Source organism: Osmia bicornis, unplaced genomic scaffold (genome assembly GCF_907164935.1).
Source record: "Osmia bicornis bicornis unplaced genomic scaffold, iOsmBic2.1, whole genome shotgun sequence".
NCBI lineage: Eukaryota > Metazoa > Arthropoda > Insecta > Hymenoptera > Megachilidae > Osmia > Osmia bicornis.
The window spans coordinates 9,406-70,826 of NW_025791283.1; the positions used below are offsets into that span (position 1 = coordinate 9,406).

At 33.8% G+C, this 61,421-nt stretch overlaps 4 protein-coding genes across 4 annotated transcripts; all 4 read right to left on the reverse strand.

The window, feature by feature from the left end:
- Nucleotides 1-24,807: 24,807 nt before the first annotated feature.
- LOC123988926 lies at nucleotides 24,808-29,937 on the reverse strand. The gene is made up of 3 exons (XM_046289685.1): nucleotides 29,035-29,937; nucleotides 27,784-28,989; nucleotides 24,808-27,483 (listed from the first exon to the last, which is right to left on the reverse strand). Exons 1-3 carry the CDS (start codon nucleotides 29,935-29,937, stop codon nucleotides 24,808-24,810), a joined length of 4,785 nt encoding a protein of 1,594 aa, XP_046145641.1.
- A 14,718-nt stretch (nucleotides 29,938-44,655) lies between these two features.
- LOC123988927 lies at nucleotides 44,656-47,367 on the reverse strand. The gene has a single exon (XM_046289686.1). The coding sequence runs from the start codon at nucleotides 47,365-47,367 to the stop codon at nucleotides 44,656-44,658; it is 2,712 nt and encodes a 903-aa protein (XP_046145642.1).
- Nucleotides 47,368-47,434: 67 nt separating this feature from the next.
- Nucleotides 47,435-49,300, reverse strand: LOC123988928. Its single transcript, XM_046289687.1, has one exon. It carries the CDS (start codon nucleotides 49,298-49,300, stop codon nucleotides 47,435-47,437), a length of 1,866 nt encoding a protein of 621 aa, XP_046145643.1.
- A 30-nt stretch (nucleotides 49,301-49,330) lies between these two features.
- LOC123988929 lies at nucleotides 49,331-49,945 on the reverse strand. The gene has a single exon (XM_046289688.1). The coding sequence runs from the start codon at nucleotides 49,943-49,945 to the stop codon at nucleotides 49,331-49,333; it is 615 nt and encodes a 204-aa protein (XP_046145644.1).
- Between the last annotated feature and the right edge of the window lie 11,476 nt (nucleotides 49,946-61,421).

The following is a 61,421-nucleotide window of genomic DNA, read 5'->3' on the forward strand; positions in this document are numbered from 1 at the left end:
TCTACTGCAATATACTGATTCCTTCCCACAGATCAATGTACATATAATGGCAGTATCGTTATTACTATATCTACATCAGATGTAATGTAATATACTGATTTATTCCCACAGATCAATGTACATTTAATAACAATACCATTATTACTATATCTACATCAGATGTAATTTAATATACTGATTTAATCCCACAGATCAATTTACATATAATAACAGTTTCGTTATTACTATATCTACATTAGATATGTAATATACCTTTAATAACAATATCATTATTACTATATCTACATCAGATGAAATTTAATATACCGATTTAATCCCACACACAATGTACATATAATAACAGTTTCGTTATTACTATATCTACATTAGATATAATGTAATATACTGATACCTTCCCACAGATCGATGTACATATAATGGCAGTATCGTTATTACTATATCTACGTTAGATATGTAATATACATTTAATAACAATATCATTATTACTATATCTACATCAGATGTAATGTAGTATACTGATTTATTCCCACAGACCAATGTACATTTAATAACAATGTCATTATTGCTATATCTTCATTAGATATAATGTAATACACTGATCACTTCCCACAGATCAATGCACAGATTGTATCATTAGTGTCATTACTATATCTACATTAGATACGTAATAAACACTTAATAACAGTGTCGTTACTACTGTATCTACATTAGATCTACTGCAATATACTGATTCCTTCCCACAGATCAATGTACATATAATGGCAGTATCGTTATTACTATATCTACATTAGATATAATGTAATATACTGATACCTTACCACAGATCAATGTACATATAATCACAGTATCGTTATTACTACATCTACATTAGATATGTAATATACATTTAATAACAATATCATTATTACTATATCTACATCAGATGTAATGTAATATACTGATTTAATCTCACAGACCAATGTACATTTAATAACAATACCATTATTACTATATCTACATCAGATGTAATTTAATATACTGATTTAATCCCACAGACTAATGTACATTTAATAACAATATCATTATTACTATATCTACATTTGATATAATGTAATATAATGATCCCTTCCCACCGATCAATGTACATATAATGGCAGTATCGTTATTACTATATCTACATTAGATATGTAATATACATTTAATAACAATATCATTATTACTATATCTACATCAGATGTAATGTAATATACTGATTGAATCCCACAGATCAATGTACATTTAATAACAATATCATTATTACTATATCTACATTAGATATAATGTAATATAATGACCCCTTCGCACCGATCAATGTACATATAATGGCAGTATCGTTATTACTATATCTACGTTAGATATGTAATATACATTTAATAACAATATCATTATTACTATATCTACATCAGATGTAATGTAATATACTGATTTAATCTCACAGACCAATCTACATTTAATAACAATACCATTATTACTATATCTACATCAGATGTAATTTAATATACTGATTTAATCCCACAGATCAATGTACATATAATAACAGTTTCGTTATTACTGTATCTACATTAAATATAATGTAATATACTGATACCTTCCCCCAGATCAATGTAATTTTGGTAACAATATCATTATTACTATATCTACATTAGATATAATGTAATATACTGATCCCTTCCCACAGATCAATGTACATATAATAACAGTTTCGTTATTACTATATCTACAATAGATATAATGTAATATACTGATACCTTCCCACAGATCAATGTACATACAAGAACAGTACCGTTATTACTATATCTACATTAGATATGTAATATACACTTAATAACAATATCATTATTACAATATCTACATTAGATGAAATTTAATATACTGATACCTTCACACAGATCAATGTACATATGATAACAGTATCGTTATTACTATATCTACGTTAGATATGTAATATACATTTAATAACAATATCATTGTTACTATATCTACATCAGATGTAATGTAATATACTGATTTATTCCCACAGACCAATATACATGTAATAACAATTTCATTATTACTATATCTACATCAGATGTAATGTAATATACTGATTTATTCCCACAGACCAATGTACATTTAATAACAATACCATTATTACTATATCTACATCAGATGTAATGTAATATACTGATTTAATCCCACAGACCAGTGTACATTTAATAACAATATCAATATTACTATATCTTCGTAAGATATAATGTAATATACTGATCATTTCCCACAGATCAATGCACAGATTGTAACATTATCGTCATTACTATATCTACATTAGATATGTAATAAACATTTAATAACAGTATCGTTGTTACTATATCTACATTAGATCTACTGCAATATACTGATTCCTTCCCACAGATCAATGTACATTGAATACCAGTATCATTTATACTATATCTACATTGGATATAATGTAATATACTGCTCCATTCCCACAGATCAATGTACATATAATAACAGTATCGTTATTACTATATCTACATTAGATATGTAATATACATTTAACAACAATATCATTATTACTATACCTACATCAGATGAAATTTAACATACTGATTTAACCCCACAGACCAATGTACATTTAATAACAATATTATTATTACTATATCTACATCAGATGAAATTTAATATACTGATTTAATCCCACAGACCAATGTACATTGAATAACAATGTCATTATTACTATATCTACATCAGATGTAATGTAATATACTGATTTATTCCCACAGATCAATGTACATACAATAACAGTTTCGTTATTACTATATCTACATTAGATATGTAATATACATTTAATAATAATATCATTATTACTATATCTACATCAGATGTTATGTAATATACTGATTTAATCCCACAGACCAATGTACATTTAATTACAATATCATTATTACTATATCTACATTAGATATGTAATATACATTTAATAACAATATCATTATTACTATATGTACATTAGATATAATGTAATATAATGATCCCTTCCCACCGATCAATGTACATATAATGGCAGTATCGTTATTACTATATCTACGTTAGATATGTAATATACATTTAATAACAATATCATTATTACTATATCTACATCAGATGTAATGTAGTATACTGATTTATTCCCACAGACCAATTTACATTTTATAACAATGTCATTATTACTATATCTTCATTAGATATAATGTAATATACTGATCACTTCCCACAGACCAATGCACTGATTGTACCATTATCGTCATTACTATATCTACATTAGATACGTAATAAACACTTCATAACAGTGTCGTCACTACTGTATCTACATTAGATCTACTGCAATATACTGATTCCTTCCCACAGATCAGTGTACATTGAATAACAGTATCATTTATACTATATCTACATTGGATATAATGTAATATACTGCTCCCTTCCCAAAGATCAATGTAATTTTGGTAACAATATCATTATTACTATATCTACATTAGATATAATGTAATATACTGATCGCTTCCCACAGATCAATGTACATATAATATCAGTTTCGTTATACTATATCTACAATAGATATAATGTAATATACTGATCCCTTCCCACAGATCAATGTACATATAATAACAGTATCGTTATTACTATATCTACATTAGATATGTAATATACATTTAACAACAATATCATTATTACTATATCTACATCAGATGAAATTTAACATACTGATTTAATCCCACAGACCAATGTACATTTAATAACAATATCATTATTACTATATCTACCTTAGATATAATGTAATATAATTATCCCTTCCCACCGATCAATGTATATATAATGGCAGTATCGTTATTACTATATCTACATTAGATATGTAATATATATTTAATAACAATATCATTATTACTATATCTACATCAGATGAAATTTAACATACTGATTTATTTCCACAGACCAATGTACATTTAATAACAATATCATTATTACTATATCTTCATTAGATATAATGTAATATAATGATCCCTTCGCACCGATCAATGTACATATAATGGCAGTATCGTTATTACTATATCTACGTTAGATATGTAATATACATTTAATAACAATATCATTATTACTATATCTACATCAGATGTAATGTAATATACTGACTTAATCCCACAGACCAATGTACATTTAATAACAATACCATTATTACTATATCTACATCAGATGTAATGTAATATACTGATTTAATCCCACAGACCAATGTACATTTAATAACAATATCAATATTACTATATCTTCGTAAGATATAATGTAATATACTGATCATTTCCCCACAGATCAATGCACAGATTGTAACATTATCGTCATTACTATATCTACATTAGATATGTAATAAACATTTAATAACAGTATCATTATTACTATATCTACATTAGATCTACTGCAATATACTGATCCCTTCCCACAGATCAATGTACATTGAATACCAGTATCATTTATACTATATCTACATTAGATATAATGTAATATACTGATCCCTTCCCACAGATCAATGTACATATAATAACAGTTTCGTTATTACTATATCTACATTAGATATGTAATATACATTTAACAGCAATATCATTATTACTATACCTACATCAATGAAATTTAACATCCTGATTTAATCCCACAGACAATGTACATTTAATAACAATATAATTATTACTATATCTACATCAGATGAAATTTAATATACTGATTTGTCCCACAGACCAATGTACATTGAATAACAATATCATTATTACTATATCTACATCAGATGTAATGTAATATACTGATTTATTCCCACAGATCAATGTACATACAATAACAGTTTCGTTATTACTATATCTACATTCGATATGTAATATACATTTAATAATAATATCATTATTACGATATCTACATCAGATGTTATGTAATATACTGATTTAATCCCACAGACCAATGTACATTTAATTACAATATCATTATTACTATATCTACATTAGATATGTAATATACATTTAATAACAATATCATTATTACTATATCTACATTAGATATAATGTAATATAATGATCCCTTCCCACCGATCAATGTACATATAATGGCAGTATCGTTATTACTATATCTACGTTAGATATGTAATATACATTTAATAACAATATCATTATTGCTATATCTACATCAGATGTAATGTAGTATACTGATTTCTTCCCACAGACCAATATACATTTAATAACAATATCATTATTTCTATATCTACATCAGCTGTAATGTAATATACTGATCACTTCCCACAGATCAATGCACAGATCGTATCATTATTGTCATTACTATATCTACATTAGATACGTAATAAACAATTAATAACAGTGTCGTTACTACTGTATCTACATTAGATCTACTGCAATATACTGATTCCTTCCCACAGATCAATGTACATTGAATAACAGTATCATTTATACTACATCTACATTGGATATAATGTAATATACTGCTCCCTTCCCACAGATCAATGTAATTTTGGTAACAAAATCATTATTACTATATCTTCATTAGATATAATGTAATATACTGATCGCTTCCCACAGATCAATGTACATATAATATCAGTTTCGTTATTACTATATCTACAATAGATATAATGTAATATACTGATCCCTTCCCACAGATCAATGTACATATAATAACAGTATCGTTATTACTATATCTACATTAGATATAATGTAATATACAGATCCCTTCCCACAGATCAATGTACATATAATAACAGTTTCGTTATTACTATATCTACAATAGATATAATGTAATATACTGATACCTTCCCACAGATCAATGTACATAAATGGCAGTATCGTTATTACTATATCTACATTAGATATGTAATATACATTTAATAACAATATCATTATTACTATATCTACATCAGATGAAATTTAATATACTGATTTAATCCCACAGACCAATGTACATTATAACAATGTCATTATTACTATATCTTCATTAGATATAATGTAATGTACTGAGCACTGTCCTCCAAAGATCAATGCACAGAAGGTAACATTATCGGGTCATTACTGTATCTACATTAGATATGTAATAAACACTTAATAACCGTATCGTTATTACTATATCTACATTAGATCTACTGCAATATACTGATTCCTTCCCACAGATCAATGTACATTGAATAACAGTACCATTTATACTATATCTACATTGGTTATAATGAAATATACTGATTTAATCCCACAGACCAATGTACATTTAATTACAATATCATTATTACTATATCTACATTAGATATAATGTAATATACTGATCCCATCCCACAGATCAATGTACATATAATAACAGTTTCGTTATTACTATATCTACATTAGATACGTAATATACATTTAATAACAATATCGTTGTTACTATATCTACATCAGATGAAGTTTAATATACTGATTTAATCCCACAGTCCAATGTACATTTAATAACATCACCATTATTACTATATCTACATCAGATGTAATTTAAAATACTGATTTAATCCCACAGATCAATGTACATACAATAACAGTTTCGTTATTACTATATCTACATTAGATATGTAATATACATTTAATAACAATATCATTATTACTATATCTACATTAGATATAATGTAATATAATGATCCCTTCCCACCGATCAATTACATATAATGGCAGTATCGTTATTACTATATCTACATTAGATCTACTGCAATATACTGATTCCTCCCCACAGATCAATGCACGTTGAATAACAGTACCATCTATACTATATCTACATTGGTTACAATGAAATATACTGATCCCATCCCACAGATCAATGTAATTTTGGTAACAATATCATTGTTACTATATCTACATCAGATGTAATGTAATATACTGACTTATTCCCACAGACCAATGTACATTTAATAACAATATCACTATTACTATATCTTCAGTAGATATAATGTAAAATACTGATCACTTCCCACAGATCAATGCACAGATTGTAACATTATCGTCATTACTATATCTACATTGGGTATGTCATAAACACTTAATAACAGTGTCGTCACTACTGTATCTACATTAGATCTACTGCAATATACTGATTCCTTCCCACAGATCAATGTACATATAATGGCAGTATCGTTATTACTATATCTACATTAGATATGTAATATACATTTAATAACAATATCATTATTACTATATCTACATCAAATGTATTTAATATACCGATTTAATCCCACACACAATGTACATATAATAACAGTTTCGTTATTACTATATCTACATTAGATATAATGTAATATACCGATACCTTACCACAGATCAATGTACATATAATGACAGTATCGTTATTACTACATCTACATTAGATATGTAATATACATTTAATAACAATATCATTATTACTATATCTACATCAGATGTAATGTAATATACTGATTTAATCTCACAGACCAATGTACATTTAATAACAATACCATTATTACTATATCTACATCAGATGTAATGTAATATACTGATTGAATCCCACAGATCAATGTACATTTAATAACAATATCATTATTACTATATCTACATTAGATATAATGTAATATAATGATCCCTTCGCACCGATCAATGTACATATAATGGCAGTATCGTTATTACTATATCTACGTTAGATATGTAATATACATTTAATAACAATATCATTATTACTATATCTACATCAGATGTAATGTAATATACTGATTTAATCTCACAGACCAATCTACATTTAATAACAATACCATTATTACTGTATCTACATCAGATGTAATGTAATATACTGATTTAATCCCACAGATCAATGTACATATAATAACAGTTTCGTTATTACTGTATCTACATTAAATATAATGTAATATACTGATACCTTCCCAGAGATCAATGTAATTTTGGTAACAATATCATTATTACTATATCTACATTAGATATAATGTAATATACTGATCCCTTCCCACAGATCAATGTACATATAATAACAGTTTCGTTATTACTATATCTACAATAGATATAATGTAATATACTGATACCTTCCCACAGATCAATGTACATACAAGAACAGTACCGTTATTACTATATCTACATTAGATATGTAATATACATTTAATAACAATATCATTATTACTATATCTACATCAGATGTAATGTAATATACTGATTGAATCCCACAGATCAATGTACATTTAATAACAATACCATTATTACTATATCTACATCAGATGTAATGTAATATACTGATTTATTCCCACAGATCAATGTACATACAATAACAGTTTCGTTATTACTATATCTACATTAGATATGTAATATACATTTAATAATAATATCATTATTACTATATCTACATCAGATGTTATGTAATATACTGATTTAATCCCACAGACCAATGTACATTTAATAACAATATCATTATTACTATATCTACATTAGATATGTAATATACATTTAATAACAATATCATTATTACTATATGTACATTAGATATAATGTAATATAATGATCCCTTCCCACCGATCAATGTACATATAATGGCAGTATCGTTATTACTATATCTACGTTAGATATGTAATATACATTTAATAACAATATCATTATTACTATATCTACATCAGATGTAATGTAGTATACTGATTCCTTCCCACAGACCAATGTACATTTAAGAACAATGTCATTATTACTATATCTTCATTAGATATAATGTAATATACTGATCACTTCCCACAGATCAATGCACAGATCGTACCATTATTGTGATTACTATATCTACATTAAATAGGTAATAAACAATTAATAACAGTGTCGTTACTACTGTATCTACATTAGATCTACTGCAATATACTGATTCCTTCCCACAGATTAATCTACATTGAATAACAGTATCATTTATACTATATCTACATTGGATATAATGTAATATACTGATGCCTTTCGCACAGATCAATGTAATTTTGGTAACGTAATCATTATTACTATATCTACATTAGATATAATGTAATATACTTATCCCTCCCCGCAGATCAATGTACATATAATAATAGTTTCGTTATTACTATATCTACATTAGATATGTAATATGCATTTAACAACAATATCATTATTACTATATCTACATCAGATGAAATTTAACATACTGATTTAATCCCACAGACCAATGTACATTTAATAACAATATCATTATTACTATATCTACATTAGATATAATGTAATATAATTATCCCTTCCCACCGATCAATGTATATATAATGGCAGTATCGTTATTACTATATCTACATTAGATATGTAATATATATTTAATAACAATATCATTATTACTATATCTACATCAGATGAAATTTAACATACTGATTTATTTCCACAGACCAATGTACATTTAATAACAATATCATTATTACTATATCTTCATTAGATATAATGTAATATAATGATCCCTTCCCACCGATCAATGTACATATAATGGCAGTATCGTTATTACTATATCTACATTAGATATGTAATATACATTTAATAACAATATCATTATTACAATATCTACATTAGATGAAATTTAATATACAGATACCTTCGCACAGATCAATGTACATATAATAACAGTATCGTTATTACTATATCTACGTTAGATATGTAATATACATTTAATAACAATATCATTGTTACTATATCTACATCAGATGTAATGTAATATACTGATTTATTCCCACAGACCAATATACATTTAATAACAATTTCATTATTACTATATCTTCATTAGATATAATGTAATATACTGACTTAATCCCACAGACCAATGTACATTTAATAACAATACCATTATTACTATATCTACATCAGATGTAATGTAATATACTGATTTAATCCCACAGACCAATGTACATTTAATAACAATATCAATATTACTATATCTTCGTAAGATATAATGTAATATACTGATCATTTCCCACAGATCAATGCACAGATTGTAACATTATCGTCATTACTATATCTACATTAGATATGTAATAAACATTTAATAACAGTATCGTTGTTACTATATCTACATTAGATCTACTGCAATATACTGATTCCTTCCCACAGATCAATGTACATTGAATACCAGTATCATTTATACTATATCTACATTGGATATAATGTAATATACTGATCCCATCCCACAGATCAATGTACATATAATAACAGTATCGTTATTACTATATCTACATTAGATATGTAATATACATTTAACAGCAATATCATTGTTACTATACCTACATCAGATGAAATTTAACATACTGATTTAATCCCACAGACCAATGTACATTTAATAACAATATTATTATTACTATATCTACATAAGATGAAATTTAATATACTGATTTAATCCCACAGACCAATGTAGATTGAATAACAATATCATTATTACTATATCTACCTCAGATGTAATGTAATATACTGATTTATTCCCACAGATCAATGTACATACAATAACAGTTTCGTTATTACTATATCTACATTAGATATGTAATATACATTTAATTGTCATTACTATATCTACATTAGATATTATGTAAATACTGATTTAATCCCTCACCAATGTACATTTAATTACAATATCATTATTACTATATCTACATTAGATTGTAATGTTATATTACTCTATGTACATTAGATATAATGTAATATAATGATCATTTCCCTCCGATCAATGTACATATAATGGCAGTATCGTTATTACTATATCTACGTTAGATATGTAATATACATTTAATAACAATATCATTATTACTATATCTACATCAGATGGAATGTAGTATACTGATTTATCCCACAGACCAATTTGCATTTAAGAACAATGTCATTATTACTATATCTTCATTAGATATAATGTAACATACTGATCACTTCCCAGATCAATGCACAGATCGTACCATTATTGTGATTACTATCTACATTAAATAGGTAATAAACAATTAATAACAGTGTCGTTACTACTGTATCTACATTAGATCTACTGCAATATACTGATTCCTTCCCACAGATCAATGTACATTGAATAACAGTATCATTTATACTATATCTACATTGGATATAATGTAATATACTGCTCCCTTCCCACAGATCAATGTAATTTTGGTAACAAAATCATTATTACTATATCTACATTAGATATAATGTAATATACTTATCCCTTCCCACAGATCAATGTACATATAATAACAGTTTCGTTATTACTATATCCACAATAGATATAATGTAATATACTGATCGCTTCCCACAGATCAATGTACATATAATAACAGTTTCGTTATTACTATATCTACATTAGATATAATGTAATATACTGATACCTTCCCACAGATCAATGTACATATAATAACAGTTTCGTCATTACTATATCTATTCAATGTACATTGGTCTGTGGGATTAAATCAGTATATTAAATTTCATCTGATGTAGATATAGTAATAATGATATTGTTATTAAATGTATATTACATATCTAATGTAGATATAGTAATAACAATACTGTTACTATATGTACATTGATCTGTGCGAAGGTATCGGGTATATTACATTATATCTAATGTAGATATAGTAATAAAGAAACTGTTATTATATGTACATTGATCTGTGGGATTAAGTCAGTATATTAAATTGCATCTGATGTAGATATAGTAATAATGGTATTGTTATTAAATGTACATTGTTCTGTGGGATTAAATCCGTATATTAAATTTCATCTGATGTACATATAGTAATAATGATATTGTTATTAAATGTATATTACATATCTAATGTAGATATAGTAATAATGATATTGTTATTCAATGTACATTGGTCTGTGGGATTAAATCAGTATATTAAATTTCATCTGATGTAGATATAGTAATAATGATATTGTTATTAAATGTATATTACATATCTAATGTAGATATAGTAATAACGAAACTGTTATTATATGTACATTGATCTGTAGGATTAAATTAGTATATTAAATTACATCTGATGTAGATATAGTAATAATGGTATTGTTATTAAATGTACATTTGTCTGCTGGATTAAATCAGTATATTAAATTTCGTCTGATGTAGATATAGTAATCATGATATTGTTATTAAATGTATATTACATATCTAATGTAGATCTAGTAATAACGAAACTGTTATTATATGTACATTGATCTGTGGGATAAAATCACTATATTAAATTACATCTGATGTAGATATAGTAATAATGGTATTGTTATTAAATGTACATTGGCCTGTGGGAATAAATCAGTATATTAAATTTCATCTGATGTAGATATAGTAATAATGATATTGTTATTAAATATATATTACATATCTAATGTAGATATAGTAATAACAATACTGTTATTATATGTACATTGATCTGTGGGAAGGTATCAGAATATTACATTATATCTAATGTAGATATAGTAATAACGAAACTGTTATTATATGTACATTGTTCTGCGGGAAGGGATCAGTATATTACATTACAGTATTGCCTCGTAATAAGCAAGTGGTCTCGACTTCGAAATAAGCAAGTCGCTATCCCCTCTTCTTTGTTTGAAGTCGCCCGCAAAGTGAGAGGTACGAGAAATGAGTGAGAGGTCCATGAAAGCGCGAAGCCGATGTTTAGGGTAATAAATTTCACGCTCGACTGAGCAGTGACATCGGTTAGTAGAAGAAGGATGGAATATATGTATATAATGCTTTCTATCCTTGTTCAAAAAATAACATCGCTGCTCGGCCGATCACTATATGATTTGCCGCTACCTCGGATCTCTCACTCGTTTCTCGCGTTCTCTATCGTCCCGTTTCGAGAACAAAGTCAAGCCGAATAGCTACCTCCCTCGAAATAAGCAACGGTTCGGTCCCGAGCCACTTGCTTATTTCGAGGCAATACTGTATATCTAATGTAGATATAGTAATAATGATATTGGTACCAAAATTACATTGATCTGTGGGAAGGGATCAGTATATTACATTATATCCAATGTAGATATAGTATAAATGATACTGATATTCAATGTACATTGATCTGTGGGAAGGATTCAGTATATTGCAGTAGATCTAATGTAGATATAGTAATAACGAAACTGTTATTATATGTACATTGTTCTGTGGGAAGGGATCAGTATATTACATTACATCTGATGTAGATATAGTAATAATGATATTGTTATTAAATGTATATTACATATCTAATGTAGATATAGTAATAACGAAACTGTTATTATATTTACATTGATCTGTGGGATTAAATCAGTATATTAAATTACATCTGATGTAGATATAGTAATAATGATATTGTTATTAAATGTACATTGGTCTGTGGGATTAAATCAGTATATTAAATTTCATCTGATGTAGATATAGTAATAATGATATTGTTATTAAATGTATATTACATATCTAATGTAGATATAGTAATAACGATACTGTTATTATATGTACATTGATCTGTGGGAAGGGATCAGTATATTGCAGCAGATCTAATGCAGATATAGTAATAAGGATATTGCCATTATATGTACATTGATCGGTGGGAAGGGATCATTATATTATATTATATCTAATGTAGATACAGTAATAATGATATTGTTATTAAATGTACATTGGTCTGTGGGATTAAATCAGTATATTACATTACATCTGATGTAGAGATAGTAATAATGATATTGTTATTAAATGTATATTACATATCTAATGTAGATATAGTAATAACGATACTGTTATTGTATGTACATTGATCTGTGGGAAGGTATCAGAATATTACATTGTATCCCATGTAGATATAGTAATAATGATATTGTTATTGAATGTACATTGGTCTGTGGGATTAAATCAGTATATTAAATTTCATCTGATGTAGATATATTAATAATGATATTGTTATTAAATGTATATTACATATCAAATGCAGATATAGTAGTAACGATACTGTCATTATATATACATTGATCTGTGGGAAGGTATCAGTGTATTACATTATATCTATTGTAGATATAGTAATAACGAAACTGTTATTATATGTACATGGATCTGTGGGTAGGGATCAGTATATTAGATTATATCTAATGTAGATATAGTAATAATGATGTTGTTACCAAAATTACATTGATCTGTGGGAAGGCATCAGTATATTACATTATATCCAGTGTCGATATAGTATAAATGATACTGTTATTCAATGTACATTGATCTGTGGGAAGTGATCAGTATATTGCAGGAGATCTCATTCAGATATAGTAATAACGATACTGCCATTATATGTACATTCATCGGTGGGAAGGGATCATTATATTACATTATATCTAATGTAGATATAGTAATAATGATATTGTTATTAAATATATATTAAATATCTAATGTAGATATAGTAATAACGATACTGTTATTCTATGTATATTGATCTGTGGGAAGGTATCAGTATATTACATTATATCTATTGTAGATATAGTAATAACGATACTGTTATTCTATGTATATTGATCTGTGGGAAGGTATCAGTATATTACATTGTATCCAATGTAGATATAGTCATAATGATATTGTTATTAAATGTACATTGGTCTGTGGGAATAAATCAGTATATTACATTACATCTGATGTAGATATATTATTAATGATATTGTTATTAAATGTATATTACATACCAAATGGAGATATAGTAATAACGATACTGCCATTATATGTACATTGGTCGGTGGGAAGGGATCATTATATTACATTATTTCTAATGTAGATACAGTAATAATGATATTGTTATTAAATGTACATTGGTCTGTGGGATTAAATCAGTATATTACATTTCATCTGATGTAAATATAGTAATAACGATATTGTTATTAAATTTATATTACATATCTAATGTAGATATAGTAATAACGATACTGTTATTATATGTACATTGATCTGTGGGAAGGTATCAGTATATTACATTATATCTAATGTAGATATAGTAATAACGATACTGTTATTATATGTACATTGATCTGCGGGATTAAATCATTATATTAAATTACATCTGATGTAGATATAGTAATAATGGTATTGTTATTAAATGTACATTGGTCTGTGGGATTAAATCAGTATATTACAATTCATCTGATGTAGATACAGTAATAATGATATTGTTATTAAATGTATATTACATATCTAATGTAGATATGGTAATAACGATACTGTTATTATATGTACATTGATCTGTGGGATTAAATCAGTATATTAAATTACATCTGATGTAGATACAGTAATAATGGTATTGTTATTAAATGTAGATTGGTCTGTGGGATTAAATCAGTATATTAAATTTCGTCTGATGTAGATATAGTAATAATGATATTGTTATTAAATGTATATTATATATCTAATGTAGATATAGTAATAACGATACTGTTGTTATATGTACTTTGATCTGTGGGAAGGTATCAGTATATTACATTGTATGTAATGTAGATATAGTAATAACGATACTGTTATTATATGTACATTAATCTGTGGGTAGGGATCAGTATATATCATTATTTCTAATGTAGATATAGTAAAAATGATATTGTTACCAAAATTACATTGATCTGTGGGAAGGCATCAGTATATTACATTATATCCAATGTCGATATAGTATAAATGATACTGTTATTCAATGTACATTGATCTGTGGGAAGGGATCAGTATATTGCAGGAGATCTAATTCAGATATAGTAATAACGATACTGCCATTATATGTACATTCATCGGTGGGAAGGGATCATTATATTACATTATATCGAATGTAGATATAGTAATAATGATATTGTTATTAAATGTATATTACATATCTAATGTAGATATAGTAATTACGATACTGTTATTATATGTACATTGATCTGTGGGAAGGTATCAGTATATTACATTATATCTAATGTAGATATAGTAATAATGAAACTGTCATTATATGTACATTGATCTGTGGGATTAAATCAGTGTATTAAATTACATCTGATGTAGATATAGTAATAATGGTATTGTTATTAAATGTATATTACATATCTAATGTAGATATAGTAATAACGATACTGTTATTGTATGTACATTGATCTGTGGGAAGGTATCAGTATATTACATTGTATCTAATGTAGATATAGTATGATATTGTTATTAAATGTACATTTGTTTGTGGGAATAAATCAGTACATAACATTACATCTGATGTAGATATATTAATAATGATATTGTTATTAAATGTATATTACATATCATATGTAGATATAGAAATAACGATACTGCCATTATATGTACATTGATCGGTGGGATGTGATCATTATATTACATTATATCTAATGTAGATATAGTAATAATGATATTGTTATTAAATGTGCATCGGTCTGTGGGATTAAATCAGTATATTAAATTTCATCTGATGTAGATATAGTAATAATGATATTGTTATTAAATGTATATTACATATCTGATGTAGACATACAAATAACGATACTGCCATTACATGTACATTGATCGGTGGGAAGGGATCAGTATATTACATTGTATCCAATGTAGATATAGTAATGATGATATTGTTATTAAATGTGCATTGGTCTGTGGGAATAAATCAGTATATTACATTACATCTGATGTAGATATATTAATAATGATATTGTTATTAAATGTATATTACATATCAAAAGTAGATATAGTAATAACGATACTGCCATTATATGTACGTTGATCGGTGGGACGGGATCATTATATTACATTATATCTATTGTAGATATAGTAATAACGAAACTGTTATTATATGTACATTGATCTGTGGGAAGGTATCAGTAAATTACATTATATCTAATGTAGATATAGTAATAACGATATTGTTATTATATGTACATTGTTCTGTGGGATTAAATCATTATATTAAATTACATCTGATGCAGATATAGCAATAATGATATTGTTATAAAATGTATATTACATATCTAATGTAGATATAGTAATAACGAAACTGTTATTATATGTACATTGGTCTGTGGGAACAAATCAGTATATTACATTACATCTGATGTAGATATATTAATAATGATATTGTTATTAAATGTATATTACATATCAAATGTAGATATAGTAATAATGATACTGCCATTATATGTACGTTGATCGGTGGAAAGGTATCAGTATATTACATTATATCTATTGTAGATATAGTAATAACGAAACTGTTATTATATGTACATTGATCTGTGGGAAGGTATCAGAATATTACATTATATCTAATGTAGATATAGTAATAACGAAACTGTTATTATATGTACATTGTTCTGCGGGAAGGGATCAGTATATTACATTACAGTATTGCCTCGTAATAAGCAAGTGGTCTCGACTTCGAAATAAGCAAGTCGCTATCCCCTCTTCTTTGTTTGAAGTCGCCCGCAAAGTGAGAGGTACGAGAAATGAGTGAGAGGTCCATGAAAGCGCGAAGCCGATGTTTAGGGTAATAATTTCACGCTCGACTGAGCAGTGACATCGGTTAGTAGAAAAAGGATGGAATATATGTATATAATGCTTTCTATCCTTGTTCAAAAAATAACATCGCTGCTCGGCCGATCACTATATGATTTGCCGCTACCTCGGATCTCTCACTCGTTTCTCGCGTTCTCTATCGTCCCGTTTCGAGAACAAAGTCAAGCCGAATAGCTACCTCCCTCGAAATAAGCAACGGTTCGGTCCCGAGCCACTTGCTTATTTCGAGGCAATACTGTATTACATTATATCTAATGTAGATATAGTAATAATGATATTGGTACCAAAATTACATTGATCTGTGGGAAGGGATCAGTATATTACATTATATCCAATGTAGATATAGTATAAATGATACTGATATTCAATGTACATTGATCTGTGGGAAGGATTCAGTATATTGCAGTAGATCTAATGTAGATATAGTAATAACGAAACTGTTATTATATGTACATTGATCTGTGGGAAGGTATCAGTATATTACATTATATCTAATGTAGATATAGTAATAACGATATTGTTATTATATGTACATTGTTCTGTGGGATTAAATCATTATATTAAATTACATCTGATGTAGATATAGCAATAATGATATTGTTATTAAATGTATATTACATATCTAATGTAGATATAGTAATAACGAAACTGTTATTATATGTACATTGGTCTGTGGGAACAAATCAGTATGTTACATTACATCTGATGTAGATATATTAATAATGATATTGTTATTAAATGTATATTACATATCAAATGTAGATATAGTAATAATGATACTGCCATTATATGTACGTTGATCGGTGGGAAGGGATGATTATATTACATTACATCTAATTTAGATATAGTAATAATGATATTGTTATTAAATGTACATTGGTCTGTGGGATTAAATCAGTATATTACATTTCATCTGATGTAGATATAGTAATAATGATATTGTTATTAAATGTATATTACATATCTAATGTAGATATAGTAATAACGATACTGTTATTATATGTACATTGATCTGTGGGAAGGTATCAGTATATTACATTATATCTAATGTAGATATAGTAATAATGATATTGTTACCAAGAGTACATTGATCTGTGGGAAGGCATCAGTATATTACATTTTATCCAATGTCGATATAGTATAAATGATACTGTTATTCAATGTACACTGATCTGTGGGAAGGGATCAGTATATTACATTATATCTATTGTAGATATAGTAATAACAAAACTGTTATTATATGCACATTGATCTGTGGGTAGGGATCATTGTATTACATTATATCTAATGTAGATATAGTAATAATGATATTGTTATTAAATGTATATTACATATCTAATGTAGATATAGTAATAACGCTACTGTTATTGTATGTACATTGATCTGTGGGAAGGTATCAGTATATTACATTATACCTAATGTAGATATAGTAATAACGATACTGTTATTAAATGTATCTTACATACCTAATGTAGATATAGTAATAACGAAACTGTTATTATATGTACATTGATCTGTGGGAAGGTATCAATATATTACATTATATCTAATGTAGATATAGTAATAATGATATTGTTATTAAATGTATATTACATATCTAATGTAGATATAGTAATAACGCTACTGCTATTGTATGTACATTGATCTGTGGGACGGTATCAGTATATTACATTATACCTAATGTAGATATAGTAATAACGAAACTGTTATTATATGTACATTGATCTGTGGGATTAAATCAGTATATTAAATTACATCTGATGTAGATATAGCAATAATGATATTGTTATTAAATGTATACTACATATGTAATGTAGATATAGTAATAACGATACTGCCATTATATGTACATTGATCGGTGGGAAGGGATCATTATATTACATTATATCTAATGTAGATATAGTAATAATGATATTGTTATTCAATGTACATTGGTCTGTGGGATTAAATGAGTATATTAAATTTCATCTGATGTAGATGTAGTAATAATGATATTGTTATTAAATGTACATTGGTCTGTGGGATTAAATCAGTATATTAAATTACATCTGATGTAGATATAGTAATAATGGTATTGTTATTAAATGTACATTGATCTGTGGGATTAAATCAGTATATTACATTACATCTGATGTAGATATAGTAATAATGATATTGTTATTAAATGTATATTACATATCTAATGTAGATATAGTAATAACGATACTGCCATTATATGTACATTAATCTGTGGGAAGGGATCAGTATATTGCATTACATCTGATGTAGATACAGTAGTAACGACACTGTTATTAAGTGTTTATTACGTATCTAATGTAGACATAGTAATGACGATAATGTTACAATCTGTGCATTGATCTGTGGGAAGTGATCAGTATTTTACATTATATCTAATGAAGATATAGTAATAGTGATATTGTTATTAAATGTACATCGGTCTGTGGGAATAAGTCTGTATATGAAATTTCATCTGATGTAGATATAGTAATAATGATATTGTTACCAAAATTACATTGATCTGTGGGATGGGATCAGTATATTTCATTGTAACATTGTAATTTCATCTAATGTAGATATAGTATAAATGGTACTGTTATTCAACATACATTGATCTGTGGGAAGGAATCAGTATATTGCAGTAGATCTAATGCAGATATAGTAATAACGAAACTGTTATTGTATGTACATTGGTCTGTGGGATTAAATCAGTGTTTTAAATTACATCTGATGTAGATATAGTAATAATGGTATTGTTATTAAATGTACATTGGTCTGTGGGATTAAATCAGTATATTACATTACATCTCATGTACATATAGTAATAATGATATTGTTATTAAATGTATATTACATATCTAACGTAGATATAGTAATAACGAAACTGTTATCGTATGTACATTGATCTGTGGGAATAAATCAGTATATTACATTACATCTGATGTAGATATAGTAATAATGATATTGTTATTCAATGTACATTGGTCTGTGGGATTAAATCAGTATATTAAATTTCATCTGATGTAGATGTAGTAATAATGATATTGTTATTAAATGTACATTGGTCTGTGGGATTAAATCAGTATATTAAATTACATCTGATGTAGATGTAGTAATAATGGTATTGTTATTAAATGTACATTGATCTGTGGGATTAAATCAGTATATTACATTACATCTGATGTAGATATAGTAATAATGATATTGTTATTAAATGTATATTACATATCTAATGTAGATATAGTAATAACGATACTGCCATTATATGTACATTAATCTGTGGGAAGGGATCAGTATATTGCATTACATCTGATGTAGATACAGTAGTAACGACACTGTTATTAAGTGTTTATCACGTATCTAATGTAGACATAGTAATGACGATAATGTTACAATCTGTACATTGATCTGTGGGAAGTGATCAGTATTTTACATTATATCTAATGAAGATATAGTAATAGTGATATTGTTATTAAATGTACATCGGTCTGTGGGAATAAGTCTGTATATGAAATTTCATCTGATGTAGATATAGTAATAATGATATTGTTACCAAAATTACATTGATCTGTGGGATGGGATCAGTATATTTCATTGTAACATTGTAATTTCATCTAATGTAGATATAGTATAAATGGTACTGTTATTCAATGTACATTGATCTGTGGGAAGGAATCAGTATATTGCAGTAGATCTAATGTAGATATAGTAATAACGAAACTGTTATTGTATGTACATTGGTCTGTGGGATTAAATCAGTGTATTAAATTACATCTGATGTAGATATAGTAATAATGGTATTGTTATTAAATGTACATTGATCTGTGGGATTAAATCAGTATATTGCATTATATCTAATGTAGATATAGTAATAATGATATTGTTATTAAATGTATATTACATATCTAATGTAGATATAGTAATAACGATACTGCCATTATATGTAAATTGATCGGTGGGAAGGGATCATTATATTACATTATATCTAATGTAGATATAGTAATAATGATATTGTTATTAAATGTATATTACATACCTAATGTAGATATAGTAATAACGAAACTGTTATTGTATGTACATTGATCTGTGGGATTAAATCAGTATTTTAAATTACATCTGATGTAGATATAGTAATAATGGTATTGTTATTAAATGTACATTGGACTGTGGGATTAAATCAGTATATTAAACTTCATCTGATGTAGATATAGTAACAATGATATTGTTATTAAATGTATATTACGTATCTAATGTAGATATAGTAATAACGAAACTGTTATTATATGTACATTGATCTGTGGGAAGGGATCAGTATATTACATTATATCTAATGTAGATATAGTAATAATGATATTGTTATCAAAATTACATTGATCTGTGGGAAGGAATCAGTATATTGCAGTAGATCTAATGTAGATATAGTAATAACGATACTGTTATTAAGTGTTTATTACATATCTAATGTAGATATAGTAATGACGATAATGCTACAATCTGTGCATTGATCTTTGGGAAGTGATCAGTATATTACATTATATCTAATTAAGATATAGTAATAATGGTATTGTTATTAAATGTACATTGATCTGTGTGATTAAATCAGTATATTACATTACATCTGATGTAGATATAGTAATAATGATATTGTTATTAAATGTATATTACATATCTAATGTAGATATAGTAATAACGAAACTGTTATTATATGTAAATTGATCTGTGGGATTAAATCAGTGTATTAAATTACATCTGATGTAGATATAGTAATAATGGTATTGTTATTAAATGTACATTGGTCTGTGGGATTAAATCCGTATATTACATTTCATCTCATGTACATATAGTAATAATGATATTGTTATTAAATGTATATTACATATCTAACGTAGATATAGTAATAACGAAACTGTTATCGTATGTACATTGATCTGTGGGAATAAATCAGTATATTACATTACATCTGATGTAGATATAGTAATAATGATATTGTTATTCAATGTACATTGGTCTGTGGGATTAAATCAGTATATTAAATTTCATCTGATGTAGATGTAGTAATAATGATATTGTTATTAAATGTACATTGGTCTGTGGGATTAAATCAGTATATTAAATTACATCTGATGTAGATGTAGTAATAATGGTATTGTTATTAAATGTACATTGATCTGTGGGATTAAATCAGTATATTACATTACATCTGATGTAGATATAGTAATAATGATATTGTTATTAAATGTATATTACATATCTAATGTAGATATAGTAATAACGATACTGCCATTATATGTACATTAATCTGTGGGAAGGGATCAGTATATTGCATTACATCTGATGTAGATACAGTAGTAACGACACTGTTATTAAGTGTTTATTACGTATCTAATGTAGACATAGTAATGACGATAATGTTACAATCTGTACATTGATCTGTGGGAATAAATCAGTATTTTACATTATATCTAATGAAGATATAGTAATAGTGATATTGTTATTAAATGTACATCGGTCTGTGGGAATAAGTCTGTATATGAAATTTCATCTGATGTAGATATAGTAATAATGACATTGTTACCAAAATTACATTGATCTGTGGGATGGGATCAGTATATTTCATTGTAACATTGTAATTTCATCTAATGTAGATATAGTATAAATGGTACTGTTATTCAGCATACATTGATCTGTGGGAAGGAATCAGTATATTGCAGTAGATCTAATGTAGATATAGTAATAACGAAACTGTTATTGTATGTACATTGGTCTGTGGGATTAAATCAGTGTATTAAATTACATCTGATGTAGATATAGTAATAATGGTATTGTTATTAAATGTACATTGATCTGTGGGATTAAATCAGTATATTGCATTATATCTAATGTAGATATAGTAATAATGATATTGTTATTAAATGTATATTACATATCTAATGTAGATATAGTAATAACGATACTGCCATTATATGTAAATTGATCGGTGGGAAGGGATCATTATATTACATTATATCTAATGTAGATATAGTAATAATGATATTGTTATTAAATGTATATTACATACCTAATGTAGATATAGTAATAACGAAACCGTTATTGTATGTACATTGATCTGTGGGATTAAATCAGTATTTTAAATTACATCTGATGTAGATATAGTAATAATGGTATTGTTATTAAATGTACATTGGACTGTGGGATTAAATCAGTATATTAAACTTCATCTGATGTAGATATAGTAACAATGATATTGTTATTAAATGTATATTACATATCTAATGTAGATATAGTAATAACGAAACTGTTATTATATGTACATTGATCTGTGGGAAGGGATCAGTATATTACATTATATCTAATGTAGATATAGTAATAATGATATTGTTATCAAAATTACATTGATCTGTGGGAAGGAATCAGTATATTGCAGTAGATCTAATGTAGATATAGTAATAACGATACTGTTATTACGTGTTTATTACATATCTAATGTAGATATAGTAATGACGATAATGCTACAATCTGTGCATTGATCTTTGGGAAGTGATCAGTATATTACATTATATCTAATTAAGATATAGTAATAATGATATTGTTATTATATGTACATTGATCTGTGGGAAGTGATCAGTATATTACATTATATCTAAAGAAGATATGGTAATAATGATATTGTTATTAAGTGTACATTGGTCTGTGGGAATAAATCAGTATATTACATAACATCTGATGTAGATATAGTAATAATGATATTGTTATTAAATGTACATTGGTCTGTGGGATTAAATCAGGATATTAAATTTCATCTGATGTAGATATAGTAATAATGATATTGTTATTAAATGTATATTACATATCTAATGTTGGGTTGGATAGGATGGTCGGATCGCTGATGCGTCCTTATCCGAAGGACTGGATTTCGAGGCGTTGTGAAAATAACGAAATCCTTTTAATAAAGGAATGGTTTTAATAAAGTAATGATTGTAACTTTATTTGTCACAATGTGCTCCGTTCTTTGGCACGTTGTCCGAACGAAGATGTACAGAATAACTTTAATAAAATCGGTTGGAAGAATTAACTTTTACTAATTTGCTCACTGATATTCGATCGTAATCTCAATTTGGTCTAATCGTCGTTAAACGGTTGAGCGACACGCGTGTCTCCGCGAAACCACCGCATGGTGGGGGCTGCGCATAGCCCTATAATTTAATGTTTGCGCGGTGACGTCACGGCGACTCTTGCGACGCTCTCGATAAGGTGTAACCGAACACGCCGGGCCCCGTTGAATGAACTCATTCAAGAACTTTGTTGGGCGTCAGACTCGACATTAATGTCAATCGGCAAGAAACGTAATTTCGAAATGGGTCGCTTGTACGTTGAGTTCGCTGTTTTAATGGTTACGACGCGAATTATCCCGTCGGTACCGGGGTGACAATCTATTATGCGTGCTAATTCCCATTGTGCTGGTGGAGTGCATTCATTTCGCAAGAGGACAAGCTGACCGATTTTTGTGAGATTTTGCGCGACTCTCCACTTCGGACGTTGATGAAGAGTATGTAAGTATTCGGTATGCCACGCTTTCCAAAAGGTTTCCGTTATTCGCTGGATTAACTGCCAACGTGACAGTCGGTTTTCTTTTAATTGTAGTACGCTTGGTTCCGGAATTGAGGTTAAGGCCGATCCAATCAAGAAATGACCTGGTGTAAGTGCGTTATAATCATCGATGCAATCAGACATGGCGACGAGCGGACGAGAATTTAATGCGGCTTCGATACGACACAGTACTGTGGTTAATTCCTCAAAGGAGAGTGTATGAGTACCGATGGATCGGCGTAAATGGTGCTTAACACTTTTCACCGCTGCCTCCCACAACCCTCCAAAATGAGGTGCTGATGGGCGTAAAAAGTGCCAAGCGACCCCATCCACGGCGAGCTTATTATGGAGATTGGTATCTCGTAGAGATTCTCGGTGAGCTTTTCTCAGTTCCTTGTTTGCTCCTTGAAAGGTCGTTCCATTGTCTGAATACATGGATTTTGGAATTCCGCGTCGGGACACAAATCTCGTATAAGCTGCTAGGAATGCGGCTGATGTATAGTCGCTTACGAGATCTAAATAGACGGCCTTTGTTGCCATACAAACAAAAACTGCAATGTAAGCTTTGTGCGATTTGTGTCCTCGTCCCGATGTAGTACGAACGTGAATCGGGCCTGCGTAGTCGACACCTGTATTTATGAATGGTCTTTCTACCGCAGTGACTCTGGATGCCGGTAAATCTCCCATGAGCTCAGACGGAACGGATGCGCGATGACGAGCGCATGGTACGCACCTATGTAAAACGGATCGTATCGTGGTGCGTGCTCGCAAGATCCAGTACTCAGGTCGCAAACAGGCAAGAGTGAGTTGCGAACCTGCGTGCAGATGGATTACGTGCGTATGATTTATTATCAATGATAGTAGTGGATGGGAGCGTAGGATAATAGGTTTCTTTGTGTTTTCAGGAAATAGCGAGTGTGCAAGTCGCCCTTTCGCCCTAATAAGCCCGTCTTGGTCTAGGATAGGGTTAAGAGAAAGTAACTTGCTGGATTTTAGAAGAGTCTTTTTCGCAGACAGACTACTAAGCTCATCCGGAAATAGCTCGGATTGCATTCTTCTCAACCAAAGGAATTTTGCTCTCTGAATCTCGTCGGGTTGAAGAGGAGGCACTGCTATTAGTGACTTAATGGTGAGTTGTAATTTAATTTTATTCGTATGTCGGAAGCGAAGGTTAGAAGTAAAACGAAGTATGTAAGCCGTCACTCGAAGTAGTTTCGACCAGGATGAGTATCGCGTTGGTAAATCCCAGGGATCCGTAGTCGAAACTGCAGACAATAATTTTGGAATTTTCTCCTCCTCATGCGAATCGACTATTCTGATATTGGATTTTGGCCAACGTTCTTCGCCTTGTTTTAACCATGAAGGTCCTGACCACCATATGGAATGGATTTTTAATTCCGATGGCGTTAGACCGCGGGTTGCACAATCAGCAGGATTGCTATTTGTTGGAACATGATGCCACTGCGCTTTCGGTAAAAGAGACTGAATTTTCGACACTCGATTGGCGACAAAAGTCTTCCAACGAGTCGGAGGTTGGCTAAGCCAGGCGAGAGTGATGCTTGAATCAGTCCAACAGTGGACATTGTGATGGATGAGCGACAAGGAATTTTCCACAAAAACGACAAGACGTGCCAACAATGCCGCTGCACATAATTCTAATCTCGGTATGCTTAATGTTTTAACGGGAGCTACTCGTGATTTTGCAACGAGAAGCGCCACGAAGACATTGTCATCTGGGAGGACGCTTTTTATATAAACCGAAGCTGCGTAGGCTTTAGTGGATGCATCGGCGAATCCGTGGATTTCCTGATGTAGCGCGATGCCATTGGCTATTTTGCGAGGAATCGTGATCTTATTTAAATCTGGTAAATGAGTGTAGTAATCTTGCCATTCTAGGAGAACATCGTTAGGAAGAATGTCATCCCAATCATATTGGAGTGACCATAATTTTTGCATAAACACTTTCGCGGGTATAACGACTGGAGTTAACAACCCCATCGGGTCGAAAAGTTTTGCAATTTGAGAGAGAATTGTTCGTTTCGTATTGGCAAAATTCGAAGAAATGGTAACTCGAAATTGAAAGTGATCGAGCACTGGATTCCATTCTAAGCCTAAAACTGAGCAGGTCTCCTCGATCTTAAGGAGTTTATTTTTCGCAAGACCGTGATCGCGCGGATCGATATCAATTAACAGAGTTGGATCATTACTGGCCCATTTTCGTAAACGAAAGCCGCCTTTGTTTAACAGGTTTATGGTCTGGTCGCGGATTGTTCGCAAGAGATCTTTGTCGTCTGCTCCGAAGAGACAGTCGTCGACATAAGTTTGATCCTTTAATACTGGAAGAGCTAGAGGATATTGATGACCTTCGTCCACTGCCAGCTGATTTAAAACGCGAAGAGCTTGTTAAGGAGCTGATTTGGTGCCATACGTGACGGTACAGAGTTGATACTCCTCAACGGACTGTTGTGACGAGGGACGCCATAAAATGCGTTGAAAATCTGTATCTCGTGTATCAACTAAAATCTGACGGTACATTTTCTCGATGTCTGTGGTATATACAAACCGGAATCCTCTCCACCGGAGGAGGATTGCAATTAGATCGGTTTGGAGCTTGGGTCCAGTTAAAAGATGATCATTTAGAGAAGTGCCGTTTGAAGTTCGGCGGGAAGCGTTAAATACGACGCGAAGACGAGTTGTCGAACTACTTTCGCGAAGAACTGCGTGATGAGGAATATAATAAATTTGGTTGGTTGTTTGAACCGGGACGGTTGGAACCCTTTCCATATGGCCTAAGGCTTCGTATTCTGAGAGGAATTCTTTATAAGTTTCGGTATTTACTTGGTCGCTTTTAAAGCGTCTTTCAAGAGAGAGAAGAGTTTTCATCGCGGCAAAACGAGATTCGCCTAAATCTATAGGGGGTTCGCTCTTGAACGGGAGTCGAACTATGTAACGCCCTTCCGACGTACGAGTATGAGAGGATTGAAAGTGTAATTCACATTTTTCTTCCTCAGGTGAGAGCACTGATTGAGTTGGGATATTTTCCACTTCCCAGAAGCGGCGAAGATCTGCATCGAGATTTTCTAACAACGTAGCGTGATGGGCATCTATAAAGAAAGGAAGAGGATGAGTGGACGTAGGACCAGATAGGATCCATCCCAGGTGTGTATTTTGCGCGATCGGTTCACTTGTAGAACCTTTCCGAACTCCGTCCAATAATAATTGACCAAACAAATCCGCACCGATAACGATATCGATCGGATCTGAGCTCATGGGGTCTGTATCGGCCAATTCAAGTCCTGCAATATGATTCCAATTAGTTACGGAAGAATGTCGTTTTGGAGTGTATTGTGTTAAAGTTTTCAAAATAATAGCAGTTGTCGAGTATACAGGCTCGGTTCTTACCAACGGAGTAATCGTGATGCGAGCGGTGTGATTAGCCCACGACTGTATTCCTCCTATTCCGGTTATGCATGTATTTTGTTTGTTTCTCGGGAGTCGTAAAATTTGGGCTAGGTTCTCTGATATTAGAGTTGCGACTGACCCTTGATCCAATAATGCGCGTGCTTGTACTGTTCGACCCTGCAATGAGTGCACTCGGATGCGAGCTGTTGAAAGAAGAATGCCGGTATTAGTTTTCGTTCGCGACGCAGAATTCGAGCTGATTTCAAGTTCTGAATTCGGATTGGTAGCCGACGTCTGATTTGACTGACTCACGCTGGACTGCTCCGGTTTTATCGGAAAATGCAACAGAGTGTGATGTCGCTGTTTACATTCTTTACAGCTTCTTTGACTGTGGCATTGTTCTTTCGCATGCTTCGCGGAAAAACAATTAACGCATCTTCGTTGGGATTTAATTAATTTAAACCGTTCGGATGGCTCAAGCGCCTGAAATGTTTAACATTGATATAACAAGTGGTTCTGTTTACATACAGGACATATAATTGGCGACACGGTAGACGTGTTCGTTGAAATTGTTTTCGGTTTTGATTTAACAGTTACGTTTTCCGGTTTATCGGTTTTTATTGGCGACATTGACTCTAAAGCCCGAACTCGAGACTCCAAAAACTTGTCGAATTCGACATAAGTAGACAATTCTGATGTATCACCGAATTGTAACTCCCACGCCTTTCGGGAGGAACGGTCAAGTTTTTGTGTACCGAGGAAAACAAGTACGTCGTCCCAATGTTCGACGGGTCGTTTCAAATTTTTCAAACCGTGTATCGAAACGTTTAACTGATCGCCTAAACTGCGGAGCTCTTTCGCAGATTCAGAGGTCACTTGCGGTAACGAAAACAAATTATTTAAATAGGTCGAAAGTAACCGGCGTTTGTTTTCGTATCTATTTTTAACTAACTGCCACGCGACCTCGAAATTTGCATCGGTGGTAGGTAAATGATTAACCGCTTTTTTTGCGTCGCCGGTTAAAGCGGAACAAAGAAAATGCAAACGCTCGACATTTGACAAAGAATTATCATTAATTACTATAGATTGAAACTTATCTCGGAAACTCTCCCATTGTTCGAAGGTTCCATCGAAAGACGGCAGCTGGATTTGAGGCAGCAACGATTGCGAGCGTAGCTTCACTGGTTGAAGATTCCCTTTCTCGGATGCTGTCTCCTGGGTCGAGGATGTCTTATCCAGGATCTCCGACATGTAGTCCAGGGACTCCTGATAGCACTCCTCACATCTTTCGAAATGGTTGTCGACGAAGTACTGAAGAGTTGATCTGGCTTGTAGATCCGCCATGGCGACGATTTTCGCGTCCAGGTCTTGGCACTGTTGGTATGCCTCTTTTAGCATGTTCATCCGGTTCCGGGTGGTAGCTGGAGTCATTTTAGCTTGACCCAGCTTTTTATAATTGGTAAGTGCACGTTCGATCGAGCGCATAACTTGGTTTTGTTTAAACAAAATTTCTTCCAATGTACTCATGATGGTTTCCGTAGGCTGAGCACGTGGTTCACTACTTTAACGGTTTTCACTCCTCGACTCCAATCCGGCTCGAAGGACCATTAAATGTGGGTTGGATTGGATGGTCGGATCGCTGATGCGTCCTTATCCGAAGGACTGGATTTCGAGGCGTTGTGAAAATAACGAAATCCTTTTAATAAAGGAATGGTTTTAATAAAGTAATGATTGTAACTTTATTTGTCACAATGTGCTCCGTCCTTTGGCACGTTGTCCGAACGAAGATGTACAGAATAACTTTAATAAAATCGGTTGGAAGAATTAACTTTTACTAATTTGCGCACTGATATTCGATCGTAATCTCAATTTGGTCTAATCGTCGTTAAACGGTTGAGCGACACGCGTGTCTCCGCGAAACCACCGCATGGTGGGGGCTGCGCATAGCCCTTTAATTTAATGTTTGCGCGGTGACGTCACGGCGACTCTTGCGACGCTCTCGATAAGGTGTAACCGAACAAATGTAGATATTGTAATAACGAAACAGTTATTATATGTACATTGCTCTGTGGGATTAAATCAGTATATTAAATTATATCTGATGTAGAGACAGCAATAATGATATTGTTATTAAATGTACATTGGTCTGTGGGAATAAATCAGTATATTACATAACATCTGATGTAGATATAGTAATAATGATATTGTTATTAAGTGTACTACATGTCTAATGTAGATATGGTAATAACGATACTGCCATTATATGTACATTGATGGGTGGGAAGGGAGCATTATATTACATTACATCTAATGTAAATATAGTAATAATGATATTGTTATTAAGTGTTTATTACATATCTGATGTAGATATAGTAATGACGATAATGTTACAATCTGCGCATTGATCTGTGGGAAGGGATCATTATATTACATAACATCTAATGTAGATATAGTAATAATGATGTTGTTATAAAATGTACATTGGACTGTGGGATTAAATCATGATATTAAATTTCATCTGATGTAGATATAGTAATAATGATATTGGTATTAAATGTATATTACATATCTAATGTAGATATAGTCATAACAATACTGCCATTATATGTACATTGATGGGTGGGAAGCTATCATTATATTACATTATATCTAATGTAGATATAGCAATAATGATATTGTTTTTAAATGTACATTGGTCTGCGGGATTAAATCAGTATATTAAATTTCATCTGATGTAGATATAGTAATAATGATATTGTCATTAAATGTATATTACATATCTAATGTAGATATAGTAATAACGATACTGTTATTACATGTACATTGATCTGTGGGAAGTGATCAGTATATTACTTTATATCTAAAGAAGATATAGTAATAATGATATTGTTATTAAATGTAGATTGGTCTGTGGGATTAAATCAGTATATTGCATTACATCTGATGTAGATATAGTAATAATGATACTGTTATTCAATGTACATTGGTCTGTGGGATTAAATCAGTATATTGAATTACATCTGACGTAGATATAGTAATAATGGTATTGTTATTAAATATACATTGGTCTGTGGAATTAAATCAGTATATTAAATTTCATCTGATGTAGATATAGTAATAATGATATTGTTATTAAATGTATATTACATATCTAATGTAGATATAGTAATAACGATACTGCCATTATATGTACATTGATCTGTGGGAAGTGATCAGTATATTACATTATATCTAATGTAGATATAGTAATAATGATACTGTTATTCAATGTACATTGGTCTGTGGGATTAAATCAGTATATTAAAAGTCATCTGATGGAGTTATAGTGATAATGATACTGTTATTATATGTACAGTGGTCTGTGGGAATAAATCAGTATATTACATTACATCTGATGTAGATATATTAATAATGATATCGTTATTAAATGTATATTACATATCAAATGTAGATATAGAAATAACGATACTGCCATTATATGTACATTGATCGGTGGGAAGGGATCAGTATATTGCAGTAGATCTAATGTAGATATAGTAATAACGATTCTGTTATTAAGTGTTTATTACATATCTAATGTAGATATAGTAATGACGATAATGTTACAATCTGTGCATTGATCTGTGGGAAGTGATCAGTATATTACATTTTATTTAATGTAGATATAGCAATAATGATATTGTTATTAAATGTACATTGGTCTGTGGGATTAAATCAGTATATTAAATTTCATGTGATGTAGATGTAGTAATAATGATATTGTTGTTAAATGTATATTACATATCTAATGTAGATATAGTAATAACGATACTGTGCTTATATGTACATTGATCTGTAGGAAGGAATCAGTATATTACATTAGATCTAATGTAATTATAGTAATAATGATATTGTTACGAAAATTGCGTTGATCTATGGGAAGATATCAGTATATTGCAGTAGATCTAATATAGATATAGTAATAACGATACTGTTATTAAATGTTGAATACGTATCTAATGTACATATGGTAATGACGATATTGTTACAATCTTGCATTGATCTGTGGGAAGTGATCAGTATATTACATTTCATCTGATGTAGATATAGTAATAATGATATTGTTATTAAATGTACATTGGTCTGTGGGATTAAATCAGTATATTAAATTTCATGTGATGTAGATGTAGTAATAATGATATTGTTGTTAAATGTATATTACATATCTTATGTAGATATAGTAATAACGAAACTGTTATTATATGTACATTGATCTGTGGGAAGGGATAAGTATATTATATTATATCTAATGTAGATATAGTAACAATAATATTGTTACCAAAATTACATTGATCTGTGGTAAGGCATCAGTATATTACAATATACCCAATGTAGATATAGTATAAATGATACTGTTATTCAATGTACATTGATCTGTGGGAAGGAATCAGTATATTGCAGTAGATCTAATGTAGATATAGTAATAACGATTCTGTTATTAAGTGTTTATTACATATCTAATGTAGATATAGTAATGACGATAATGTTACAATCTGTGCATTGATCTGTGGGAAGTGATCAGTATATTACATTATATCTAATGTAGATATAGTAATAACGAAACTGTTATCATATGTACATTGATCTGTGGGATTAAATCAGTATATTAAATTACATCTAATGTAGATATAGTAATAATGGTATTGTTATTAAGTGTACATTGGTCTGCGGGATTAAATCAGTATATTAAATTTCGTCTGATGTAGATATAGTAATAGTGATATTGTTATTAAATGTATATTACATATCTAATGTAGATATAGTAATAACGATACTGCCATTATATGTACATTGAACGGGGGGAAGGGTACATTATATTACATTATATCTAATGAAGATATAGTAATAATGATATTGTTATTAAATGTACATTGGTCTGTGGGAATAAATCAGTATGTTACATTACATCTGATGTAGATATATTAACAATGATATTGTTATTAAATGTATATTACATATCAAATGTAGATATAGTAATAACGATACTGCCATTATATGTACAGATCGGTGGGAAGGGATCATTTTATTACATTATATCTAATGTAGATATAGTAATCATGATATTGTTATTAAATGGATATTACATATCTAATGTAGATATAGTAATAACCATACTGTTATTATATGTACATTGGTCTGTGGGATTAAATCAGTATATTAAATTTCATCTGATGTAGATATAGTAATAATGATATTGTTATTAAATGTACATTGATCTGTGGGAAGGAATCAGTATATTGCAGTAGATCTAATGCAGATATAGTAATAACGATACTGTTATTAAGTGTTTATTACGTATCTAATGTAGATATAGTAATGACGATAATGTTACAATCTGTGCATTGATCTGTGGGAAGTGATCACTATTTTACATTATATCTGATGAAGATATAGTAATATTGATATTGTTATTAAATGTACATTGGTCTGTGGGAATAAGTCAGTATATTAAATTTCATCTGATGTAGATATCGTAATAATGATGTTATTACCAAAATTACATTGATCTGTGGGATGGGGTCAGTATATTTCATTGTAACCAATGTAGATATAGTATAAATGGTACTGTTATTCAACGTACATTGATCTGTGGGATGGGATCAGTATATTAAATTATATCTAAAGAAGATATAGTAATAACGCAACTGTTATTATATGTACATTGATCTGTGTGATTAAATCAGTATATTAAATTTCATCTGATGGTGATATAGTAATAATGATATTGTTATTAAATGTATATCACATATCTAATGAAGATATATTAAAAACGATACTGCCATTATATGTACATTGATCGGTGGGAAGGGATCATTATATTACATTATATCGAATGTAGATATAGTAACAATGATATTGTTATTAAATGTACATTGGTCTGTGGGATTAAATCAGTCTATTAAATTTCATCTGATGTAGATATAGTAATGATGATATTGTTATTAAATGTATATTACATATCTAATGTAGATATAGTAATAACAATACTGATATTATATGTACATTAGTCTGTGGGAAGCTATCAGTATATTACATTATATCTAATGTAGATATATTAATAACGAAACTGCTATTATATGTACGTTGATCTGTGGGATTAAATCAGTATATTAAATTACATCTGATGCAGATATAGTAATAATGACATTGTTATTAAATGTATATTACATATCTAATGTAGATATAGTAATAACGAAACTGTTATTATATGTACATTGATCTGTGAGAAGGGATCAGTATATTACATTATATCTAAAGTTGATATAGTAATAATGATATTGTTATTAAATGTATATTACATATCTAATGTAGATATAGTAATAACGAAGCTGTTATTATATGTACATTGATCTGTGGGAAGGGATCAGTATATTACATTATATCTAATTAAGATATAGTAATAATGATATTGTTATTAAATGTACATTGGTCTGTGGGATTAAATCAGTATATTAAATTTCATCTGATGTAGATATAGTAATAATGATATCGTTATTAAATGTACATTGGTCTGTGGGATTAAATCAGTATATTAAATTACATCTGATGTAGATATAGTAATAATGGTATTGTTATTAAATGTACATTGGTCTGTGGGATTAAATCAGTCTATTAAATTTCATCTGATGTAGATATAGTAATAATGATATTGTTATTAAATGTACATTGGTCTGTGGGATTAAATCAGTATATTACATTACATCTGATGTAGATATAGTAATAATGATATTGTTATTCAATGTACATTCGTCTGTGGGGTTAAATCAGTATATTAAATTACATCTGATGTAGATATAGTAATAATGATATTGTTATTAAATGTACATTGGTCTGTGGGATTAAATCAGTATATTACATTTCATCTGATGTAGATATAGTAATGATGATATTGTTATTAAATGTATATTACATATCTAATGTAGATATAGTAATAACAATACTGATATTATATGTACATTAGTCTGTGGGAAGGTATCAGTATATTACATTATATCTAATGTAGATATATTAATAACGAAACTGTTATTATATGTACGTTGATCTGTGGGATTAAATCAGTATATTAAATTACATCTGATGTAGATATAGTAATAATGGTATTGTTATTAAACGTACATTGATCTGTGGGATTAAATCAGTATATTACATTACATCTGATGTAGATATAGTAATAATGATACTGTTATTAAATATATATTACATATCTAATGTAGATATAGTAATAACGATACTGTTATTATATGTACATTGATCTGTGGGAAGGTATCGGTATATTACATTATATCTAATGTAGATATAGTAATAACGAAGCTGTTATCATATGTACATTGATCTGTGGGAAGGGGTAAGTATATTATATTATATCTAATGTAGATATAGTAACAATGATATTGTTACCAAAATTACATTGGTCTGTGAGAAGGTATCAGTATATTACATTGTATCTTATGTAGATATAATAATAACGAAACTGTTATTATATGTACATTGATCTGTAGGAAGGGATCAGTATATTACATTATATCTAATTAAGATATAGTAATAATGATATTGTTATTAAATGTACATTGGTCTGTGGGATTAAATCAGTATATTAAATTTCATCTGATGTAGATATAGTAATAATGATATCGTTATTAAATGTACATTGGTCTGTGGGATTAAATCAGTATATTAAATTACATCTGATGTAGATATAGTAATAATGGTATTGTTATTAAATGTACATTGGTCTGTGGGATTAAATCAGTCTATTAAATTTCATCTGATGTAGATATAGTAATAATGATATTGTTATTAAATGTACATTGGTCTGTGGGATTAAATCAGGATATTACATTACATCTGATGTAGATATAGTAATAATGATATTGTTATTCAATGTACATTCGTCTGTGGGGTTAAATCAGTATATTAAATTACATCTGATGTAGATAGTGTAATAATGATATTGTTATTAAATGTACATTGGTCTGTGGGATTAAATCAGTATATTACATTTCATCTGATGTAGATATAGTAATGATGATATTGTTATTAAATGTATATTACATATCTAATGTAGATATAGTAATAACAATACTGATATTATATGTACATTAGTCTGTGGGAAGCTATCAGTATATTACATTATATCTAATGTAGATATATTAATAACGAAACTGCTATTATATGTACGTTGATCTGTGGGAATAAATCAGTATATTAAATTACATCTGATGCAGATATAGTAATAATGACATTGTTATTAAATGTATATTACATATCTAATGTAGATATAGTAATAACGAAACTGTTATTATATGTACATTGATCTGTGAGAAGGGATCAGTATATTACATTATATCTAATGTTGATATAGTAATAATGATATTGTTATTAAATGTATATTACATATCTAATGTAGATATAGTAATAACGAAGCTGTTATTATATGTACATTGATCTGTGGGAAGGGATCAGTATATTACATTATATCTAATTAAGATATAGTAATAATGATATTGTTATTAAATGTACATTGGTCTGTGGGATTAAATCAGTATATTAAATTTCATCTGATGTAGATATAGTAATAATGATATCGTTATTAAATGTACATTGGTCTGTGGGATTAAATCAGTATATTAAATTACATCTGATGTAGATATAGTAATAATGGTATTGTTATTAAATGTACATTGGTCTGTGGGATTAAATCAGTCTATTAAATTTCATCTGATGTAGATATAGTAATAATGATATTGTTATTAAATGTACATTGGTCTGTGGGATTAAATCAGTATATTAAATTCATCTGATGTAGATATAGTAATAATGATATCGTTATTAAATGTACATTGGTCTGTGGGATTAAATCAGTATATTAAATTACATCTGATGTAGATATGGTAATAATGGTATTGTTATTAAATGTACATTGGTCTGTGGGATTAAATCAGTCTATTAAATTTCATCTGATGTAGATATAGTAATAATGATATTGTTATTAAATGTACATTGGTCTGTGGGATTAAATCAGTATATTACATTACATCTGATGTAGATATAGTAATAATGATATTGTTATTCAATGTACATTCGTCTGTGGGGTTAAATCAGTATATTAAATTACATCTGATGTAGATATAGTAATAATGATATTGTTATTAAATGTACATTGGTCTGTGGGATTAAATCAGTATATTACATTTCATCTGATGTAGATATAATAATAATGATATTGTTATTAAATGTATATTACATATCTAATGTAGATATAGTAATAACAATACTGATATTATATGTACATTAGTCTGTGGGAAGCTATCAGTATATTACATTATACCTAATGTAGATATATTAATAACGAAACTGCTATTATATGTACGTTGATCTGTGGGATTAAATCAGTATATTAAATTACATCTGATGCAGATATAGTAATAATGATATTGTTATTAAATGTATATTACATATCTAATGTAGATATAGTAATAACGAAACTGTTATTATATGTACATTGATCTGTGAGAAGGGATCAGTATATTACATTATATCTAATGTTGATATAGTAATAATGATATTGTTATTAAATGTATGTTACATATCTAATGTAGATATACTAATAACGAAGCTGTTATTATATGTACATTGATCTGTGGGATTAAATCAGTATATTAAATTACATCTGATGTAGATATAGTAATAATGTTATTGTTATTAAATGTACATTGGTCCGTGGGATTAAATCAATATATTAAATTTCATCTGATGTAGATATAGTAATAATGATATTGTTATTAAATGTATATTACATATCTAATGTAGATATGGTAATAACGTTACTGTTATTATATGTACACTGATCTGTGGGAAGGTATCAGTATATTACATTGTATCTAATGTAGATACAGTAATAACGAAACTGTTATTATATGTAGATTGATCTGTGGGAAGGGATTAGTATATTACATTATATCTAATGTAGATATTGTAATAATGATGTTGTTACCAAAACCACATTGATCTGTGGGAAGGGATCAGTATATTACATTATATCCAATGTAGATATAGTAATAACGAAACTGTTACTATATGTACACTGATCGGTGGGAAGGGATCATTATATTACATTATATCTAATGTAGATATAGTAATTTTGATATCGTTATTAAATGTACACTGGTCTGTGGGATTTAATCAGTATATTACATTACATCTGATGCAGATATAGTAATAACGATACTGTTATTAAGTGTTTATTACATATCTAATGTAGATATAGTAATGAGGATAATGTTACAATCTGTGCATTGATCTGTGAGAAGTGATCAGTATATTACATTATATCTAACGAAGATATAGTAATAATGATATTGTTATTAAATGTACATTGGTCTGTGGAAATAAATCAGTATGTTAAATTTCATCTGATGTAGATATGGTAATAATGATATTGTTATTAAATATATATTACATATCTAATGTAGATATAGTAATAATGATATTGTTGTTAAATGTATATTACATATCTAATGTAGATATAGTAATAACGATACTGTTATTATATGTACATTCATCTGTGGGAAGGGATCAGTATATTACATTATATCTATTGTAGATATAGTAATAACGAAACTGTTATTATATGTACATTGATCTGTGGGAAGGGATCAGTATATTACATTATATCTAATGTAGTTATATTAATAATGATATTGTTACCAAAATTACATTGATCTGTGGGAAGGGAGCAGTATATTACATTATATCCAATGTAGGTATAGTATAAATGATACTGGTATTCAATGTACATTGATCTGTGGGAAGGAATCAGTATATTGCAGTAGATCTAATGTAGATACAGTAGTAACGACACTGTTATTAAGTGTTTATTACGTATCTAATGTAGATATAGTAATGCCAATAATGATAAAATCTGTGCATTGATCTGTGGGAAGTGATCAGTATATTACATTATATCTAATGAAGATATAGTAATAATGACATTGTTATTAAATGTACATTGGTCTGTGGGAATAAATCAGTATACTACATTACATCTGATGTAGATATGGTAATAATGATATTGTTATTAAATGTATATTACATATCTAACGTAGATATAGCAATAACGATACTGCCATTATATGTACATCGATCTGTGGGAAGGTATCAGTATATTACATTATATCAAATGTAGATATAGTAATAACGAAACTGTTATTATATGTACATTGATCTGTGGGATTAAATCAGTATATTAAATTACATTTGATGTAGATATGGTAATAATGATATTGTTATTAAATGTATATTACATATCTAATGTAGATATAGTAATAACGAAACTGTTATTGTATGTACATTGATCTGTGGGAATAAATCAGTATATTACATTACATCTGATGTAGATATAGTAATAATGATATTGTTATTCAATGTACATTGGTCTGTGGAAATAAATCAGTATGTTAAATTTCATCTGATGTAGATATAGTAATAATGATATTGTTATTAAATATATATTACATATCTAATGTAGATATAGTAATAATGATATTGTTGTTAAATGTATATTACATATCTAATGTAGATATAGTAATAACGATACTGTTATTATATGTACATTGATCTGTGGGAAGGGATCAGTATATTACATTATATCTATTGTAGATATAGTAATAACAACACTGTTATTATATGTACATTGATCTGTGGTATGGTATCAGTATATTACATTATATCTAATGATGATGTAGTAATAATGATATTGTTACCAAAATTACATTGATCTGTGGGAAGGGAGCAGTATATTACATTATATCCAATGTAGATATAGTATAAATGATACTGGTATTCAATGTACATTGATCTGTGGGAAGGAATCAGTATATTGCAGTAGATCTAATGTAGATACAGTAGTAACGACACTGTTATTAAGTGTTTATTACGTATCTAATGTAGATATAGTAATGACAATAATGATACAATCTGTGCATTGATCTGTGGGAAGTGATCAGTATATTACATTATATCTAATGAAGATATAGTAATAATGACATTGTTATTAAATGTACATTGGTCTGTGGGAATAAATCAGTATACTACATTACATCTGATGTAGATATGGTAATAATGATATTGTTATTAAATGTATATTACATATCTAACGTAGATATAGTTATAACGATACTGCAATTATATGTACATCGATCTGTGGGAAGGTATCAGTATATTACATTATATCTAATGTAGATATAGTAATAACGAAACTGTTATTATATGTACATTGATCTGTGGGATTAAATCAGTATATTAAATTACATTTGATGTAGATATGGTAATAATGATATTGTTATTAAATGTATATTACATATCTAATGTAGATATAGTAATAACGAAACTGTTATTGTATGTACATTGATCTGTGGGAATAAATCAGTATATTACATTACATCTGATGTAGATATAGTAATAATGATATTGTTATTCAATGCACATTGGTCTGTGGAAATAAATCAGTATGTTAAATTTCATCTGATGTAGATATAGTAATAATGATATTGTTATTAAATATATATTACATATCTAATGTAGATATAGTAATAATGATATTGTTGTTAAATGTATATTACATATCTAATGTAGATATAGTAATAACGATACTGTTATTATATGTACATTCATCTGTGGGAAGGGATCAGTATATTACATTATATCTATTGTAGATATAGTAATAACGAAACTGTTATTATATGTACATTGATCTGTGGGAGGGATCAGTATATTACATTATATCTAATTTAGATATATTAATAATGATATTGTTACCAAAATTACATTGATCTGTGGGAAGGGAGCAGTATATTACATTATATGCAATGTAGGTATAGTATAAATGATACTGGTATTCAATGTACATTGATCTGTGGGAAGGAATCAGTATATTGCAGTAGATCTAATGTAGATACAGTAGTAACGACACTGTTATTAAGTGTTTATTACGTATCTAATGTAGATATAGTAATGCCAATAATGATAAAATCTGTGCATTGATCTGTGGGAAGTGATCAGTATATTACATTATATCTAATGAAGATATAGTAATAATGACATTGTTATTAAATGTACATTGGTCTGTGGGAATAAATCAGTATACTACATTACATCTGATGTAGATATGGTAATAATGATATTGTTATTAAATGTATATTACATATCTAACGTAGATATAGTAATAACGATACTGCCATTATATGTACATCGATCTGTGGGAAGGTATCAGTATATTACATTATATCAATGTAGATATAGTAATAACGAAACTGTTATTATATGTACATTGATCTGTGGGATTAAATCAGTATATTAAATTACATTTGATGTAGATATAGTAATAATGATATTGTTATTAAATGTATATTACATATCTAATGTAGATATAGTAATAACGAAACTGTTATTGTATGTACATTGATCTGTGGGAATAAATCAGTATATTACACTACATCTGATGTAGATATAGTAATAATGATATTGTTATTCAATGTACATTGGTCTGTGGGATTAAATCAGTATATTGAATTTCATCTGATGTAGATATAGTAATAATGATATTGTTATTAAATGTACATTGGTCTGTGGGATTAAATCAGTGTATTAAATTACATCTGATGTAGATATCGTAATAATGGTATTGTTATAAAATGTACATTGATCTGTGAGATTAAATCAGTATATTACATTACATCTGATGTAGATATAGTAATAATGATATTGTTATTAAATGTATATTACATACCTAATGTAGATATAGTAATAACGATACTGCCATTATATGTACATTGATCGGTGGGAAGGGATCATTATATTACATTTTATGTAATGTACATATAGTAATAATGATATTGTTATTAAATGTATATTACATACCTAACGTAGATATAGTAATGACGATACTGCCATTATATGTACATTGATCGGTGGGAAGGGATCATTATATTACATTATATCTAATGTACATATAGTAATAATGATATTGTTATTAAATGTATATTACATATCTAATGTAGATATAGTAATAACAATACTGTTATTTATATGTACATTGATCTGTGGGAAGGTATCAGTATATTACATTCTATCCAATGTAGATATAGTAATAGCGAAACTGTTATTATATGTACATTGATCTGTGGGAAGGGATAAGTATATTACATTAGATATAATGTAGATATAGTAATAATGATATTGTTACCAAAATTACATTGATCTGTGGGAAGGTTTCAGTATATTACATTATATCCAATGTAGATATAGTATAAATGATACTGTTATTCAATCTACATTGATATGTGGGAAGGAATCAGTATATTGCAGTAGGTCTAATATAGATAAAGTAATAACGATACTCTCATTAAGTGTATATTACGTATCTAATGTAGATATAGTATTGACGATACTGTTATTATATGTACATTGATCTGTGGGAAGGGATCAGTATATTACATTATATCTAATGTAGGATATAGTAATAACGGAACTGTTATTAATATGTACATGGATCTGTGGGAATGGAATCAGTATATTACATTATATCTATGTAGATTATAGTAATAACTGATATTGTTACTATATGTACATTGATCTGTGGGAAGGGATCAGTATATTACATTATATCTAATGTAGATATAGTATTAACGATACTGTTATTATATGTACATTGATCTGTGGGAAGGAATCAGTATATTGCAGTAGATCTAATGTAGATACAGTAATAACGATACTGTTATTAAGTGTTTATTACGTATCTAATGTAGATATAGTAATGACGATAATGTTACAATCTGTGCATTGATCTGTGGGAAGTGATCAGTATATTACATTATATCTAATGAAGATATAGTAATAATGACATTGTTATTAAATGTACATTGGTCTGTGGGAATAAATCAGTATACTACATTACATCTGATGTAGATATGGTAATAATGATATTGTTATTAAATGTATATTACATATCTAACGTAGATATAGTAATAACGATACTGCCATTATATGTACATCGATCTGTGGGAAGGTATCAGTATATTACATTATATCAAATGTAGATATAGTAATAACGAAACTGTTATTATATGTACATTGATCTGTGGGATTAAATCAGTATATTAAATTACATTTGATGTAGATATAGTAATTGTTCCGAATATTAGAAAACAATAACAAAGGGAGAGGAAACAGGGTGTGATTGTTGTCGCCGAGGGTAAATAAAACACGTAGTATTAGATTTTAAAAAAAGAATCAAAATAAATGAATTTATTAAATAAATGAAAATAATGATTTTAATCTTTAGAGGATACCGGCCGTAAAAAACCCCAGTCTCAAGTGAGGAAAAAGCCTGGTTCCTTGAACAAAATAAATTACCACAAAATAAAAAGAAAATACCAAATAAAATAATTGTAATATAAAAAAAGCAAACTTATGATCTAGAGATTAACTATTACTTGAATGATCATTCAAAAACTTATACTATCGCACGCCAGAGCTCTGTACAAACCGCACTCGGATGACACCTCGCCAACGCCGCAGCCAATCGTCGTGGTCCTCGTTACAAACAAATTCCTGGTCACAGGAGGCGTTCCCCAAGTGGGAACAAATAATCGTGATCACACGAAGTTCAAATTGCAACTAGTGCATTTCCTGATCACAGGACACGTTCCCCAAGTGGGAACAAAAAATGACCGTGATCACACGGTCCCAAATCGCACTCAGTGTTTCCCAAACTAAGGACACACGCCCGATTCGACTTGCGCACGTCAACCGATCGCCACCGATACAGTTAAATCAAAACAAAACACACCAAATAGCTCAAACACAAAAAGCAACAAATCAATGCGCAGAAGTCCCTGACCCTCGTCAGAATGAATCAGGCCCAGTCCCGGACCGTCCTTTACACCCCCACACTGCACGCGCCTGCGTATTGCAGCGTGACACTGACACGCTTGCTCTTCTTCTCGGGGCGCCAAACTCAAAGCCTACCGCTCAATCCAATAAAAGAAAAAAAGTCGCGAAACGCGAACATTCCGCCCGCCTTCGTCCACTGGACGAACCTGTGACTTACGCCTAGGCAGCCGTACCATCCGCGCCAGCCGTAGATGGATTCTGCTCTAGCAATAGCGGACATAACCGAGCAACATGCCGCCTTAAACTAGACGTGGCCGTTCGAACGGTGACCACTCTTACTAATCCATCCGGACCGAGGTGGACTTCAGTCACGCGACCTAGAGGCCATTTTGAAGGCGGATACCGATCATCACGCACAAGTACTAACTGACCGACCGCAAAATTCTCGGCTGGCCCTCGCCATTTCGCACGCTCCTGCAAATATTGCAGGTATTCCTGGGACCATCGCTTCCAAAAGTTATTTCTAATCACCTGAAGTAACTGAAATCGTTCCAAACGATTCTCAGACACATCAGGGGGAGCGTCCTCTGGAATTAACCCAGAGGCAATGCCGAGAAAATGTGCAGGCGTTAAAACTTGCAAATCCTCCACATCATTACTAAGCGGATAAAGCGGACGCGAGTTTAAACACGCTTCAATTTCTACCAGAACGGTCGAAAACTCCTCGAAGGTCAGAGATCGATCACCGATCACTCGCTTCAAATGATGCTTCACCGACTTGACACCCGCTTCCCATAAACCGCCATAGTGGGGTGAATTCGGAGGAATAAATTTCCAAGAAGTTCCGTCATTGGCAAGAGTAGCTGCAACACACTTATAAAAGGTAGAAGCAGCTGAGAACATAGCGCGCAACTCCTTATCCGCGGCCTGAAACGTGGTAGCGTTATCACTAAACAGATTTTGACAGACTCCACGACGCCCCACAAAACGCCGATACGCGGCAAGGAACATTCGGGTCGTGAGATCACTTACGACCTCAAGATGGATTGCCCGAGTTGTAAAGCAAACAAAGAGCGCAATATACCCTTTATAACACTTGTACCCACGACCTTTCGCCGTACGTACCTGAAACGGACCGGCATAATCTAACCCTGCAGATAGAAACGGCCGAGCCGGCGTTACCCGCGTGGCCGGAAGACTACCCATCATTTGCCATGCTAATCGGGGTTTCACTCGCTGACAGACGACGCAGTGACGAATTTCAGTTTTCACTAGACGATTCCTGCCTAGAATCCACGCATGCTGCATCACGGTACACAAAGTGAGCGTAGGTCCACCATGAAGACAAGCACGATGTGCATATCGCACAAATAACCGACTAAGCGGCGAACGACGTGGCAAGATAGGCGGATGCTTACGATCATGTGACAGCACCGAATTCCCAAGACGGCCCCCAACACGCAAAATACCGTCCAACTTGTCTAAAAACGGATCCAAACTAAGTAGCGGGTTACGCTTTGCCAAACTCTTTCCCATCTGCAGTAACTTAATCTCTGCTTCAAATGCATGCGTCTGTGCTAACCTAATCAAAGCAATCCGAGCGCCAGACAACTCTGACGCAGTCAAAAATTCCGGCAATGCAGGAAGGTTACCCTTGCGCCTTCGCAAGCCAACTAATGGGCGCAGACAATAAGCCACCACGCGAATTAGCCGAGTCAATGAGGAAAATTTAGTCAAAATCTCCGGATCACTCGGAGTCGCCTTCACAAGCAAAACCTGCGGAGCCAGTGCCACCTTGGGCCAATGCTCCTCGTGCATCGCAAGCCAGTCAGGCCCATGCCACCACAGACGTGCCTCAATCAAGACTGCAGGCCTACATCCACGCGTAGCCAAATCCGCAGGATTTTCTCCAGTAGGCACATGTGCCCATTTAGCACCCGGCATCTCTGTCTGGATAAAGGACACCCGGTTTGCCACGAAAGTCTTCCAGTGGCATGGGTGTTTCCGAAGCCACATCAGAACAATCTGACTGTCTGACCATGCAAATACTGGTATACTCTGCAAAAAATCAAGCTTCCGCACGTGACGAAGAAGCTTAACAAGCAACATCGCTCCACACAGTTCGAGATTTGGAATGCTCACGGTCTTTATCGGAGCAACCTTACTTTTGGCAGCTAAAAGTACGACAAGGAAACGATCATCTGCTTCGTTAATTCGAATATAAACCGCCGCCGCATAAGCGCGGGATGAAGCGTCGGAAAACCCGTGAATTTGCGAACCCGAATCGCAAGAGGCTCCCAACCATCGATTAACTGACAATGCAGGCATGGCCGAAAGTGAATTACAATATTCACTCCATCTATCCTGTACTTCCACCGGTAAAACGGAATCCCAGCCGACCTTCAGAATCCAAAGATCCTGCATTAAGATTTTGGCGCTTATCGTGACCGGAGCCAACCACCCCAGCGGATCAAACAAGCGCGCAATATTTGAAAGGACGTCCCGTTTGGTCACCTCTCTGGACAAATCTTTAAAACCTGACGTGGTGAAACGAAACTCATCGTGATGTGGATTCCACTGAACCCCCAGCGTTTTAACCGACTCATCTAGATTTATCGATTTCGATTCCTCCTTCCCGGGTTGTTGCGCGTTAGAAGGTAACAAATCAGAATGATTCGCGGCCCACTTATCAAGCTCGACGCCCGCCGACTTCAGAAGTTCAATGAGCTCCTGTCTAGTACGCAACGCGATTGAAAGTTCGTCCGCACCCGAAAACGTGTCGTCCACGTACGTATTGAATTCCAAGCATTGAGCTCCGAGTGGAAAACGCGATTTCTCATCCTCCGCTAACTGCAGGAGCGTACGTATCGCAAGGTAGGGAGCACACGCCGTCCCATACGTGACGGTGGTCAAACGATATACCACCGGCATCTCCGAAGAACTAGGAGCCCATACTATTCGCTGCAAATCCTGATCATCACGCGCAACGCAAATTTGCCTAAACATCTTGACCACGTCCGCGGTAAACACGAAACGGTACCGACGCCAATTTAGTAAAATCAACGAAAGATCGCGCTGAAGAGCAGGTCCCGCCAAGAGAACAGTGCCCATCGCGGGTCTTTCGCGACGCATCAAAAACCACCCGAATCTTCCATTTCAACGGTGTAGATTGTACAACCGCGTGATGAGGTAAATACCATGCACGCGAATTATCAAGTTCCGACGCGGGAATTCGCTCCATATGTCCCAAATTTTCGTAGACCGTCATAAATTCGCGATATGCCAAAGCTAATTTCGGATCGCGAGCAAACCGACGATACATATGAGCAAGTGAGCCCATGGCCATACGTTTTGTTTCCGGACCGGCAGCAGGAGGTTCAGACTTTAAAGGGAGATGCACAACGAATCGACCGTCAGAATTGCGAACATGCGATTCCCTAAATAGCTTTTCACATGCTTCATCTAATGGCTTTAACGTTGAAGTGACCGTGGGTAACTCCTCCAAGGCCCAAAACCGTTGTAACGACTGGTCTAAGTCCTGCTCTGCAGCACTGTGTAGCATTCGAAGCGGCATTGATTTATGATCGACCGCTCGCCGTGAACCGTCCGAATGCACAGGGCCGGAGACAATCCAGCCGAGGACTGTCTTTTGTGCAACCAGAGACGAAGAAGGAAAACTTCGCAACCCCGATTGCAATAGTTGCCCGTAGATATCCGCGCCAAAAATAATATCAACTGATCCCGGCACATAAAATTGCGGGTCAGCCAATGATAATCCCGCGAACATTTCGATATCCAAAGCCATAGCACATCTAGCGGGAAGCTGCGACGTGAGCTTCGGAAGAATCAGAGCTTCCACCTCAATTTGAAACGACGGGTCAACCAAGGAATGCACTTCGAAACTCGTAGTCATACGAGCAGTGCCTGCAGACCTCGCACCGAGACCCAACAAAGGAACGTCAATACGGCGCTTCTCTAAACCTAGCAAGTTAGCGACCGCCTCAGACACAAAAGAGCTCTGGGATCCTTGATCTAACAAGGCCCGCACACGAGTCCGCGCCCCGTGCGGTCCCACCAACGTCAATTGAGCCGTTGCAAGCAAGACTGTGCATTTACGCGAAAGAGTGCGAGCAGTGTGCACATTAACCCCCGAAGACGTTGAGGGCTTACCTTCGCGTGCACTATGTGGCTCAACCGAACCTTTCTCCTTTGAATGCAAACCACTGGCCTGATCGAAATGAATCAGGGAGTGGTGTTTTTCCTTGCACTGCGCGCAACGAAACGGGGAAGCGCAATCAGATACCCTATGCCGACCGAAACAGTTAAAGCAAAGATGTAACCGACGTACCTCTCTTCGGCGGTCAAAGGGGTTCTTGGCCTGAAATTTATAGCACTTAGGCAATAAATGCGCACCGGAGCAAATGGGACACTTCGGTCTCCCATCACCAGAATGTTGGGAAAAACCAGCGTGAAATACCTTTCGCGAACCCGGTACCGATCTAGGTAAAGCAGAAGGCTTCTTCTCTGCTTTGGGAGCATTTGAGGCAATCATGCTGAGCGCTTGAACGCGCTTTTCCAAAAATTCGGATAAGTCCACGAATTTCGGAAATCTTTCAAGTGGATTTAAATTGTCTAACTCCGCAACATTGTCTAATACGACGCGACGATCCCTCTCACTCAATTCCGTCTCCCACGCCTTTTGGGATTCGGGGTCCAAACGAGCCGCCAATAAATAAACGAACCATACATCCCAATGACTCACTGGCATTTGTAAATTCGTTAACGCCCGAACTATGCGCTGAGCTTCGTCAGCAAACGAACGTAACTCTATCGCGGACTCTTTCTTTAAATATGGCATATCCATGAGCCTCTTTAAATGGTTATTCACAACCAATCACGGATTATGAAAACGCGCCTTAAGAGCCTGCCACGTCGTCGTATAATTCGCATTTGTAGTCGTGACATCCTTGACTAACTCCGCCGCAGTACCCTTTAAACAATTTTTCAAGTATTGCAACTTAGACGCGTCAGCAAGACCGGGTGCATCGTGAACCAGCGTGGTAAATAAGTCACAAAAGTTTTCCCAATCCTCGTATTCGCCGGAAAACGTAGGTAATTCTAACTTCGGAAGCTTAGCTGTAGGAGGCTCGGGCGTTATCGAAGAACTGGCTATCGGTGGTCCAGTCGGTAAAGTAGACTGATCCGCAGCCTGTAGTTCCGCTTGTACTGTTAGCAAGAAATCAAGCGTATCCTCGTACGCCGTTTGTAATCGCTGAATCACGTTATCCGTCATATACGCGTCAACCCCAGCATCGTCACGAATTGAAATTTCGGCATGCGCACTACGCACATCCCTCCAAATTTCTTGAAGAGACTCAATTCGCGAAGCTATGATATTCCGATTAAACGAGCTGCGCTCCTTCTCTCTTAATCGAGTACTCGTCAACTCGATTTCCGCCAATCGCGAGTATTGCACCACCGTGAGTTTCCTCAATATTGGAGGAGCCATGTTAACCTAAGCTAATAAAATCAAAACCTCAAAGAACAATACTTAATTACTATAACCCAAAGACGTAAAGTTATAACTAATAAAAGCAAACTTATATAAAATTAAATTCTATAAGCACACTATATAAATTGAAAAGAAAGTAAAGAATTATTGTACGATAATCCTAGGACTATTAGCTTAGGTTCAAATAAAACAATAAATCTATGTAAACTTATAACTCAAATCCAAATAAAATAATCTGCGTTTATACGCCTGGAATGCAAGACTCTAACGTTCACGACGACCCGGCACCGCTAGCCCACTTGAGATCGTGGCGACGCAACCACAGTCTGTGTTTATGTTACGACTCTCACCCCTCTAAACGAAAACGCTCGGACAAAGAATTCCCATGCAACGTTTCACAAACGACTCTGAACGCTTAGCCTAGAAATCAATCTCCAGTTTTACCTTCTATATTAGAATCAAAAATCAACAAATCAAATAACCTCGGTTTCAACCAATCACCCCTTCCTCACCCGGAGCACCAAAAATTGTTCCGAATATTAGAAAACAATAACAAAGGGAGGGGAAACAGGGTGTGATTGTTGTCGCCGAGGGTAAATAAAACACGTAGTATTAGATTTTAAAAAAAGAATCAAAATAAATGAATTTATTAAATAAATGAAAATAATGATTTTAATCTTTAGAGGATACCGGCCGTAAAAAACCCCAGTCTCAAGTGAGGAAAAAGCCTGGTTCCTTGAACAAAATAAATTACCACAAAAAAAAAGAAAATACCAAATAAAATAATTGTAATATAAAAAAAGCAAACTTATGATCTAGAGATTAACTATTACTTGAATGATCATTCAAAAACTTATACTATCGCACGCCAGAGCTCTGTACAAACCGCACTCGGATGACACCTCGCCAACGCCGCAGCCAATCGTCGTGGTCCTCGTTACAAACAAATTCCTGGTCACAGGAGGCGTTCCCCAAGTGGGAACAAATAATCGTGATCACACGAAGTTCAAATTGCAACTAGTGCATTTCCTGATCACAGGACACGTTCCCCAAGTGGGAACAAAAAATGACCGTGATCACACGGTCCCAAATCGCACTCAGTGCTTCCCAAACTAAGGACACACGCCCGATTCAACTTGCGCACGTCAACCGATCGCCACCGATACAGTTAAATCAAAACAAAACACACCAAATAGCTCAAACACAAAAAGCAACAAATCAATGCGCAGAAGTCCCTGACCCTCGTCAGAATGAATCAGGCCCAGTCCCGGACCGTCCTTTACACCCCCACACTGCACGCGCCTGCGTATTGCAGCGTGACACTGACACGCTTGCTCTTCTTCTCGGGGCGCCAAACTCAAAGCCTACCGCTCAATCCAATAAAAGAAAAAAAGTCGCGAAACGCGAACAGTAATAATGATATTGTTATTAAATGTATATTACATATCTAATGTAGATATAGTAATAACGAAACTGTTATTGTATGTACATTGATCTGTGGGAATAAATCAGTATATTACATTACATCTGATGTAGATATAGTAATAATGATATTGTTATTCAATGTACATTGGTCTGTGGGATTAAATCAGTATATTAAATTTCATCTGATGTAGATATAGTAATAACGATACTGCCATTATATGTACATTGATCGGTGGGAAGGGAACATTATATTACATTATATGTAATGTACATATAGTAATAATGATATTGTTATTAAATGTATATTACATACCTAACGTAGATAAAGTAACGACGATACTGCCATTATATGTACATTGATCGGTGGGAAGGGATCATTATATTACATTATATCTAATGTAGATATAGTAATTTTGATATTGTTATTAAATGTACACTGGTCTGTGGGATTAAATCAGTATATTACATTACATCTGATGCAGATATAGTAATAATGATATTGTTATTAAGTGTATATTACATATCTAATGTAGATATAGTAATAACGAAACTGTTATTATATGTACATTGATCTGTGGGAAGGGATCAGTATATTACATTATATCTGATGCAGATATAGTAATAATGGTATTGTTATTAAATGTACATTGATCTGTCGGATTAAATCAGTATATTACATTACATCTGATGTAGATATGGTAATAATGATATTGTTATTAAATGTATATTACATATCTAATGTAGATATAGTAATAACGATACTGTTATTATATGTACACTGATCTGTGGGAAGGTATCAGTATATTACATTGTATCTAATGTAGATATAGTAATAGCGAAACTGTTATTATATGTACATTGATCTGTGGGAAGGGATTAGTATATTACATTACATCTAATGTAGATATTGTAATAATGATGTTGTTACCAAAACTACATTGATCTGTGGGAAGGGATCAGTATATTACATTATATCCAATGTAGATATAGTAATGACGAAACTGTTATTATATGTACATTGATCGGTGGGAATAAATCAGTATATTAAATTACATCTGATGTAGATATAGTAATAATGATATTGTTATTAGATGTATATTACATATCTAATGTAGATATAGTAATAACGATACTGCCATTATATGTACATTGATCGGTGGGAAGGGATCATAATATTACATTATATCTAGTGTACATATAGTAATAATGATATTGTTATTAAATGTATATTACATATCTAATGTAGATTTAGTAATAACAACACTGTTATTATATGTACATTGATCTGTGAGAAGGTATCAGTATATTACATTATATCTAATGTAGATATTGTTATAATGATGTTGTTATCAAAACTACATTGATCTGTGGGAAGGGATCAGTATATTACATTATATCCAATGTAGATATAGTATAAATGATACTGTTATTCAATGTACATTGATCTGTGGGAAGGAGTCAGTATATTGCAGTAGATCTAATGTAGATATAGTAATAACGATACTGTTATGAAGTGTTGATTACGTATCTAATGTAGATATAGTAATGACGATAATGTTACAATCTTGCATTGATCTGTGGGAAGTGATCAGTCTATTACATTATATCTAAAGAAGATATAGTAATAATGATATTGTTAGTAAATGTACATTGGTCTGTGGGATGAAATCAGTATATTAAATTATATCTGATGTAGATATAGTAATAATGGTATTGTTATTAAATGTACATTGGTCTGTGGGATTAAATCAGTATATTAAATTTCATCTGATTTAGATATAGTAATAATGATATTGTTATTAAATGTATATTTCATATCTAATGTAGATATAGTAATAATGATACTGTTACCAAAATAACATTGGTCTGTGGGAAGGGAACAGTATATTAAATTATATCCAGTGTAGATATAGCATATATGATACTGTTATTCAATGTACATTGATCTGTGGGATGGAATTAGTATATTGCAGTAGATCTAATGAAGTTATAGTAATGACGATAATGTTATAATCGGTACATTGAACAACAGTGTCATTTATACTATATCTACATTGGATATAATGTAATATACTGATGCCTTCCACAGATCAATGTAATTTTGGTACCAACATCATTATTGCTATATCTACATTAGATATAATGTAATATACTGATCCCTACCTACAGATCAATGTACATATAATGGTAGTATCGTTATTACTATATCTACATTTGATATGTAATATACATTTAATAACAATGTCATTATTACTATATCTACATCAGATGAAATTTAATATACTGATTTAATCCCACAGACCAATGTACACTTAATAACAATATCATTATTACTCTATCTACATTGGGTACAATGTAATATAATGATCCCTTCCCACCGATCAGTGTACATATAATGGCAGTATCCTTATTACTTTATCTGCATTAGATCTCCTGCAATATACTGATTCCTTCACACAGATCAATGTACATTGGATAACAGTATCATTTATACTATATCTACATTGGATATAATGTAATATACTGATGCCTTCCCACAGATCAATGTAATTTTGGTAACAACATCATTATTACTATATCCACATTAGATATAATGTAATATACTGATACCGTCCCACAGATCAATGTACATATAATGACAGTATCGTTATTAGTATATCTACATCAGATATGTAATATACATTTAATAACAATATCATTATTACTATATCTACATCAGATGAAATTTAATATACTGATTTAATCCCACAGACCAATGTACATTTAATAACAATATCATTATTAATATATCTTGTGACCGTTTCGGGGGTTCACTCTATATTCTCTTCACACACTAGTTTCGTATAAACGTTGGGCGCCAGCCACTCGCGGTGGCAATCAAAAATTGGACAAAGGGTCAGAATGGGGGTCGTTACAGGGGATGGGACTCGTGGCACTTACGTCCTTACAATCTCGCGGGGGAGTACGCAAGGAGGATTTGTCGAGGGTTAGGGAAGATCTCAGGGTGAGGGAGGTTTCTGGAAGTTCGTCTACGTTACGCGTGAGGATGCTTTTAGACGGGAACGTTGGTGGCTGGACAAAAGGGTTTCGAGAAATATAGCGGGGATGACCGGCGCGATACGCGGACACACAAGTTCGCAATCGAAGATCGCCGTTTCCGAAACTCACAACAATATCAGATCGCAATTTAATAACGAAAGGGACTCACCCCACAGTGCACACTGCACGCTTCCCACTCACTCTTCAAAATCTCAATGATCGCTTTTTCGCCAAAAATCTCTTTACGTTCGCTATTTTGTAGCCTAGGGCTCAATAACGGCTCGTCGTCGCTGCCGCGACGACGGGACCGTCGCGGGATGATTTTTGGGGAGGGGATGGGGAATAGGAAGGGGGCCTTTTCTGGCAACGGAATAGATTGGTTATCGATTGTCGATCTGCCGGTGTTCGGGTTCGATGGGGCTGGCGGATCTCCGGCCGTGGCGGGTGGACTGAGGTCTTCGGGCTCGGCGACAGATGGCTCCAGGTGGACGTTTGTATCAGCTGCTGGGCCGCTTCGTCTCTTTTTCCGAAGTCCCGTGTTGCTTTTCCTCTCCTGGAGGGTGGGAGGTCTGTCGCCGGCCTCGTAGCTCCTTTTTGCGAGTGATCCCTGTTGTCTCTTTTCCGTCGCCTCCATCGGCCCGACACCGGCGGGCGGGGAAAAGGGGTGAGGTGTTAGAAGGGTTAAGGGTCATTTTTAGGTGGGATTTGAGGTGGGAGAAGCGCAGCGATTGTAACGGGGGGGGGGGGGCACAGGTGTCACCACGTTACAACACCCCACCGCCTTGACCGGAAACGGGAGATACAACGGGTAGGGATAAGGACTTAGGCGAACAGTAGTTTTGAGAGAAGAGAGATCCACATCGGTGGGTTCTCGCGGACACTCATCCTTCCATGCTGCGCTCTCATTCAGGAGGGGTCGCGGACATGAGCGACCCTCCTGTTGTCGTGTCGAATCGTAGCATTTTTAATTGATGGACCTGTAATATAAACGGATTAGTATCTGGCCGAAATCATAAAGGGAAAAGGGGGGAGAATCTAGACGCTGGGTGGAGAAATTACGACTTAATTTTACCTGCCTTGGGTTTTGACTACTCGTTGTGCCGAAATTTTTATGCGGATTAAGGGAGGGTGGCAGGTGTGCCTAATTCTTGGTAGGATGTTTGGAAGGGTTTCGTCGTTGTCTCGTTCGTCCGTCCGTTCGTCTTTGTGCCGGGCTGTCGTCAAAAATAATAATAAAAAAAAATTGGTCTTTGTCGGGTAAGGTGGGATTGGGTGGACGGGGGGGGGGTAGTATTGTTAGGGGCTCATTTAGGGTAGAGGAGGGTGGATGTAGGGGTAGGGACTGGAGGCAAGGGGGCTGTTATTCGGAGAAGAAGAAAGACGGAAGGGTAGAGGAGAAGCAGGGGATAGTAAAGGAAAGAGAGAGAATAGTGGAGGAGAAAGAATAGGAAAAGAGAAAGAATAGGGAAAGAGAGAGAATAGGGGAAAGAGAAAGAATAGGAAAAAGAAAAGAATAGGGAAAAGAAAAGAATAGGGAAAAGAAAAGAATAGGGAGACGGAAGGAAAAATTTAGGGGAGGTTACGGGGTTTGTGTATTTTTAGTTTCCATTAATGGTGGGGGAGGGATCTTTAAGGACATGAGGGGTGGGATTTCGGGGGTTTGGGGTCGTGAGGGAGGGGAATACTGGGGGAATAGGGGTTCCGGGGGGGGATAACGGGATAGGGTTTTGCGGAGGAATTCGAGGGATGGGGCTTGGGGCGGTGTAATTGGGGTTGTGGGGGTGTCGCGGCCCTCCTGGGTCCTAAGGCGGGCTGCAGCTGCCCGCAGTAGGGTCAGGTGATGGTCGCCGGATGAGGTTGGGTGGGAGGAGGTGGTTGGGTGGGATGTCGGGGTGGGAATTAGGGTGTTGGGTGTTGGGGGTTTCCATTGTTGGATTGCCTCCCGGATTTTTTTTATCTGTAGTGCGTGGGCTGGGTGGGTTGGGGTTTGGGAAGGAGTTGAGTGTGTGGGGGAGGAGAGGGAATCGACGGTGGATGGTGTAGGGGGAGGAGTAGGGGATGCGGGAGGGGTTTGGTACACGGATTCCTCCGAGTCCGTCTGGACTGCAACTTCGGCAGTCTGCGGTAGCGGCCGGCCTCTCCATAGCCGCGGCCGCCGCGGCGTCGGCCTCTTCCTCCGGACCCTGCTCCCCCGGCCCCTACCTCCTCTCCTTGATGCAAACATCTGTTGGGGTGTAAGTTTGTTAGTAGGATTTTCTTTGGTGGGCACTTTGCTGGGGGTGGCTTTAGTGGTGGTGGGTTAGTGTTAATTTTGGTTTCTGGTATCGTCGCTTACGGCTTACGCGAATGGAATTTTATTATTGTTTGTTCTCGTTTTCCGAGATTTGAGCGCTAAATTTTTGTTTCATTATTGTCGATATCTAGGAAAATTCTAGGTCGTGGAATGGGTAAGGACATGAGGGGAGGTATGGAGGGTTGGTCTGTTTTTATTACGTTTATCGTAGGGTTTGGGGGGTATTTTCGGGGTCGTCCTCGTCCTCGACGAGGGGGTGGGGTAGGAGCTTGTTGGGAGGGTATGATTTGCGTAGGGTTTGGGAGTATTTGGGCTTTTCGGGGCTTCCCTCGTCCACGGCGAGGGGGTGGAGTAGGGATGGGTGTTGGAATTATGATTTGAGTATTGTGTGGAGGTATCGGAGTTTTCCTCGGTCTCCCTCGCCCTCGGCGTGGGAGTGGAACTGGAGTGTGTGGTGTGTTTATTATCGGTGGAGTGTTTTGGGGTGCTTGGATTTTTCGGGGTCTCCCTCGTCCTCGACGAGGCGCTGGAGTAGGGGTAGGCGAGGAAGGGGACGTTTGCGTGGGAGTTTGTTGTGGTATTTGTTGGGTGGAAATGTCATGGGTTTGTGAAGAAGGTCCTGGTTGAGAAATATTGGTAATATCTTGATTTAAGGAAGGGTTTTCGGAGATTGAATCGTCAAAATTTGGAGGGGGTCTGAAGGGTTTAAGGTCTTTAATGTGGACTTTAGGAATGATATTTCCATCAGAATCTTTTAATTCGTATACAACGGGAGAAAGGATTTTTGAAATGGTGTAGGGACCTGAAAATTTAGGGGCGAGTTTGGACGCGAAATTGTGAGCAGCGGAGGAAAGGATTCGTTGGCGTCTCATGACGAGGTCACCAATTTGGTAGCGCTCCTCACGACGCCCACGATTATAATAGGAGGCTTGGCGGTAGGAGGCTTTCTCTAGATTTCGGTGGACAATGTCGTATAAAAGGGTTAACCGGGAAATGCGGTTGGACCATTCTTGGGGATTTCGTGGCGGAGGTTTTGAATAGGACGGGGGTTTCGACCAAAATTGAGGAACGCGGGAGAAACGAGGGAGGAGGAATGTACGGCGGTATTATAGGCAAAACAAAATTCAGGAAGGTGTTTGTCCCAATTTCGATGGTCTTCTCCAATAAACGTCGTGATCATGGTTTTGAGAGTTCGATTAACTCTTTCTACAGGATTTGCTTGGGCGTGGTAGGGAGGGATTGTCGTCTGTTTGATTCCGTACATTGTCAGTCTGTTCGTTACGTCTCTGTTACAAAATTCTGTACCGTTGTCTGTAAGGAGGAATTTGGGACATCCCCATCGGTGGAGCACAAGGGACTCGAAAGCGGAAAGGATTGGTTTGGCGGAAGCTTTATGGAGGGGTTTTACTTCAATATATTTTGTGAAAAGGTCTTGGAAAACGAGGAGATATTTATTTTGGGATTTACTGGGAGGGAAGGGACCCATAATGTCAGCAGCCACGACGGTCCAGGGCGCCTCCACCGGGCGCTCCCGCATCAACCCCGCCGGTGGCCGCTGCAAAACTTTGCTTTGTTGGCATTGAAGACACCGTCTGACAAATTGGACTACATCCTGAAACATTCCAGGCCAATAGAAATCTTGCGTCAGACGGTAGTAAGTCTTATCAATGCCAAGGTGACCGGATTGGGGAGGATCGTGGGCGTCGGAAAGGGCTTTTTGGCGTAAGGAAAGCGGGAGGACTAATTTCCACCCGTCAAGGTCGGGGACGATGGGATCTAGAAGGAAATTAGGACGGTGGTAATACAATCTATTATCTTCAATGGTCCAGTCGGGATATTTGGAGGGAAAATCTCTTACGTCACGAAGCTTATTGGAGTACCATGGCTCAGGATCGTTACCGACGGCTGCTACGCCGTCTATTGGGTCGCCATACATTCGGGAGAGAGCGTCTGGCACGACGTTGTGGGTTCCCCTTCGGTGGACGATTTTCATCGGCTGGCCTTGAAGGGTCAAGGCCCACCGGGCCAATCGTCCAGTAGGGTCCTTAAGGTGGTGAAGCCACCGGAGACTATTGTGGTCCGTCACCACAGTAATTTCGGACCCTTCAATATAGGGGCGAAATTTTTGGGTTGCGCACACGACGGCCAGACACTCCCTTTCCGTCACGGAGTAGTTTCTCTCCGCGCGAGTGAGGGAACGGCTAGCGTAGGCTATCGGGTGTTCTTCACCGTCTACGGTTTGGACAAGAACTGCCCCGATAGCCGTATCGCTAGCGTCAGTTTGGAGGGAAAAGGGAAGGGTAAAATCGGGACGAGCCAGGACGGGAGTTTTGGTGAGGGCCGTTTTCAAGGTTTCAAACGCGGATGCTTGCTCGGGACCACATTCCCAAGCAACATCCTTTTGTAGGAGACGGGTAAGGGGGGGTTGGTCTTTGGAAACATCTTTTAAAAATCGGGAATACCATTTCACCATTCCAAGGAAGCGTCGGAGTTGTTTTAGGGTAGTGGGTGGAGGGTAGGAAAGTATGGGTTCTATTTCTTCTGGATCGGCAATCATACCGTCCTTATTTATTAAAAAGCCGAGATATCGGACCTCGGAACAACAAAATTCGCTTTTTTCGCGGTTTATTTCTAAATTCGCCTCTCGTAATCTGGTCAAAACTTTCGCGAGCCATTCTAAGTGCTCCTCGTACGTGTCGGTCGCGATTACCACGTCGTCTAAATACGCGAAGATGTGTGGCTCCCAGTCGGGAGTGATCAATTTGTCCATGATGCGTTGGAAGGTTGCGGGGGCGTTGGTGAGGCCGTAGGGCATGCGGATGAATTGGAAAAGGCCTCTAACGGGAACTGCAAAAGCGGTGATTTCTTTACTGGAGGGATCGAGGGGAACTTGGAAATATGCTTGGCTAAGGTCTAATTTGGAAATATAACGGGCAGTTCGGAGGCTATCGAGGATACGATCCATGCTAGGGAGGGGATAGGCATCCTTTTTTGTGACTATTAACGTCCCGGTAGTCTATACAAAATCGGTAGGAGCCGTTGGGTTTGGGGATTAGGACGGGACGACTACACCAGGCACTAGAGGAGGGTTCGATTATACCGGACTGGAGCATGGAATCTACTTCCTTCTGTGCGGCGTCTAAGACGCGGGGAGCCATGCGACGAGGACGTTGTTTAATAGGAGGGTGGTTTTGAACATCAATAGAATGTGTAACGAGAGGAGTGGTTCCTAAGGTAGAGGATGGGGGTGGGATGAGGCGATCAAGAAGGGTTTGAATTCCCGAGATTTCCTCGGGGGTTGCTTCGGAAAGTCCGGCGCAGGCGGGGTTCATGGGAAAGGGATCGGGTGAGGATTCAGGGTAGAAGGGGTGAAGAGGTCCGTTCGGAGTTCGCCACGTCCTTAGATCTCCGTCTATGGTAATTCCAAACCGGGCGATAAAATCCATCCCTAGGACTACCTCATACTCCAATGACTCGCTTGCGCGGAGGGGGAGGTTGTGGATTTCGTCATCGACCTGGATCGCGACGGTGACCTCTCCGAGGATTCTCTGTTTGATGTTGTTGGCTAGGATCATGCAGGCTTGGGAAGGGGTTAAATGGAGTCTGAATAATTGAGCGATTTTGGGACCTGCATAGGAATGGGTTGCGCCGGTATCAAGGAGGGCTTGGAAGATATATTTACCGTGCTGCAAGGGGAGGAAAATGCGATTATCGCCGGGATAGGGTTCTGTACGGGACTCTACTAAAGGGGATTTCCTTGGAGTTGGAATCGGTGCGGTTGAAGGAGTTTTCGGGGGTTTCTGGACGCGGGATTTGGGGGGTTGGATCGGGTTTTTCGGGGAGGTCGCGTCGACCCTTACCGCCGACCTCCGCAGGCGTTTCCCGACAAACAATTCGGGCATTCCGGTGCGATGACGTCGAACTTGCCGCACCGGAAGCAAAACTTCCTCCTCGGCTGCTGGCAGGCGCCGAACCAATGCCCCGCTTGACCGCAGTTCCAACATTGGCCGGGAAGGGAGGATTGGGTGGAGGTAGCCGCAGGACGAGGAGGTAGTTGTCGGGAACCGGAGGTCGCTTGGGAGTAGGAAGTAGGGCGGTTGGGGATTGGCGCGTTCAGGGAGGTTGGGGCACGGTATCCGGCAGGGGGTGGTACCATGGGAAGGGACATCAAACTGGGGATTTCGGTAATGGTGAGGGGAGGAGGAGGTGTAACGGGACGGTTGGAGGTTGAGGTTTGGGGGCGGTTCGAGGCTGGTGTATTTGGTGGGGTTTTCGGGACGGATTGGGATGCTGAGGAAGGTCGGGAGTACTCAGCGGCTGCCGCGAGTTTCGATCGCGGCCCTCCCGGCGGGGAGCACGTACCCCGTTCCCGGGATCGTGAGGCTCCCCGCCGTCGGTGGCCCGCGATACTCCTCGCTGCTCCGCTGGGTCTCTTCCACCCACCTTCCCAGACGGAGTAAATCGTTAAAGGAATTGGGAGGGTGGAAGTCGACTACTAATTTGTAGCGAGGGTGGAGATTTCGGATTACTATTCCTAACTGTTCGGGAGTGGATAGGGGAGGTTCTAGACGGCGGAATATCACTTGTAGTTTGGAAAGGTAGATGGAGAGGGGTTCTCGCTCCCCTTGGGTGCGGGTCATTAGGTCCATTCTTAGGCGGTTTTGGTAGTTGCTCGGGGTGTAACATAACGGAAGTTGTGCAGGAATTCGCCATAAA

Excerpts from the sequence above, each read along its gene's own strand:
- LOC123988926 (XM_046289685.1), bottom strand. The coding sequence starts at position 29,937 with ATGACTCCAGCTACCACCCGGAACCGGATGAACATGCTAAAAGAGGCA. Across the intron at positions 28,990-29,034 it reads TGTCGCCAATTATATGTCCT|GCGCTTGAGCCATCCGAACG; the intron begins GTATGTAAACAG and ends TAAACATTTCAG. Across the intron at positions 27,484-27,783 it reads CGACAACTCGTCTTCGCGTC|CTGGCAGTGGACGAAGGTCA; the intron begins GTATTTAACGCT and ends GTTTTAAATCAG.
- LOC123988927 (XM_046289686.1), bottom strand. The coding sequence starts at position 47,367 with ATGCCGGTGGTATATCGTTTGACCACCGTCACGTATGGGACGGCGTGT.
- LOC123988928 (XM_046289687.1), bottom strand. The coding sequence starts at position 49,300 with ATGGATATGCCATATTTAAAGAAAGAGTCCGCGATAGAGTTACGTTCG.
- LOC123988929 (XM_046289688.1), bottom strand. The coding sequence starts at position 49,945 with ATGGCTCCTCCAATATTGAGGAAACTCACGGTGGTGCAATACTCGCGA.